This window comes from Triticum aestivum, chromosome 2B (assembly GCF_018294505.1).
Source record: "Triticum aestivum cultivar Chinese Spring chromosome 2B, IWGSC CS RefSeq v2.1, whole genome shotgun sequence".
NCBI lineage: Eukaryota > Viridiplantae > Streptophyta > Magnoliopsida > Poales > Poaceae > Triticum > Triticum aestivum.
In genome coordinates this window covers 154,131,116-154,203,204 of record NC_057798.1, presented here as the reverse complement: position 1 = coordinate 154,203,204, position 72,089 = coordinate 154,131,116, and positions in this window count along the sequence as shown.

The window sequence follows — 72,089 nt, the reverse complement described above, 5'->3', positions numbered from 1 at the left end:
TTCTCCGGCGTGCCGAATACCACATCCAGTGTGATTTTTCCTGCACATCGCACCTCCCGACTAGGGATTATTCCCCTGAAGGTCGTGTTGCTTCGCTCAATGCGACTCTTGTCAATTTTCATCTTGTTGAGGGTTTCCTCGTAGATGAGGTTTAGTCCGCTTCCGCCGTCCATGAGGACTTTAGTGAGCCAGAAGCCGTCCACGATTGGACTAAGGACCAAAGAGGCTGGTGCCCGGACTATTCGGAATTGAGGTTCGTCACTGGCATTGTAAGTTATAGCCGTGTCGTTCCATGGATTTATTGTTGCAACGTGGCAAACTTCAGCGAGACTGCGTTGAGCTCGCTTGCGCCTATTATTTGAGGCGAAAGTCTCGAAGACTGTCAATACCGTATTGTTATTTCCGGCAGGATGTTGCTCTGCTGTGTGGTTTATGAGGAGATCCACGTCGCACTTTGCTACTTGCCGGAGTATCCAACATGCTCTAAGGCTATGTGTTGGTGTGGTATCCGGTGTACTGTGAATTTTGCATGGCCCATTGAGCCATTCCTCCAATACGGTTCCACGCCTTGCATCGTGCTTTGATTTTTTGGTAATTGAATCGAGTAACTTATGAGAGTTTGCCCTTTTAGTTTGGACGAAGGTTTTAGTGAGAGTCGTATTATCCTAGAAGTTTGTTTGGGTTTCCCAAGCACTTTCCGTTGCGCAGTATTTCTGCACTATGGCTTCTAAGTCAGTGAAGTGTACTATGTCACGGCGACCTATAGCGTTGAGGATCCCTTTGTCCGTGCAATTTTTGCAAAAGAGGGAGATTGCATCTTCCTCACGACAATCCTTGACCTTGTTTATCACAAGGAGGAATCTAGCCCAGTAATGATATACTCTCTCTTGGGGCTCTTGTTTGATATGCGAAAGATTGAATAAATCTGGGTGGGTGGGTGGTTTTGAATTCGAATCCTGACCCAATCTGAGACCCAGGGGCCAAGAAGCTTCCGAGTTTAACGGCTCGGGCTCCGGGATGTTGCCCAATTTCTTCGGCCTGCCGCCTGATTTTGAATTTGGGGTTTGGGTCATGTCCTCCCGCGAGCGGGTGTCTAGCTCAGAGAGCTCGGAAATCCGGACATAGTTCGTCCTCAAAATAGAGGGAGAATTTGCATGATGCTTGAGGGAGTCCTGGATTAGGGGGTGTCCGGATAGCCGGACTACCATCATCAGCCGAACTATCATCGGCCGGACTATCATCATCGACCGGACTCCAAGACTAAGAGGATACAAGATTGAAGACTTCGTCTAGTGTCCGGATGGGACTTTCCTTGGCGTGGAGGGCAAGCTTGGCGATACAGATATGTAGATCCCCTACCATTGTAACCGACTCTATGTAACCCTAGCCCTCTCCGGTGTCTATATAAACCGGATGGCTCTAGTCCGTAGGACAGAACAACAACCATTACAATCATACCATAGGCTAGCTTCTAGGGTTTAGCCTCCTTGATCTCGTGGTAGATCCACTCTTGTAAACATCCACAATATCAATATCAATCAAGCAGGACGTAGGGTTTTACCTCCATCAAGAGGGCCCGAACCTGGGTAAAACATCGTGTCCCTTGTCTCCTATTACCATCCGCCTAGACGCACAGTTCGGGACCCCCTACCCGAGATCCGCCGATTTTGACACCGACATTGGTGCTTTCATTGAGAAAACGCTGGCAGTCCGGATACCAAGGACCGCAATGGCAGGTTGCGTCGAAACAAAAACAAACGCCGCATTAACGGCGACAGCAATGAGGATACGGCAGTCAACGCCGGATTCCGAGGCTCCAAGCCCGGTCAACGGAAGAAGCCATTCAAAAGAACCACTCCGGGCCCGTCCAATTTGGACCGAATACTCGACCGCTCCTGTCAAATACATGGAACCCCCGAAAAGCCAGCTAACCACACCAACAGAGATTGTTGGGTATTCAAGCAGGCAGGCAAATTAATCGCCGAATACAATGACAAGGGGCTACACAGCGATGACGAGGAAGAGACCCGGCCGCCGAACAACAGAGGACAAAAGGGATTCCCCCCTCAAGTTCGGACGGTAAACATGATATACGCAACGCATATCCCCAAGAGGGAGCGGAAGCGTGCACTAAGGGACGTATACACGATGGAGCCAGTCGCCCCAAAATTCAACCCATGGTCCTCTTGTCCGATCACTTTCAATCGAAGAGACCATCCGACTAGTATCCACCATGGAGGATTCGCCGCATTGGTTTTAGACCCAATCGTCGATGGATTTCACCTCACAAGAGTCCTGATGGACGGCGGCAGTAGCCTGAACCTGCTTTATCAGGATACAGTGCGCAAGATGGGCATAGACCCTTCAAGGATTAAACCTACAAAGACAACCTTCAAAGGCGTCATACCAGGTGTCGAGGCCAGTTGTACAGGCTCAGTCACACTGGAAGTGGTCTTCGGATCCCCGGATAATTTCCGAAGCGAGGAGTTAATCTTCGACATAGTCCCATTCCGCAGTGGCTATCACGCTCTGCTCGGACGAACCGCGTTCGCAAAATTCAACGCGGTGCCGCATTATGCATACCTTAAGCTCAAGATGCCAGGCCCTCGTGGAGTCATCACGGTCAACCGAAACACGGAACGCTCCCTCCGAACGGAGGAACATACAACGGCTCTCGCGACAGAAGTACAGAGTATCCTTTTAAGGCAATTTTCGAGTCCGGCCGTTAAACGACCAGACACGGCCAAACGCGCCCGGAGCAACATCAACCAAGACCACCTGGCACGTTCCGAGCACGCGTAGCAATGCGGCCTCAACCCCAGCCCTCGCTCAATTGTAAGACAAACTCTCCGCGTACATAATTATGCCCTGGAGATACCATGGGCATAGGGGGAGAGGCACAACCATAACAGACCCAGAGTGCGGTTCGACCACACCAGGGGCTTCCAAGTGTATCGCTCTTTTTTCTCTTTTATTTTTCTCTTTTTTATACAGAACTCTGTCCGGCGGCGAACCTGCCGAACTCATGATGCAACAGCCAGGGAGGGACAAAGGCCGCGACGAACACTCAGGTGGTCTCCATTATGAGCATTAAATTTGTTAAATACATCATTCCGTGGCCTACCCCTGGAGGGAGACGCCTTTAATTCGTCCAATCCCTTGCTTTCCGCACTATTTGTATCATTCCGCACTTATAGCAGATCTTCTCGAATAAAATGCAGCACTTTTTGCCCATAATTGCATTACCTCATATATATATGTTCATTTACGACATGTTGCATCCGTACATTTTGGTACGGCCAAATACACCAGGGGCTTATGTTCCCCGCATTATGGTGTGATAAAGTCCGCACACTTTCACAAGTGCAGCACCCCGAAGTTATAGCATTATATGAATCGGCTCTGAATCATGTTTTGGGTCAATAGTTGGGTTTGCCCGGCTCCCAAGTTTGGCACCTTACGTTCCGTTCTATCGGCTAAGGTAGCACTGGGAGAACCACTGCGATTGCGCCCTGGTTGAGCCGGGTTAACGCCTCAGTGGAGAAAGCTAAAACTGACTGTCATGATAAGGCGAGAGACTGGTCGCTGTTTGAGAGATTTTTTCGGGTCCTTAAAGACCTACGCCGCTTCGAGCGAAGTTTCGGATAATGTCCGACGAAGGCGTGGATAGCGCCCCTAATTCGGTCTTCCGAATACTAGGGGCTTCGCCGAAATTTAAAATTATAGAATTCTATGGCTAAGTGAGAGTGTTCAAGCACTCTAAGTCTGGTTGCCTTGTTCGTTGTGTTGAGCGCCTCCCTAGATGGACCCAAAAATGGGAACAAGAGTGCTCAAGTTTATCCCAAACACCCCAACACTCGTGGCATGGGGGCTGAAGCCGACGACTTGCCATCTCTCAGATTTAATAAACGGCCGCACAGAAGGTAATATTTTAAATTAACAAGCGTTGCTTAGTGCATATGAACAAAGTTTTCAGCGCACAGGATAACACATTGCGAATTTACTCAATAATTACATCCCTGGGGCACTCATACGCAATCTTGCGGGCACCCTTCAGGACAGTCTTATAGTACATTTTAGGCGTATGATATTCCTTCCCCGCTGGTGGCGCGTCAGTGATTAGCTTCTCCGCATCCAGCTTGCCCCAATGCACCTTTGCGCGGGCAAGGGCCCGACGAGCACCTTCAATACAGGCGGAGCGCTTGATAACCTCCACCCAGGGGCACGCATCCATCAACCGTCGCACGAGGCCGAAGTAGCTCCCCGGCATGGCCTCTCCAGGCCACAGCCGGACTATGAGGCCCTTCATGGCCTGCTCGGCTGCCTTGTGGAGCTCGACCAGCTGCTTCAGCTGGTCGCTTGGGGGCACCGGATGGCCGGCCTCACCATACTGAGACCAGAAGACCTTCTCTGTTGAGGTCCCCTCCTCGGCTCGATAGAATGCGGCGGCATCAGACATGCTGCGAGGCAGATCTACAAACGCCCCTGGAGAGCTTCGAATTCGGGTAAGTAACACGTAATTTACATTCACATGCTTGCTTTGCATGAAAAATGCCTTACCCGCCGCTATCTTCCTCACCACCTCAATCTCCTGAAGGGACTTATGGGCATCAGCCTTGGCAGTCTTGGCACTTTCGAGAGCCGAGGCAAGCTCGGACTCTCGAGTCTTTGAGTTACGCTCCAAACTCTCATGCTTTTCCATGAGAGCCTGGAGCTCTTGCTAAACCACCGCCACCCGCGCCTCCTGCTTTTCTCGCTCTGCCAGTTCCGCGGCCGCATTGCGTTCGGCCGCAGACACGGCTTCCTTCACGGTCGCCACCTTGTTCGTGGCCCCTGCAGTACCCATGTTATCCTTGTTATTTTTTGTCGCAACCTAAATCCTTTTCAGTAAGGTACAAGTTCAAAGTGGTGTTACTCACCTTATTTGTCCTGGAGCTGCTCCTTGGCGCGGCCGAGCTCTTGCTAGGACCGCTCGAGCTCCTGCTTCAAAGCACCAACCTCCGCAGTCAGTGCGGCAGAGGTCAGCAGCGCAGCCTGCAACCCATATTGACATAATTTTTTAGCAACCCTGCGTATATCTTTTTTTCAGATCCCCAGTCCGGCTTTTCTTTCCGAACACCGAACCGAGCATCAGGGGCTACTGTCTATGCGGTATTACATTGCATATTTTTAACTTCTTACCTCAAAGCCTGATAGAAGGCTACTGCAGGCTTCGGTCAGCCCGCTCTTGGCGAGCTGTACCTTCTGAATCACCGCACTCATAATAGTGCGGTGTTCTTCCTCGATGGAAGCGCTCTGGAGCGCCTCCAACAAATTGTCCGGCGCCTCCGGTTGGACGGAAGCTGCCGGCGTCACGGTCTTGCCTTCTTGCGAAGGGGCCGCCGGCCGGACTCCGGAACCACTGCGGGTTCCGATATGGAGTCCGGCGCACAGTCCGGGAGACCGCCTTGTGGCGCCTCCGGAGCCTCCCCCTGATGGGTCCCTTCTTGGGATCCCGCCTCGGTGTCCTTGATGTCGCGAGGGGTGGAGGCGGTCGGGATGGAGTCTACATCCGATGGAGCCAACGACCCGCTCGATGAAGCGGGGAGATCATCATTGGCCGGACTACAGGCAGCATGCGGCATCAGAATAACACTATGTGACACAGAAAAAGAAATTGTAAATCACTCAGGAATTCGGATACTTACGATCTAGCCGGAGGCCTAGCCCTTGAAGGCCATTCTTCCTCACCAACATCGATGTTGGCGGAGCTGTTCGGGGGAATAGTCCTTCCCCTCTTGGACCCTTCGGCCTCCCTTGTTGGGGGAGCCTTCCTCTTCCTCTCTCCCTCCTCTGGGAGAGAGTCCTCCTTCTCCTCCTCATTTTCGGGGGAGGAGTCCGGCTTGGAGTCGTCGGACACCTGAAAGCGGGAACTCTTTCGAGCACCCGTGGTCTCCTTCTTGGCCTTCTTCTCCGGCACCACGTGCGGTGCCGGAACCAGCAGCCTCGCTAGACGGGCGTCTACTGGGTTTTCTGGCATAGGAGCCGGGCAGATAATCTGCTCCGCCTTCCTCATCCAGTCCTGTCAAAGGAGAAGGGGAAATTAGAACCCGCATAGAGTCAAACTATGAAAAGAAAGTGTCCCGTAAAGGGGTAGAATCACTTACCTCGTCGGCTTGGTGCTGCGAGCGAAATCCGCAATCTTCAGTCGCGGATGCGGGGGCTTCGGCGCCCTTAAACAGCACCCTCCAGGCACCTTCGTACGTCGTGTCGAAGAGCCCGCTCAGCGCCTGGTGCTGTTCCGGATTGAACTCCCACATATTGAATGCCCGCTCTTGGCATGGGATAATCCGGCAGACGAGCATGACTTGGACCACGTTAACCAGCCTGAGCTTCTTCACCAGCTTCTGGATACAGGCTTGGAGTCCCGTCACCTCCTCCGAACTACCCCACAGCAAGCCCTTCTCTTTCCAGGAGGTGAGCTGCGTGGGGATACCAGATCTAAACTCGGGGGCCGCCGCCCACTTAGGGTCGCGCGGCTCGGTGATATAGAACCACCACGATTGCCACCCCTTGACGGATTCCACGAAGGCCCCTTCGAACCAAAGGACATTGGGCATCTTGCCCAACATGGCGCCTCCGCACTCCGCTTGAGTTCCCTTCACTACCTTCGGCTTGACATTGAAGGTCTTGAGCCACAAGCCGAAGTGGGGCTGCATGTAGAGGAAGGCCTCGCACACGACGATAAACACCGAGATGTTGAGGATGAAGTTCGGCGCCAGATCATGGAAATCCAGGCCGTGGTAGAACATGAGCCCCCAGACAAAGGGGTGAAGTGGAAAACCCAGTCCGCGGAGGAAGTGGGGAAGAAAAACGACCCTCTCATGGGGCCTGGGGGTGGGGATGAGCTGCCCCTCGTCGGGCAGCCGGTGCGCGATATCGCCGGACAGGTAGCCGGCACTGCGCAGTCTTTTGATGTGCTCCTCCATAACGGAGGAGGTCGTCCACTTGCCTCCCGCTCCGGACATAACTGGGAAGGTTGAGACGAGATGTGCGGGCTTGGGCGCTGGAGCTCGAGTGCGCGGAGATGGATAAGCAAAGGAGGAAGAAGGCGTAGGTGAAAAGGTGAATCCTTATCCCTTATATGGGCGGGCGAAGTCTACGCGTCCCCCACCGGCCTGGTAAAACTCGCTTATCCCCCAAGTGTCACCATCAATGGTGCGGTTGGGTTACCCACGTCCGTATTGATGAGAATCCCGGATTAAGGGGGAGCACGATCTCTGCTTCGACAAGACGTGCCAAGGAAACCGCTTCGCTAAATGCGCTGAGGTGGTAGAGTAAAAAAACGATTCAAGTAATGGCTTGGTAGTTGCGTGACGTCATGCCGCAAAACAACGTCAGCGGATTGAACTTGTGTATATATTATTCTCTCTACGGTGGAATGTGGAATTTATTTTGCAGAGCCGGACACTATCCTGGTGTTCACAATCTTCTATCATTCGGAGGAGGAACCCACCTTGCAATGCCAAGCAATATACGCACCGGACTATTGTCATTGAAGCCTGGTTCAGGGGCTACTGAGGGAGTCCTGGATTAGGGGGTGTCCGGATAGCCGGACTACCATCATCAGCCGAACTATCATCGGCCGGACTATCATCATCGACCGGACTCCAAGACTAAGAGGATACAAGATTGAAGACTTCGTCCCGTGTCCGGATGGGACTTTCCTTGGCGTGGAGGGCAAGCTTGGTGATACGGATATGTAGATCTCCTACCATTGTAACCAACTCTATGTAACCCTAGCCCTCTCCGGTGTCTATATAAACCGGATGGCTCTAGTTCGTAGGACAGAACAACAACCATTACAATCATACCATAGGCTAGCTTCTAGGGTTTAGCCTCCTTGATCTCGTGGTAGATCCACTCTTGTAAACATCCACAATATCAATATCAATCAAGCAGGACGTAGGGTTTTACCTCCATCAAGAGGGCCTGAACCTGGGTAAAACATCGTGTCCCTTGTCTCCTGTTACCATCCGCCTAGACGCACAGTTCGGGACCCCCTACCCGAGATCCGCCGGTTTTGACACCGACAATGCTCTTCCAATACCGCTATCTCATGGGTGACCGGCGGAGAGTAAATCTCCCTTTGGTCGGGTTTAAGCCCGATCCGGTCATAGTCCGTAGCGACGCCCAAGGCGGCGATGAGATCCAACAGCTCATTAAGGGAGGAGAGCTCCATTGGGTCCATCTGTTCGGCGAGTTCCGAATCGACATGGAGGCTGTTTTTGATGACCTGAGAAGTCATCGTCGGCGCGACAGCCGATCGGGTGGTCATGACGAAACCGCCCAGCCGGAGAGTTTAGCCTAGGGCCATGGCCCCCCCAGAGGTGATGTTGTCCTTGACAACAAGACGAGCCATCAAGCCTTATCATAACGACACAGTGGAACTCTCAACGAAAGCACCAATGTCGGTGTCAAAACCGGCGGGTCTCGGGTAGGGGGTCCCGAACTGTGTGTCTAAGGCTAATGGTAACAAGAGACTAAGGACGCGATGTGTACCCAGGTTCGGGCCCTCTCGATGGAGGTAATACCCTACTTCCTGCTTGATTGATCTTGATGATATGAGTATTACAAGAGTTGATCTACCACGAGATCATAGAGGCTAAACCCTAGAAGCTAGCCTATGATTATGATTGTTCTTGTCCTATGGACTAAACCCTCCGGTTTATATAGACAGCAGAGGGGGCTAGGGTTACACAGAGTCATTTATAGAGAAGGAGATCTAACATCCGAATCACCAAGCTTGCCTTCCACGCAAAGGAGAGTCCCATCCGGATACAAGACGAAGTCTTCAATCTTGTATCTTCATAGTCCAACAGTCCGGCCAAAGTATATACTCCGGCTGTCCGGATACCCCCTTATCCCGAACTCCCTCAATGTGGAAGGAGGAGGAGGACGTGGTTTGGGTGTGGATTACCTGCCTGGATAGGTGAGGCCGAGCAGCATGAAGGAGGGTCGCCGACGAGGAGGCAGCGCTGCAAGCAAGGAGTGAAGGTTTCAACTTGGAAAGGAAGGTGGAAAAATGTGGCTTTTGGTAAGGGAGAGGGGGTGGGGAGGTAGATATTTCCGCGGAAGCCGAAAATTTGGAATCGCTTCAGCGAAAAACTGGCGCGCAAAGTGTCATCAAACACGGTCCCTTATTCAGAACTGTGTACGATATGTTTTTTTGAGGGAAAGGATAGTCGGAGAGGCTCCAACTATGTTTTCATATATAACGTAAGTGTTTACACAATTACATCATATGTACATCTATTCCAACCAGCACAGAGAGAGCTGTGCTTGGTCAGATGCAAGAAAAAGAACATGCAGAATACCTACAACAGGAACTATTGGTCAAAGATCAGCTATGAAAGAGGAGATGAGGGTAGAATGAGCCCTCTTGGTTCTGTGTTGTAGCAGGCCAAAGTCTTTCTTGAACCTCCGAAGCCAGGCGTCGATGGTAGGGTCCACCCTTCTAAAATGCTTGTTGTTCCTTTCCTTCCACAAGCTCCAAGCTGCCACAAGGAATGTGTCGAAGAAGAGGGGGCCGTTCCAGGTGTCTTTGATGGTTTGCAACAGATGCAGGCGACAGTCGAATCCCGGACAGGTGATACCAAGTTTTTGCCAACAAGTTTGACTGAAGGGGCAAGTAAAGATCATGTGATCCACCGTTTCTTCCTCTTGACCCCCGCATAGGAGGCAACTGTGATCATCACCAATGTCATAATGACGACATTTTAGCATGTTGCGCGTGTTGAGTCTGTCATGAAGTAAGAGCCACCCGAAGAATTTAATCCTCATGATGCAATGAGAATGCCATAAACATTTGAAGATAGGATGAACAGTTGCGCCTCTGAAGTTGTATTGGTAGTAATCGGCTGGTCTGTAATCCGTCTTGCCCCAAGTATAGTACCAGACATCATTAACAGAGGAGGTCGGGCTCACGTGGGATGAAACCATTTGGATGTCCCGCACCTCATTCAAAGCCTTTGGGGATAGTGGAAGGTGGAAGGCCGCTGTGAGTGTTGTGCTCTCCAAGAAATCCTTGACGGACACGTCTTCATGCATGGCAAAGGAGAAGGCATGGGGGGGGGGGGTGAGGATTGTAATACATCATTGCCCCAGAGATCCTTCCAAAACAGCGCTGTCGTGCTCGACACCACCTGCACCTGTGATATACCACGGAAGATGGGGGTGAGCTTCAGAATATCTTGCCACCAGAATGAGCCGATTGGTGCCAATGCATGTGGTATCTTGTTTGTGTAGTATGTGTCCCATAAGAGCTGCACCCACGATATATCCATCTTGTTATAAAACTTGTGGATGAATTTCATGAGTAATGCATCGTTTTGCAGCTTAATGTTGATGACCCCGAGACCTCCAATTTTTTTGGGTTTACAGACCATTTCCCAAGCGGCTAGGGAGTTGCATTTGTCTCCTTGTTCAGTTTTCCTGGTCCATAGACATCTTCTCCTGATCTTGTTGGCATAGATGAGGAGAGAAGTAACGGTTGCATTAAGCCAGGAGAGCTTGCCTCCATAGGACATCATCGCGATAGTAGAGGTGAGGTGGCATTCAGCACTACATACCAGCGACATGAGATCCAGGATCATGGGCTTGGAGGTACCGAGAGGCAAGCCAAGATATGTGAATGGCATTGACCCAACAGAGCAACCGAACAGATTTGCAAAGGCAGCGACTGCGTCCGTAGAGAGATTGATTGGGATGAGCGTGGATTTCTGGAAATTTATCTACAAGCCAATGGATGAGGCATAATCAGTCAGAATCCCTTTGATGATGGTTGCTTGTTGTGTGTGCAGGCCGACATTACCAAGATTGTATCATCCGCCTATTGGATTACCGGATATTCCGTTTGTCCTGCGCAAGGGAAGGGCAGCTGGATTCGGCCTTGTCGGAAGGCAGCATTGATGGCTGCCTGGAGGAGGTCAGCGGCTAGCACAAAAATAAGGGGAGAGAGCGGATCCCCCTGGTGCACCCCACTGTGACAATGAAACTGATGGCCAGGAACCCCGTTTAGTAGTACAGAGGATCGACCTATGGAGAAGATGCTATCAATCCATGACAACCACTTGTCATTAAAACCCATGTGTTTCATGATGTTAAGCATGGGAGCGTGCTCGATTGTATCGAATGCCTTGGTGAAATCCAGTTTAAGAAGGATAATTTCTTGCTTCGAAGTTTGACATTGATGAATATACTGGAAGGCCAAGGCAAGACAGTCTTGGATCATGCGCCCCTTGATGAAACCATACTGGTTTGTGTGGATAATTTGCAGGATGATGCGCTGTAACCGATTGGCAAGGAGTTTGGTTATCAGTTTTAGGCAATAGTTTAGCAACATGATCGGCCTATAATCATTCACAGTCTCAGGGGAGTTGGTTTTTGGGATTAGAGTAATCAGTCCATCATTTATACTTGTGAGGTCCAGCCTGCCTTCATGGAATTGGTCACACAATGAGTAAAAGTTATTTTTGATGAGAGGACAACACGCTTTGAGAAAGGCTCCACTGAATCCGTCCGGACCAGTGGCATGTCAGCTAGCATTTCCTTAATCACCTCGTCAATTTCAGCGTGTGTAAATGAATCAGTAAGGTGGTCCAGGTTTGTGTGGCGTTGAATGATGTCTGGGAGGTTAAATTTCATTTCAGTCAGACGAGAGGTGCCAGGCGGTTAGTATAAGTTTGAAAGAGCAAAGCTTCTTTCCCAGCATGATCATCCACAGTTTCCCCCTCGTCATTTCTGAAGCTCGCAATGTTGCTGCGTCTGAACCGTTCAGTGGAAACAGCTTGGAAGAATTTTGTGTTTTCATCTCCGAATTTGATCCAACGGATGGTACAACATTTCTTCCAGTATTGGTTTTAATAGTTGAGAAGGCGCAAAAGATGGTTCTTGAGGATGGTGCGGAAATTCATCTATGGTATTGTCAAAATTCTATTGTTTTCGAGCTCATCTAATTGTGACAAGGTCTCATTATAGTTCGTGATGGCCACCGAGAGGCGAGAGAGGTTTTTACTCCAAGTTTTCAGGGCATGCCGGAGCGCTTTGAATTTATGGGAAAGGAGTGTCACAGCATTAAGGGATCTAACTAGTCTGTTCCAAACCTCTTGAACTAAATCTGTAAAGCCAGGGTGCAGATTCCAGTAGGGTTCAAACCTAAAATTTTTGCTGCGAGGTATAGTAGTTTGGATGGAAACTAGACAAGGCACATGGTCAGAGATAGGCTTACCGAGAGGTTTAACCATGGTGTTTGGGTAAGCATTAGTCCCGTGGAGCGAAGTAAAGAACCAATCTAACTGTTCAAGAAGGGGATCTTGTTGCATGTTGCTCCAGGTATAGGATCGGCCCTTTATGGGAAGTTCAATTAGGCTTTGCTTGCGGATAATATCATTAAACGTACACATATCATGAGGGCAGCCCTCGGGCCTGTTACGGTTGTCAGGTGCTCTAATATAGTTGAAATCACCGAGAAGGAGCCAATCTTGTGTGGAAGGAATGTCAATATCGTAGAGCCAATTTGTAAAAGCCAGACGTGCGTTGAGGGAGTCCAGGATTAAGGGGTCCTCGGACAGCCGGACTATTAACATGGGCCGGGCTGTTGGGCTATGAAGATACAAGACAAAAGACTTCGTCCCATTTTCGGATGGGACTCTCCTTTGTGTGGATGGCAAGCTTGGTGATTCGGATATGTAGATTCCTTTCTCTGTAACCGACTTTGTGTAACCCTAGTCCACTCGGTGTCTATATAAACCAGAGGGTTTAGTACATAGGGCAGAATCATAATCATAGGCTAGACTTATAGGGTTTTAGCCATTATGATCTCGTGGTAGATCAACTCTTGTAATAGTCATATTCATCAAGATCAATCAAGCAGGAAGTAGGGTATTACCTCCATAGAGAGGGCCCGAACCTAGGTAAACATCGTGTCCCCCGTCTCCTGTTACCATCAACCTTAGATGCAGAGTTCAGGACCCCCTACCGGAGATCCATTGGTTTTGACACCGACATTGGTGCTTGAGAGTTCCGCTGTGTCGTCCCCAAAAGGTTTGATGGCTCCATCAATCATCTACAACGACGCAGTACAGGGGGAGATTTTCCTCCCCGGACAGATCTTCGTATTCGGCGGCTTCAACTGCGGGCCAACTCACTTGGCCATCTGGAGCAGGTCGACAACTATGCCCCTGGCCATCGAGTCAGATTTGGAAGCTTGAATTACGTGGCCGATATCCACGGAGACTTGATCTTCGACGGATTCGAACCCATGACGGCTGCTCCCTGTCACCATGATGAACATGACATAAATCTGTCATCAGACCATGCTCAGGAGATAGCATCGAAAGTGCGTTACGTTGACTAGAGGGGGGGGGGGTGAATAGGCGATTTTTATGAAATCTTCACTGAGGATTTTCAGGGTGAGGAAATTCCTAAGCGAAGAACTACTTGCAGCGAAATAAGTACTCAGGTATAAGCATAACAGAGCAACAACATAGTCATCATGATGAAATGAAAGACAAACACAGAGTACAAAAAGCGTAAACATAGGATAAGAAGGACGAAGACAAACTGACTGAAGAAATAGGATTGAGGAATTAGAGAAAGTATTTAGTCAAAGTCTTCAAACAGTAATGATCAGGTTCATCAACACATAACTGAGGAAATGAAAGGGTTGAGGAAATAGAACCAGTAGGCTTGGTGAAGATAATGATTTGGTAGACCAGTTCCATTTGTTGTGACAGTTGTACGTCTAGTTGGAGCGGCTGAGTATTTAAACTCGAGGACACACAGTCCTCATTGCATTCTCCTTGAGCTAAGATCACACAGACCTCGCCCAACATAATTTCGATGCAACAGCCAGGGAGGGACAAAGGCCACGACGAACACTCAGGTGGTCTCCATTACGAGCATTAAATTTGTTAAATACATCATTCCGCGGCCTACCCCTGGAGGGAGACGCCTTTAATTCATCCAATCCCTTGCTTTCCGCACTATTTGTATCATTCCGCACTTATAGCAGATCTTCTCGAATAAAATGCAGCACTTTTTGCCCATAATTTCATTACCTCATATATATATGTTCATTTACGACATATTGCATCCGTACATTTTGGTACGGCCAAATACACCAGGGGCTTATGTTCCCCGCATTATGGTGTGATAAAGTCCGCACACTTTCACAAGTGCGGCACCCCGAACTTATAGCATTATATGAATCGGCTCCGAATCATGTCTTGGGTCAATAGTTGGGTTTGCCCAGCTCCCAAGTTTGGCACCTTACGTTCCGTTCTATCGGCTAAGGTAGCACTGGGAGAACCACTGCGATTGCGCCCCGGTTGAGCCGGGTTAACGCCTCAGTGGAGAAAGCTAAAACTGACTGTCATGATAAGGCGAGAGACTGGTCGCTGTTCGAGAGGTTTTTTTGGGTCCTTAAAGACCTACGCCGCTTCGAGCGAAGTTCTGGATAATGTCCGACGAAGGCGTGGATAGTGCCCCTAATTCGGTCTTCCGAATACTAGGGGCTTCGCCAAAATTTAAAATTATAGAATTCTATGGCTAAGTGAGAGTGTTCAAGCACTATAAGTCCGGTTGCCTTGTTCGTTGTGTTGAGCGCCTCCCTAGATGGACCCAAAAATGGGAACAAGAGTGCTCAAGTTTATCCCGAACACCCCAGCACTCGTGGCATGGGGGCTGAAGCCGACGACTTGCCATCTCTCAGGTTTAATAAACGGCCGCACAGAAGGTAATATTTTAAATTAACAAGCGTTGCTTAGCGCATATGAACAAAGTTTTCAGCGCACAGGATAACACATTGCGAATTTACTCAATAATTACATCCCTGGGGCACTCATCCGCAATCTTGCGGGCACCCTTCAGGACAGTCTTATAGTACATTTCGGGCGTACGATATTCCTTGCCCGCTGGTGGCGCGTCAGTGATTAGCTTCTCCGCATCCAGCTTGCACCAATGCACCTTTGCGCGGGCAAGGGCCCGACGAGCACCTTCAATACAGGCGGAGCGCTTGATAACCTCCACCCAGGGGCACGCATCCATCAACCGTCGCACGAGGCCGAAGTAGCTCCCCGGCATGGCCTCTCCAGGCCACAGCCGGACTATGAGGCCCTTCATGGCCTGCTCGGCCGCCTTGTGGAGCTCGACCAGCTGCTTCAGCTGGTCGCTTGGGGGCACCGGATGGCCGGCCTCACCATACTGAGACCAGAAGACCTTCTCCGTTGAGCTCCCCTCCTCGGCTCGATAGAATGCGGCAGCATCAGACACGCTGCGAGGCAGATCTACAAACGCCCCTGGAGAGCTCCGAATTCGGGTAAGTAACACGTAATTTACATTCACATGCTTGCTTTGCATGAAAAATGCCTTACTCGCCGCTATCTTCCACACCACCTCAATCTCCTGAAGGGACTTATGGGCATCGGCCTTGGCAGTCTTGGCACTTTCGAGAGCCGAGGCAAGCTCGGACTCTCGAGTCTTTGAGTCACGCTCCAAACTCTCATGCTTTTCCATGAGAGCATGGAGCTCTTGCTGAACCACCGCCACCCGCGCCTCCTGCTTTTCTCGCTCTGCCCGTTCCGCGGCCGCATTGCGTTCGGCCGTAGACACGGCTTCCTTCAGGGTCGCCACCTCGTTCGTGGCCCCTGCAGTACCCATGTTATCCTTGTTATTTTTTGTCGCAACCTAAATCCTTTTCAGTAAGGTACAAGTTCAAAGTGGTGTTACTCACCTTCTTTGTCCTGGAGCTGCTCCTTGGCGCGGCCGAGCTCTTGCTCGGACCGCTCGAGCTCCTGCTTCAAAGCACCGACCTCCGCAGTCAGTGCGGCAGAGGTCAGCAGCGCAGCCTGCAACCCATATTGACATAATTTTTTAGCAACCCTGCGTATATCTTTTTTTTCAGATCCTCAGTCCGGCTTTTCTTTCCGAACACCGAACCGAGCATCAGGGGCTACTGTCTATGCGGTATTACATTGCATATTTTTAACTTCTTACCTCAAAGCCTGATAGAAGGCTACTGCAGGCTTCGGTCAGCCCGCTCTTGGCAAGCTGTACCTTCTGAATCACCGCACTCATAATAGTGCGGTGTTCTTCCTCGATGGAAGCGCTCTGGAGTGCCTCCAACAAATTGTCCGGCGCCTCCGGTTGGATGGAAGCCGCCGGCGTCACGGTCTTGCCCTTCTTGCGAAGGGGCCGTCGGCCGGACTCCGGAACCACTGCGGGTTCCGATATGGAGTCCGGCGCACAGTCCGGGAGGCCGCCTTGTGGCGCCTCCGGAGCCTCCCCCTGATGGGTCCCTTCTTGGGATCCCGCCTCGGCGTCCTCGATGTCGCGAGGGGTGGAGGCGGTCGGGATGGAGTCTACATCCGACGGAGCCAACGACCCGCTCGATGAAGCGGGGAGATCATCATTGGCCGGACTACAGGCAGCATGCGGCATCAGAATGACACTATGTGACACAGAAAAAAAAATTGTAAATCACTCAGGAATCCGGATACTTACGATCTCGCCGGAGGCCTGCCCTTGAAGGCCATTCTTCCTCGCCAACGTCGATGTTGGCGGAGCTGTCCGGGGGAATAGTCCTTCCCCTCTTGGACCCTTCGGCCTCCCCTATTGGGGGAGCCTTCCTCTTCCTCTCTCCCTCCTCTGGGAGAGAGTCCTCCTTCTCCTCCTCGTTTTCGGGGGAGGAGTCCGCCCCGGAGTCGTCGGACACCTGAAAGCGGGAACTCTTTCAAGCACCCGTGGTCTCCTTCTTGGCCTTCTTCTCCGGCACCACATGCGGTGCCGGAACCAGCAGCCTCGCTAGACGGGCGTCTACTGGGTTTTCTGGCATAGGAGCCGGGCAGATAATCTGCTCCGCCTTCCTCATCCAGTCCTGTCAAAGGAGAAGGGGAAATTAGAACCCGCATAGAGTCAAACTATGAAAAGCAAGTGTCCCGTAAAGGGGTAGAATCACTTACCTCGTCGGCTTGGTGCTGCGAGCGAAATCCGTGATCTTCAGTCGCGGATGCGGGGGCTTCGGCGCCCTTAAACAACACCCTCTAGGCACCTTCGTACATCGTGTCGAAGAGCCCGCTCAGCGCCTGGTGCTGTTTTGGATTGAACTCCCACAGATTGAATGCCCGCTCTTGGCATGGGAGAATCCGGCAGACGAGCATGACTTGGACCACGTTAACCAGCCTGAGCTTCTTCACCAGCTTCTGGATACAGGCTTGGAGTCCTGTCACCTCCTCCGAACTACCCCACAGCAAGCCCTTCTCTTTCCAGGAGGTGAGCTGCGTGGGGATACCAGATCTGAACTTGGGGGCCGCCGCCCACTTAGGGTCGCGCGGCTCGGTGATATAGAACCACCCCGATTGCCACCCCTTGACGGATTCCACGAAGGCCCCTTCGAACCAAAGGACATTGGGCATCTTGCCCAACATGGCGCCTCCGCACTCCGCTTGAGTGCCCTTCACTACCTTCAGCTTGACATTGAAGGTCTTGAGCCACAAGCCGAAGTGGGGCTGGATGCAGAGGAAGGCCTCGCACACGACGATAAACGCCGAGATGTTGAGGATGAAGTTCGGCGCCAGATCATGGAAATCCAGGCCGTGGTAGAACATGAGCCCCCGGACAAAGGGGTGAAGTGGAAAACCCAGTCCGTGGAGGAAGTGGGGAAGAAAAACAACCCTCTCATGGGGCCTGGGGGTGGGGATGAGCTGCCCCTCGTCGGGCAGCCGGTGCGCGATATCACCGGACAGGTAGCCGGCGCTGCGCAGTCTTTCGATGTGCTCCTCCGTAACGGAGGAGGTCGTCCACTTGCCTCCCGCTCCGAACATAACTGGGGAAGGTTGAGACGAGATGTGCGGGCTTGGGCACTGGAGCTCGAGTGCGCGGAGATGGATAAGCAAAGGAGGAAGAAGGCGTAGGTGAAAAGGTGAATCCTTATCCCTTATATGGGCGGGCGAAGTCTACGCGTCCCCCACCGGCCTGGTAAAACTCGCTTATCCCCCAAGCGTCACCATCAATGGCGCGGTTGGGTTACCCACGTCCGTATTGATGAGAATCCCGGATTAAGGGGGAACACGATCTCTGCTTCGACAAGACATGCCAAGGAAACCGCTTCGCTAAATGCGTTGAGGTGGTAGAGTAAAAAAATGATTCAAGTAATGGCTTGGTAGTTGCGTGACGTCATGCCGCAAAAAAACGTCAGCGGATTGAACTTGTGTATATATTATTCTCTCTACAGTGGAATGTGGAATTTATTTTGCAGAGCCAGACACTATCCTGGTGTTCAGAATCTTCTATCATTCGGAGGAGGAACCCGCCTTGCAATGCCAAGCAATATACGCACCGGACTTATCGTCATTGAAGCCTGGTTCTGGGGCTACTGAGGGAGTCCTGGATTAGGGGGTGTCCGGATAGCCAGACTACCATCATCAGCCGAACTATCATCGGCCGGACTATCATCATCGACCGGACTCCAAGACTAAGAGGATACAAGATTGAAGACTTCGTCCCATGTCCGGATGGGACTTTCCTTGGGGTGGAGGGCAAGCTTGGCGATACGGATATGTAGATCTCCTACCATTGTAACCGACTCTATGTAACCCTAGCCCTCTCCAGTGTCTATATAAACCGGATGGCTCTAGTCCGTAGGACAGAACAACAACCATTACAATCATACCATAGGCTAGCTTCTAGGGTTTAGCCTCCTTGATCTCGTGGTAGATCCACTCTTGTAAACATCCACAATATCAATATCAATCAAGCAGGACGTAGGGTTTTACCTCCATCAAGAGGGCCCGAACCTGGGTAAAACATCGTGTCCCTTGTCTCCTGTTACCATCCGCCTAGACGCACAGTTCGGGACCCCCTACCCGAGATCCGCCAGTTTTGACACCGACAATGCTCTTCCACTACCGCTATCTCATGGGTGACCGGCGGAGAGTAAATCTCCCTTTGGTCGGGTTTAAGCCCGATCCGGTCATAGTCCGTAGCGACGCCCAAGGCGGCGATGAGATCCAATAGCTCATTAAGGGAGGAGAGCTCCATTGGGTCCATCTGTTCGGCGAGTTCCGAATCGACGTGGAGGCTGTTTTTGATGACCTGAGAAGTCATCGTTGGCGCGACAGCCGATTGGGCGGTCATGACGAAGCCGCCCAGCCGGAGAGTTTAGCCTAGGGCCAGCCCCCCCCAGAGGTGATGTTGTCCTTGACAACAAGACGAGCCATCAAGCCTTATCGTAACGACACAGTGGAACTCTCAACGAAAGCACCAATGTCGGTGTCAAAACCGGCGGGTCTCGGGTAGGGGGTCCCGAACTGTGTGTCTAAGGCTAATGGTAATAAGAGACTGGGGACACGATGTGTACCCAGGTTCGGGCCCTCTCGATGGAGGTAATACCCTACTTCCTGCTTGATTGATCTTGATGATATGAGTATTACAAGAGTTGATCTACCACGAGATCGTAGAGGCTAAACCCTAGAAGCTAGCCTATGATTATGATTGTTCTTGTCCTACGGACTAAACCCTCCGGTTTATATAGACACCAGAGGGGGCTAGGGTTACACAGAGTCATTTATAGAGAAGGAGATCTAAGATCCGAATCACCAAGCTTGCCTTCCACGCAAAGGAGAGTCCCATCCGGATACAGGACGAAGTCTTCAATCTTGTATCTTCATAGTCCAACAGTCCAGCCAAAGTATATACTCCGGCTGTCCGGATACCCCCTTATCCCGGACTCCCTCAATGTGGAAGGAGGAGGAGGACGTGGTTCGGGTGTGGATTACCTGCCTGGATAGGCGAGGCCGAGCAGCGTGAAGGAGGGTCGCCGACGAGGAGGCAGCGTTGCAAGCAAGGAGTGAAGGTTTCAACTTGGAAAGGAAGGTGGAAAAATGTGGCTTTTGGTAAGGGAGAGGGGGCGGGGAGGTAGATATTTCCGCGGAAGCCGAAAATTTGGAATCGCTTCAGCGAAAAACTGGCGCGCAAAGTGTCATCAAACACGGTCCCTTATTCAGAACTGTGTACGATATGTTTTTTTGAGGGAAAGGATAGTAGGAGAGGCTCCAACTGTGTTTTCATATATAACGTAAGTGTTTACACAATTACATCATATGTACATCTATTCCAACCAGCACAGAGAGAGCTGTGCTTGGTCAGATGCAAGAAAAAGAACAGGCAGAATACCTACAACTGGTACTATTGGTCAAAGATCAGCTATGAAAGAGGAGATGAGGGTAGAATGAGCCCTCTTGGTTCTGTGTTGTAGCAGGCCAAAGTCTTTCTTGAACCTCCGAAGCCAGGCGTCGATGGTAGGGTCCACCCTTCTAAAATGCTTGTTGTTCCTTTCCTTCCACAAGCTCCAAGCTGCCACAAGGAATGTGTCGAAGAAGAGGGGGCCGTTCCAGGTGTCTTTGATGGTTTGCAACAGATGCAGGCGACAGTCGAATCCCGGACAGGTGATACCAAGTTTTTGCCAACAAGTTTGACTGAAGGGGCAAGTAAAGATCATGTGATCCACCATTTCTTCCTCTTGACCCCCGCATAGGAGGCAACTGTGATCATCACCAATGTCATAATGACGACATTTTAGCATGTTGCGCGTGTTGAGTCTGTCATGAAGTAAGAGCCACCCGAAGAATTTAATCCACATGATGCAATGAGAATGCCATAAACATTTGAAGATAGAATGAACAGTTGCGTCTCTGAAGTTGTATTGGTAGTAATCGGCTGGTCTGTAATCCGTCTTGCCCCAAGTATAGTACCAGACATCATTAACAGAGGAGGTCGAGCTCACGTGGGATGAAACCATTTGGATGTCCCGCACCTCATTCAAAGCCTGTGGGGATAGTGGATGGTGGAAGGCTGCTGCGAGTGTTGTGCTCTCCAAGAAATCCTTGACGGACACGTCTTCATGCATGGCAAAGGAGAAGGCATGGGGGGGGGGGGTGAGGATTGTAATACATCATTGCCCCAGAGATCCTTCCAAAACAGCGCTGTCGTGCTCGACACCACCTGCACCTGTGATATACCACGGAAGATGGGGGTGAGCTTCAGAATATCTTGCCACCAGAATGAGCCGATTGGTGCCAATGCATGTGGTATCTTGTCCGTGTAGTATGTGTTCCATAAGAGCTGCACCCACGATATATCCATCTTGTTATAAAACTTGTGGATGAATTTCATGAGTAATGCATCGTTTTGCAGCTTAATGTTGATGACCCCGAGACCTCCAATTTTTTTGGGTTTACAGACCATTTCCCAAGCGGCTAGGGAGTTGCATTTGTCTCCTTGTTCAGTTCTCTTGGTCCATAGACATCTTCTCCTGATCTTGTTGGCATAGATGAGGAGAGAAGTAACGGTTGCATTAAGCCAGGAGAGCTTGCCTCCATAGGACATCATCGCGATAGTATAGGTGAGGTGGCGTTCAGCACAACATACCAGCGACATGAGATCCAGGATCGTGGGCTTGGAGGTACCGAGAGGCAAGCCAAGATATGTGAATGGCATTGACCCAACAGAGCAACCGAACAGATTTGCAAAGGCAGCGGCTGCGTCCGTAGAGAGATTGATTGGGATGAGCGTGGATTTTTGGAAATTTATCTACAAGCCAATGGATGAGGCATAATCAGTCAGAATCCCTTTGATGATGGTTGCTTGTTGTGTGTGCAGGCCGACATTACCAAGATCGTATCATCCGCCTATTGGATTACCGGATATTCCGTTTGTCCTGTGCAGGGGAAGGGCAGCTGGATTCGGCCTTGTCGGAAGGCAGCATTGATGGCTGCCTGGAGGAGGTCAGCGGCTAGCACAAAAATAAGGGGAGAGAGCGGACCCCCCTGGTGCACCCCACTGTGACAATGAAACTGATGGCCAGGAACCCTGTTTAGTAGTATAGAGGATCGACCTATGGAGAAGATGCTATCAATCCATGACAACCAATTGTCATTAAAACCCATGTGTTTCATGATGTTAAGAATGGGAGCGTGCTCGATTGTATCGAATGCCTTGGCGAAATCCAGTTTAAGAAGGATTATTTCTCGCTTCGAAGTTTGACATTGATGAATATACTGGAAGGCCAAGGCAAGACAGTCTTGGATCATGCACCCCTTGATGAAACCATACTGGTTTGTGTGGATAATTTGCAGGATGATGCGCTGTAACCGATTGGCAAGGAGTTTGGTTATCGGTTTTAGGCAATAGTTTAGCAACGTGATCGGCCTATAATCATTCACAGTCTCAGGGGAGTTGGTTTTTGGGATTAGAGTAATCAGTCCATCATTTATACTTGTGAGGTCCAGACTGCCTTCATGGAATTGGTCACACAATGAGTAAAAGTTATTTTTGATGAGAGGACAACACGCTTTGAGAAAGGCTCCACTGAATCCGTCCGGACCAGGGGCATGTCAGCTAGCATTTCCTTAATCACCTCATCAATTTCAGCGTGTGTAAATGAATCAGTAAGGTGGTCCAGGTTTGTGTGTCGTTGAATGATGTCTGGGAGGTTAAATTTCATTTCAGTCAGATGAGAGGTGCCAGGCGGTCAGTATAAGTTTGAAAGAGCAAAGCTTCTTTCCCAGCATGATCATCCACAGTTTCCCCCTCATCATTTCTGAAGCTCGCAATGTTGTTGCGTCTGAACCGTTCAGTGGCAACAGCTTGGAAGAATTTTGTGTTTTCATCTCCGAATTTGATCCAACGGATGGTACAACATTTCTTCCAGTATTGGTTTTGATAGTTGAGATGGTGCAAAAGATGTTTCTTGAGGATGGTGCGGAAATTCATCTATGGTATTGTCAAAATTCTATTGTTTTCGAGCTCATCTAATTGTGACAAGGTCTCATTATAGTTCGTGATGGCCACCGAGAGGCGAGAGAGGTTTTTACTCCAAGTTTTCAGGGCATGCCGGAGCGCTTTGAATTTATGGGAAAGGAGTGTCACAACATTAAGGGATCTAACTAGTCTGTTCCAAACCTCTTGAACTAAATCTGTAAAGCCAGGGTGCAGATTCCAGTAGGGTTCGAACCTAAAATTTTTGCTGCGAGGTATAGTAGTTTGGATGGAAACTAGACAAGGCACATGGTCAGAGATAGGCTTACCGAGAGGTTTAACCATGATGTTTGGGTAAGCATTAGTCCAGTGGAGCGAAGTAAAGAACCAATCTAACTGTTCAAGAAGGGGATCTTGTTGCATGTTGCTCCAGGTATAGGATCGGCCCTTTATGGGAAGTTCAATTAGGCTTTGCGTGCGGATAATATCATTAAACATACACATATCATGAGGGCAGACCTCAGGCCTGTTACGGTTGTCAGGTGCTCTAATATAGTTGAAATCACCGAGAAGGAGCCAATCTTGCGTGGAAGGAATGTCAATATCATAGAGCCAATTTGTAAAAGCTAGACGTGCGTTGAGGGAGTCCGGGATTAAGGGGTCCTCGGACGGCCGGACTATTAACATGGGCCGGGCTGTTGGGCTATGAAGATACAAGACAGAAGACTTCGTCCCGTTTCCGGATGGGACTCTCCTTTGTGTGGATGGCAAGCTTGGTGATTCGGATATGTAGATTCCTTTCTCTGTAACCGACTTTGTGTAACCCTAGTCCACTCCGGTGTCTATATAAACCAGAGGGTTTAGTACATAGGGCAGAATCATAATCATAGGCTAGACTTATAGGGTTTTAGCCATTACGATCTCGTGGTAGATCAACTCTTGTAATACTCATATTCATCAAGATCAATCAAGCAGGAAGTAGGGTATTACCTCCATAGAGAGGGCCCGAACCTAGGTAAACATCGTGTCCCCCGTCTCCTGTTACCATCAACCTTAGATGCACAGTTCAGGACCCCCTACCCGAGATCCATTGGTTTTGACACCGACATTGGTGCTTGAGAGTTCCGCTGTGTCGTCCCCAAAAGGTTTGATGGCTCCATCAATCATCTACAACGACGCAGTCCAGGGGGAGATTTTCCTCCCCGGACAGATCTTCATATTCGGCGGCTTCAACTGCGGGCCAACTCGCTTGGCCATCTGGAGCAGATCGACAACTATGCCCCTGGCCATCGAGTGAGATTTGGAAGCTTGAATTACGTGGCCGATATCCACAGAGACTTGATCTTCGACGGATTCGAACCCATGATGGCTGCTCCCTGTCACCATGATGAACATGACATAAATCTGTCATCAGACCATGCTCGGGAGATAGCATCGAAAGTGCGTTACGTTGACTAGAGGGGGGGGGGTGGGTGAATAGGCGATTTTTATGAAATCTTCACTGAGGATTTTCAGGGTGAGGAAATTCCTAAGCGAAGAACTACTTGCAGCGAAATAAGTACTCAGGTATAAGCATAACAGAGTAACAACATAGTCATCATGATGAAATGAAAGACAAACACAGAGTACAAAAAGCGTAAACATAGGATAAGAAGGACGAAAACAAACTGACTGAAGAAATAGGATTGAGGAATTAGAGAAAGTATTTAGTCAAAGTCTTCAAACAGTAATGATCAGGTTCATCAACACATAACTGAGGAAATGAAAGGGTTGAGGAAATAGAACCAGTAGGCTTGGTGAAGACAATGATTTGGTAGACCAGTTCCATTTGTTGTGACAGTTGTACGTCTAGTTGGAGCGGCTGAGTATTTAAACTCGAGGACACACAATCCTCACTGCATTCTCCTTGAGCTAAGATCACACAGACCTCACCCAATAGTAGTGTTAAGTCTTCAAGCAGAACTAGAGAACGTGGCATAATGAGTATGGGCAAATAGATCCATATGAAGTAATTCAAAGGGACGAGAAGTGGTCATGATAGTCTTCGAGGCATGCTTGGCTCTATTGATCTTTCCAGCCTCACAAGCCCCACAAAGATGATCTTTGAGGAATTTGACATCCTTGATGCCAATGACATGCTTCTTCTTCGCGAGTGTATGCAAGTTCCTCATCCTAGCATGACCAAGTCGTCGATGCCATAACCAGCATTCTGAAGCTTTTGCAAGTAGACATGTGGCAGGCTGTGGTCCTGTAGAGAAATCAACAATATACAAGTCTCCTTTCCTAAAGCCTTCGAAGACTTGCTTTTGCCTTTGTCAGCGTAGGTGATATGCTCTAGATGAGATGGTGACAAATCAGTGTCCATCAACAAGTTCCTGTCATGAGTCATGTGATTTGTACATCCACTGTCGAGGACCCACTCAGTAGCTTTGGGTTGTTCATCCTGCAAATGAATTGGTGCAACTTACGAACCCATATACTTCATAAGTGAAGAATATGATATCAATTTCATCAATAGTAATAGACATAGTTATATGAGGACGTGAGAAATGAATGATTCATTTCTTCATGATTAGCTTGCATCCTTTCAAGCACATTCAGGTCTCCAGCAAATTCTTCAGACGATTAAGTTCATCTGGAGACCTAACCCTGCATAAGAGATTAGTTCTTTTTCTTCATCACCCACATCTGGAGGGGTGGCAAAGAGTTCATCATTCTGCGAGCTCCATAAGAAAAAGATGGCATTGAAGCCAGAGCACTTTGTTTCACAGAAGAGTGGTTAGGATAAGCATATGAATAAGCAGAGAAATTCTTCGAGGACTTATGAACATAATGGTTTGAAGAATAATGCACATAATTATGGCCCTTAGACTTTCCCTGCGAAACAGAAGTGTTAGCATTATGATGTTCATATGAGGATTTTGATCCACGTGAGGAATTTGATCCATATGAAGAATATGATCTAGGGTTCCTATTCTTCATGCGTGGTGTCATGATGACATTCACCTGAAGATTTTCAAGACACCTTTTAGGAACCCAGATTTTCTTCATAGGGGGACCGTTCCTGCAGTTAGTTCCAACATATCAAGCAAATACTTCACCATTCTGATTCTTAAACAGTTTATAGTTGGAGTCAAATGACTCATCAGAGGAATATGAAGAATCATAGGTAAAGCCAGATAAATTGCATGGATCTATAGGAGGTCCTTTCGCAGCAACCCATGAGGTTTTGGGATACTGCTCAGGTTTCTAGTAGGTCCCATCAGCATTGGGTTTCCTCTCAAAGGCAATACCCTCTTTTCCAGGGTTCCTGTTCAAGATCTGCTTTTTGAGCACATCACATAGAGTCTGATGCCCTTTGAGGCTTTTGCAAATGCCTTTCACATACAATTCCTTCAGCCCTGCATTGTCGTCAGTGATACTTGTGGTATCCTCAGACGAGGAATTTGTGACCACACAGACAATTGAAGAAATTGCAGCAATAGAAGCATTTGAACATTCAAGTGATGAATTAGCAGATTCACGCCCAATGCATTTCAGACATGGTGGAATAAATTCTTCTTGAGCGGAACTGATCTGTTAAACAAGCAATGAATCATTTTCCTTCTGAAGATCTTCATAACTCGCTTTTAACTTCTCAAGATCTTGCTTTCTTTGAAGAAATTCATAAGAAAGCTTTTCATGATCAGTTAAGAGAGTGTTATGATGATTTTGAAGGTTGTCAAACCGAGTTTGAAGTCTCTGAAGATTATCTGTCAGAGTCTTAGTTCGATTCAATTCCTCACCCAACCGGTCGTCGCTTCTGTCTAGTTGACTTTGAATCTTTTCTAAAGCCTTCTGTTGTTTAACAACAATTTTAGTAAGTTTGGAATAGCTAGGCTTAAGATTGTCATCAGATTCATCCTCACTAGAGTCAGAGGGGGAATGTTTGAGTACCTTGGCACCTTTTGCCATGAAGCAGTAGGTGGGAGCATAGTCATCGAAGCTTTTGTCAGCAGAGTTGGGGAGGTCATTTCTTTAGTGTTGAAGATGGACTTGCTGACGTAAGCAGTAGCGAGGGCTAAGCTTGCAACACCAGAGTCTGATTCCTCAGATTCCTCCTCCTCCACATTGTCCTCAGATTCAGCTTCAGAGTCCATTTCCTTGCCAATGAATGCCCGAGCCTTCTTGGAACTGCTCTTCTTGTGAGATGAAGATTTTGAAGATTTTGATGATGAAGACTTTGAAGATTTCTTCTTCTTCTTTGAGTCGTCAGAATCGTCATCTTTGTACTTCTTCTTCTTTGATTCCTTTTCCCACAGAGGCCAATCAGACATATAGTGACCAGGTTTCTTGCATTTGTGGCAAGTTCTCTTTTTGTAGTCATGGGACGAGGAATCATCATTTCTTGAAGACTTTCCAAAGCGACTGCGGCGAGAGAACTTCTGGAATTTCCTCACAAGCATTGCTAGCTCCTGGCTCAGTTCTTTAGGATCACCAAGGCTGCTACTAGAATCCTCAGCTTCGAACTCAGAGACTGCCTTGGCCTTCAGTGCACGTGATCTTCGGTAGCTCGGTCCATAGAGATCTCTCTTCTCAGCAAGCTAAAACTCATGTGTGTTTAGCCTCTCGAGGATATCAGCGGGATCAAGTGACTTGTAATCAGCTCGTTCTTGAATCATCAGTGCGAGGGTATCGAATGATGTATCAAGTGATCTCAGCAATTTCTTCACCACCTCATGATCGGTGATGTCAGTGGCACCAAGTGCTTGAAGCTCATTTGAGATGTCTGTGAGGCGATCGAAGGTTTGCCGAACATTTTCGTTGTCGAGTCTTTTGAAGCGGTTGAAGAGATTGCGAAGAACATCAACTCGGGAGTCATGTTGAGTTGAGACTCCTTCGTTACAGCCTGTCCCAAATCAGCCTAGCAGTTTCTAGGGCACTCACCCTGCCGTACTGTCCTTTGCTCAGATGGCCATATATGATATTCTTCGCTTGAGAATCGAGTTGCTTGAATCTATTCACATCAGCAGCATTCACAGACGGAGTGACTGAGGGAACACCATTTTCCACCACATACCAGAGATCATTATCAATTACCTCAAGATGCATGCGCATCTTGTTCTTCCAGTAGGGTTAGTCCGTCCCATCAAAGGAGGACACCCAGCCAAGACCTTGATCATACCTGCAGTTGACATAACTAAAACTCTAGGCGGTTAAACCAAAATCATACAGAACAAGGGAGTACCTTGCTCTGATACCAATTGAAAGTGCGTTACATCGCCTAGAGGGGGGGATGAATAGGCAATTTTTATGAAATCTTCACTGAGGAATTTCAGGGTGAGGAAATTCCTAAGCGAAGAACTATTTGCAGCAGAATAAGTACTTAGGTATAAGCATAACAAAGCAACAACATAGTCATCATGATGAAATGAAAGACAAACACAGAGTACAGAAATCGTAAACACAGGATAAGCAGGACGAAGACAAACTGACTAAGGAAATAGGATTGAGGAATTATAGAAAGCCTTCAGTCAAAGTCCTCAAACAGTAATGATCAGGTTCATCAACACATAACTGAGGAAATGAAAGGGTTGAGGAAATAGAAACAATAGGCTTGGTGAAGACAATGATTTGGTAGACCAGTTCCATTTGCTGTGACAGTTGTATGTCTGGTTGGAGTGGCTGAGTATTTAAACTCGAGGACACACAGTCCTCACCGTATTCTCCTTGAGCTAATATCACACAGACCTCGCCCAACAGTAGTGGTAAGTCTTCATAGGTGACTTCCAAACCTTCACAGACTCGATCACTCAGCAATCCACAATTCCTCTTGGATGCTCAAACCATGACGCCTAACCGTCTGGAGGATACACAGTCTTCAAAGGTAACAAGCATCGGTTCCACACAGGAACAATCTCTTCAGTGATGCTCAATCACTTTGGGTTTGTAGGTTTGGGTTTGGGATTTGGGTTTTCCTCACTTGATGATTTTCGCTCAAAGTCCTCGGAGGATGGGATGCTCTAAAATGACAAGTGTTAGTTTCTTTCGGAGCAGCCAACCAGCTAGTGGTTGTAAGGGGCGGCTATTTATAGCCTAGGGAGCAGCCCGACATGATAAGACATAAATGCCGTTCAATGATATGACCGTTAGGTGGGTAGATATTTTGGGATAGCTGGCGTGTAGCACAACAACAGTCAGATATTTGAGGTTCGAATTTCTCAGGGCTATCATATTCCTCACTCTGTAGGCAATTCACACTGGCGAATTCCTAACTCCTCAGTCAGAACAAATTCCTCAGAGACCAGAAGATCTTCGTCTCTGTCACTGAAGAAATTGACTGAACTGATATGAGATTTCCAATGGCTTCACTCGAAAGGATTGGGTAGGTGTAGGATTTTGAGATGAGCATCACTTGGAAATCAGTTTCCTTAGTATTACCTCGACCCCCTTTAACCGTACGGTGTTTCCTATGACTCAAGAAGAAGAAAACGAAATCATGAAAACAAAAGTCTTCGTGCTTCATAATCCTCGCATGAATATCCAAGTCTTCAAGGTCACACCAATTTTTTCACTTTCAAAGTCTTCAGGAGAACCAAAGTCTTCAGCCGAAGACATTCATTTTTAGGGGTTGACTTTCACTGTAAATAACAAACTCCTCATCGACTTATAGAACCTGTGTACACTCACAAACATATTAGTCCCTTAACCTATAAGTCTTCAATACACCAAAATCACTAAGGGGCACTATATGCACTTACAATCTCCCCCTTTTTGGTGATTGATGACAATATAGGTTAAGTTTTCAACGGGCATAAACATATGAATTGAAAGTACTCAATATTGAGGAATTTGATTGCAAGATATAGAAGAACTCCCCCTGAAGATGTGCATAGTGAGGAATTTGCTTTTGAAGTAATGCACATTTGAAGAGTTGAATCATGGAGATCTCCCCCTATATCTTGTAATTCATACACGCATTTAACATATCGAATGAAGAATTTGAAATGCATGACGAAATGTGGTGACTGATGTAATTCAGCATGCGTGCATAGCATATATGAGGTAATATCATGCAGAAAACAAAGCAAAAGTATCAAGTCACCACCGAACTTAAGTTTACAACTCATTCAACAAACACTTCAGAAGAGCCAGAGTTGCAACTTAACAAGAAATAAACACCCATATAGATAGACCCGCTTGAAGACTAACTCAAATTTCTCCCCCTTTGTCATCGAATGACCAAAAGGGATGAAAAATGAGGACTAACGCCCCTGAAGAATTTCTTCACAAAGTCGATGGAGGAGCGCCAGTGTTGTTGGGGTCGGTTGTTGGAGTAGGGCCTGCTGCAGTGTCGTCCAAATCTTCATTTGCATCAGTCTCGCGGGATGAAGAATGTGAGCTGGGCACCAAAGGAGGAACTTCAACTTTCTTGAATTTCTTCGGCGGAGGCTTAGACCAGCCGAAGTCCTGCTTGAAAGCCTATCTGCTTGAGATCCTCATCGCTGTAGAGATGAGACAGAATAGCCCAGGTGCGATCAAAAACTTCATTGAGGTAGTAATGGTTCTTCTTCACTGAATTATATGTGGCAGTCATGTTGTAAAGAATTGAACCAAACTGACGTTTACCCATTTATGATTGTGATCCGCCTTTTGATGAAGACTAAGGAGAAGCTCACGACCAGTCATCACCCTTGGAGCTGTTGCCTGAGGACTTTGCTTTGAGGCATTGGCGGCAGAATCATGAGTAGCACAGTCATCATTGGTGGAATATGAAGCAGCTTTGCAAAACTGTCCATCCAATGGTCGAATGCCCTCATCAATAATAGCAGAGACCTTGCCCTTTTCATTAGCCGAGGAAAATGTCCGATTGAGGACTTCAATGGGGGGCAAGTAACTGCCATAGTTGAGCATGTTAGCTTTGTAGTTAAGTGAAGACCTTGATCCGAGGAATCTCATAATCCAGGGAGCGTAAGGCTTCAACTCAAAAGGAGACATTGCAACATTTGCCAGAGTCCTCATGAAGAAATCATCATAGTTCACTGGAATACCATGCATGATATTGAAAAGAAGATTCTTCATGATGCCAACAACTTCATCATTTGAGTCATGGCCTTTGATTGGACTCAATGTCTTTGTCAGAATGTGGTAGACAGTCCTAGGCACGTACTGCAATTCCTTCACAAGGAACCTTGTCCTTGAGGCTTGACCAGGCTTCAATGGCTTCATCAACACTTGCATGAAGTGATCTGATAGTTCAGTTTCATTGTAGATAAGATGCACACCTTCTGGGGGAGGACTGACAGGCATGGCACGAAGCAATTCAGTGGCCGGTGCCTTATAGTGAGTATTTTCTGTCATCCAGTCCAACACCCATGAGTTCATATCTTCAGCATTGCCAGTGATGTGCAACGTTGCATAGAGTTAAAGAATGAGTTCTTCATTCCAACCACAAATGTCAGTGCAGAAGTTTAGGAGTCCAGCATCATGAATAGCAGCGAGGACTAGCGTGAAGCAAGGCAGTGATTCCATATCCAAATGAGGAATATGCTCATGGTCGAAGACTTTGTCCTTGTTGAAAAGCACTAAAGAATAGAAATTTGCTTGGCTGACAGTCCAGAAGCGCTTCCTTCACAGACGAACAGAGTCATAGGGATTGTAGTCAGTGAAGAATACATGCTCGTTGAAGAAAACATCAGCCTTGAATTTCGGAGTCTTAGAGAATGGATTCTTCGGCTTGGGCTGAGGAGTATCAGTTAGTTGAAGTACAACCTCTGGAATCTCAATTTCTGGAGCCGCAGGCTGAGGAATTTCAGCTTCTGCTTCATTTGCAGCGTGGGCGTCCATTTCTTCAGTAGCATTTTCATCATCACTAGTGGCTGGAATTTCTTCATGAATGGAAGGGGCGGTATGAATTTCTTTAGAGCCCATCTGAACTTCTGTTGGTACCGGGTGTCGGTGTCAAAACCGGCGGATCTCGGGTAGGGGGTCCCAAACTGTGCGTCTAAGGCTAACGGTAACAGGAGGCTGGGGACATGATGTTTACCCAGGTTCGGGCCCTCTCGATGGAGGTAATACCCTACTTCCTGCTTGATTGATCTTGATGATATGAGTATTACAAGAGTTGATCTACCACGAGATCGTAGAGGCTAAACCCTAGAAGGTAGCCTATGATTATGATTGTTGTTGTCCTACGGACTAAACCCTCCGATTTATATGGACATCGGAGGGGGCTAGGGTTACACAGAGTCGGTTACAGAGAAGGAGATCTACATATCCGAATCGCCAAGCTTGCCTTCCACGCAAAGGAGAGTCCCATCCGGACACGAGATGAAGTCTTCAATCCTGTATCTTCATAGTCCAATAGTCCGGCCAAAGTGCATAGTCCGGCTGTCCGAATACCCCATAATCCAGGACTCCCTCAGTAGCCACTGAACGAGGCTTCAATGACGATGAGTCCGGCGCGCAGATTGTCTTCGACATTGCAAGGCGGGTTCCTCCTCCAAATACTCCATAGAAGATTTTGAACACGAAGGTCGTGTCCGGCTCTGCAAAAAAAATTCCACATACCACCGTAGAGAGAACAATATTCCACAAATCTAATCTACTGGCAACTTTTCGTAGCGTGACATCACGCCACGGCCTGGTCATTATTCAAACTGTTTTTCACAACCAGCTACTGCACATATTGCGAGGCGGTTTCCTTGGCACATCTTGTCGAAGATGAGATCGTGTCCCCTTATTGCGGGATTCTCATCAATACGGGCGTGGGTAACCCAACCGCGCCATCAACCGTGGTGTTTGGGGAATAAGCGATTTTAACGGGCAAGAGGGGAGACACACAGTTCCTACCGCCTTTATAAAGAGATAATGATTCCCCTTTTTCACCCACGCCTTCCTCCTCCTTTGCTCGTCCATTCTCGCATTCTAGAGCTCTAGCGCCGAAGTTCTCACCTTCTCCGTAAAGCCATTCCAGACATGTCCAGAGCGGGAGGCAAGTGGATGGCCTCCTCCATTACGGAGGAGGACATTATGAAGCTTCGGGAGGCCGTATACTTAGCCGCAGACATCGCGCACCGGCTCCCGGACGAAGGGCAGATCATCCCCACTCTGGAACCCCACAAGAGGGTTGTATTTCTCCCCCACTTCGTCCACGGAATGGGATTTCCCCTCCACCCGTTTGTCCGCGGGCTCATGTTTTACTATGGGCTAGATTTTCATGATCTGGCCCCAAATTTCGTCCTCAACATCTCAGCGTTTATCATCGTGTGCGAGGCCTTCCTCCGCATCAAGCCCCACTTTGGCCTGTGGCTAAAGATTTTCAACGTGAAGCAAAAGATTGTGGGCGGCCAGCAATAGGAGTGCGAAGGCGCCATGGTGGGCAAAATGCCCAATGTTACCTGGCTCGAAGGCGCCTACGTGGAGACCGTGAAGGGGTGGCAGTTGGGGTGGTTCTACATCACCGAGCCGCGCGACGCCAACTGGGCGGCAGCCCCCGAATTTCGATCCGGCATCCCCATGCGGCTCACCTCCTGGGAAAAGAAGGGTTTAGCCTGGGGTGCACCTGCAGAGCTGACCAGACTCCAGAACTGTATCAAGAATATGATAGGCAAGAAGATCAAGCTTGTCAATGTGGTCCAGGTCATGCTCCTCCGCCGGATCCTCCCATGTCAAAGACGGGAATTCAATATGTGGGAGTTCAATTCGGCCAAACACCATACGCTGCGAGAGCTCTTCAACACGACGCACAAAGACGTCTGGAAGGTGCTGTTCAAGGCCTTCAAAGTACCTCCTCCCCTCACCGAGGACCGTGGACTCAGCGCAAAGCGCCCCGCCAATCCGGTAAGCCTTCTATATTTCAAGATGGTCCTTCCCCAGTATGTTTGTGAGGGGAGTCTAAGCCACTATGCTGATTTAACAAGACTATGTAGCGACAACAGAGCAGATCGACTATCCGGCTGCGCTACCTGAAGATCCAGCAACCGCTCTCCTGACAGAGATGCTGGTTCCGGCACCTTACAAGGTGCCGGAGAAGAAGGCCAAGAAGAAGGCCACAGGGACCAGGAAAGGTGTCCGACGCAAGGCCATATCGGACACATCATCCGAAGATGCCGAGGCACCCTCCTCCAACAAAGACAAGGAGGAGGAGGAGGAAATTCCTCCCCCGACCAGGGAGGAGAAGAAAAGGAAGGCCGCCCCATCTGGGAAGGCCGAAGGGTCCAAGAAGGGAAGGACCCTTCCTCCGGACCAATCCACAACAGCCGCCTACAGCGACGAGGAGTGGCTGCCCAGGGACAAGCCCCGAGTGAGGTCGTAAGTATCCAGATACTATAATGCTTCCGGTATGTTTCGCTTTATTGCTTCTTATCATGTTAAACATGATCGTGCAGTCCGTCCAAAGCCCACATCGACGTATCCTCCTCGGATGGGTCTTTGAGTCAGTCGGAGATGAATAGCTTTTCGCTCCCGACGGCCACCTCCCCCCAGCCCGTGGATGACACCGAGGTGTTGTCCCAGAGGATACCAGAGCAGGAGGAAATGATTTCGGACACGCCCCAAGGCGAAATCCCATACGCCGGTCTCATGGGGGGAAAGACCCCCATGAGTCTTAACGACGGGGGCTGCAGCGAGTCCGGCTCCCGGCCGGATACTATGCCGGAACCTCGAATGGTTCCGGATTCAGGTAGGCAGCCCCTCGCTAAGGAGGGTGAGCCGCCTGTTATGATGACCTCTGTCCAACCAGAGGCATCGGATGCATTGCTGGAAGCGCTTCATGGCGCTTCCATTGACAAAGAGCACCGTACTCTTATGAGTACGGTGATTGAGAAGGTTCGGTCTGCCAAAAGCGGATTGACCGAAGTCTGCGCCAACCTCCTAACAGGCTTTGAGGTAAGTAATCACATTATGAGAAAATATCATAGCATAGACTGATGCTCTATTTGGTGTTCGGAAAGAAAGGCCGAACAGAGGATCAAAAACATCCACAGGAGTATAATCATATTATGTGCATGTGAACAAGCAGGCATCGCTGCCGGCCGCTGCTGCCCGCACTGTGGAGGTCTCCAGACTAAAGCGGGACCTGGGGCGGGCCGAGGAAAAGCTCGGCCTCGTGAAGAGGCAGCTCGAGGAGAACAAAGGTAAGTGATACCCTGTTCGTGTGTTATATGGAGGAAAATCTATGATGCTAATAGAAGCATCATGAATTTTAATAGGGGCCACGATCGAAGTGGCGGCCCTTAAGAAAGCGCCGTCTGAGGCCGAAGACAAGGCGTCCAAGGAGTGCACCGAGCACAAGAAGCAAGAGACTCGGGTAAAGGAGGTCCAACAAGAGCTCTAGGATTTCGTCAAGAAATACGAGTCCTTGGAGCGTGACTCCAAGACGCAAGAGTCCGAGCTTGTGAAGGCCCTCCAGAGCGCGCAAGGCACCAAGGCCGAAGCCCAAAAGGCCCTCCAGGAGATCCAGGCGGCCAAGAAGATAGCAGCGGGTAAGGCTTTCATTATGCAAAGCAAGCATGTGAAGGAGGCTTTCCTTTTACTTACCCGAATACGGAGCTCTCCAGGAGCGTTCGCAGATCTGCCGTGCAACATATCGGATGCCGCGGATTTCTACCATGTGGAGGAAGGGAGCTCGACGGAGAAGCTGTTCTGGTCCCAGTATATTGGAGCCGAACATCCAATGTGCTTGAGCGACCAGCTGAAGCAACTGGTCGAACTGCACAAGGCGGCCGAACTGGCCATGAAGGACATGATAGTCCGGCTGTGGCCTGGCGATCCCCTGCCCGACAGCTACTTCGGCCTTATAAAGCGGATGGTAAATGCCCGTCCGTGACTTGAAGTCATTAAGCGGTCCATCTGCATTGAAGGTGCACGCAGGGCCTTTGCCCGTGCGAAAGTGCACTGGGCTAAGATGGACGCTGAGAAGCTGGTGACGGAGGGGCCGCCGAAGGGCAAGGAGCATCGTTACCCCGAGAAATATTATGAGAGTGTCCTGAAGGGTGCCCGCCTTGTGGCGAATGAATGTGCTAAGGATGTAATATTTGAATGAATGTACTCATGTCATCCTGTAATATGAAAAACTAGTTCATGTGCGCCATCGAATGCTTGTTGATTTAAAATATTACCTTCTGTGCGACCGTTTATAAAAATCTGAGAGTTGGCCAGTCGCCGACTTCCGCCCCATGTAGCTAGTACCGGGGTGTTCGGGATAATCTAAACACTCTTAATCCAAATCTTTGGTCCTTTAAGGAGGTGTTTAGCGCAGCGAACAAGGCAATCGGACTATACAGCTTTATCACTCTCACTTAGCCATAGAAGTCTAAAATTTTAAATTTTGGTGAAGCCCCTAGTATTCGGAAGGCCGAAGTTGGGGCGCTATACATGCCTAAATTGGACAAGGCCGATTCCTCGCGTGAAGCGAAAAAAATCTTTAAGGATTTGAGACCTCTCGAACAGCGACCAACTCTCGCCGCATCATGACAGTCAGTTTTCGGCTTTCTCTACTGAGGTGCTCGTCCGGAAGAACCAGGACACAATCACAGTAGTTCTCCCTACGCTACCTTAGCCGATATAGCGGAACGTATGGTACCAAAACATAGGAGCCGGGCAAACCCAACTATTGACCCAAGACATGATTCAGAGCTGATGCATATAATGCTATAAGTTCGAGGTGCCGCACTGTCGAAAGTGTTCAGACTTTTCTTGCCTTGTTATGGGGTACACTGAAGCCCCTGGCGAACTGAACGTACCAAAGTGTACGTATGCAATTTAAAATAAGCAATCAAGAAAAAGGATGAAGAAAATGTAATGATAAGCTGACGCTGTATATTTTTCCAGAGTTATTCAAATGATACGTCAAAAGCGTATGCATACAAGTGGTGCAATAAGCAAAATAGGACTATTTAACATGTCCTAACCAAGGGTAAGCTGCATGTGGGTATATAAAACAGGTATAATGATCGCTATCAAAGACCACCTGGGTATTCCCTTATATATCAAAGCTTCTTACCTCCTTGGTTTGTCCCTCCCGTTATGAGTCCAATAATCTGGCTATCTGAAAGGGCTTCCAGGAAATTGGGTCTTGAAAGAAAGAAAATAATGAAGGAATACGGGTCCTGGGCGGTTGAGCCGCATTGTGGACCGCGTCATAGCCGTGCCTCCGCCTGTGTCCATGGTATTTTTAGTGCATAATTATGTACGTGCGACACAAATTTCGCCGCTTGACTGGGACCAGGACGGAGGCCGAATTGCTAATCGAGCTCTGGATGTGTCGGATGATCTTGCTTCGGGGTACTTTAGACTCACTTGACGGTGTCCGGGTTCTTCATCGCCGAATTGGCTGTTTGCCTAAGAAGGCTGCTTTGTACTTCTGCCGCGAGGGCCGCAGTGTGTTCCTCCGTACGGAGTGAGCGCTCTGTGTTTCCATTGACTGCTATAACCCCGCGGGGTCCTGGCATCTTGAGCTTGAGGTATGCGTAGTGCGGCACCGTGTTGAATTGAGCGAATGTAGTTCGTCCTAGTAGGGCGTGATAACCACTACGGGAGGGGACAATATCGAAGATTAACTCCTCGCTTCAGAAGTTGTCCGGAGATCCGAAGACTACTTCCAATGTGATTGAGCGCGTACAACAGGCCTCTACACCTGGTATTACACCTTTAAAGGTGGTTTTGGTGGGTTTGATCCTTGAGGGATTGATGCCCATTTTGTGCACTGTATCCTGATAAAGCAGGTTCAGGTTGCTGCCACCGTCCATAAGGACTCGTGTGAGGTGGAATCCGTCAATGATTGGGTCAAGGACCAATGTGGCCGAACCGCCATGATGGATACTGGTAGGATGGTCCCTGCGATTGAAAGTGATCGGACATGAAGACCATGGGTTGAACTTTGGGGCGACTGGCTCCATCGCATAGACGTCCCGTAGTGCACGCTTCCATTCCCTTTTGGGAATATGGGTTGCGTATATCATATTCACCGTTTTCACCCAGGGAGGGGATTTCTTCTGTCCTCCTGTGTTCGGCGGCTGGGGCTCCTTGTCATCATTGCTATGCAAACCCTTTTCCTTGTATTCGGCATTCAACTTGCCGGCCTGTTTAAACACCCAACATTCTCTGTTGGTGTGGTTGGCTGGTTTATCGGGGGTGGCGTGAATTTGACATGAGCGATCGAGTATGCGGTCCAGACTGGATGAGCCCGGATTGTTTCTTTTGAATGGCCTTTTCCGCTGTCCGGATTTAGAGCCCCTGAATCCGGTGTTGACTGCCGTGTCTTAGGCGTTGTCGCCAATGTTCTGACGCTTGTGTCTATTACGTCCTGGCTTGCTGTTGCTATCTCTGCCGTCTGGATTGCCGGAGTTTTTTGGTGTGATTTTGCTGCGAGCCAGCCAGCTGTCCTTGCCCGTGCAAAAGCGGGTCATGAGTGTCGTGAGGGCTGCCATGAACTTTGGCTTCTCTTGGCCGAGGTGTCGGGCAAGCCATTCATCATGGATGTTATGCTTGAAAGCTGCTAAGGCTTCGACATCTGGACAGTCGACAATTTGGTTCTTTTTGGTTAGGAACCGAGTCCAGAATTTCCTGGCTGACTCTCCGGGCTGTTGGGTTATGTGACTTAGGTCATCAACATCCGGTGGTCGGCCGTAAGTGCCCTGAAAGTTGTCGAGGAATGCGTCTTCCAGGTTCTCCCAACTACCGATGGAGTTTGCCGGCAAGCTATTCAGCCAATGCTGATCTGGTCCCTTGAGTTTTAGTGGGCGGTACTTGATGGCATGTAGATCATCAACGCGGGCCATGTGAATGTGTAGGAGAAACTCTTCAATCCATACCACGGGGTTCGTTGTGCCATCGTATGATTAATTGTTCACGGGTTTAAACCCTTTTGGGAATTCATGATCCATTACTTCATCAATGAAGCATAGGGGGTGTGCGGCGCCTCTACGCCGGGCTACATCTCGACACAACTCGAATGAATCTTGTCTGTTGTATTCGGCCCGGCCGGACTTTTGTTTAGTGTATCCGGCGTGTCGGTCATCATCACGCGTTGTGGTTCACCCCCGTGATCTGTAGATCAATCTTGACTGTCCTGCTTTGTTTTCCAATACTTCTCGCAAGTCCTTCATGTAGCCCCCGGCCTTCGTGTTTTTGCTTTTTTGGTGACGGGGTGCGGTCTGGACTTCGGGCTTGTACGCCGCTTTGTCTTGGCCACGGGGTGGCCGGTCAGCCGTATCATGCGTTGGTAGTTTGGGTTTAACGCCTCCTCCTCAAGTTGAGGTAGCAACTTGCGCTTTGGGTAACTTTTGGTAGGGCGCTCGAGTCCGTATTCCTCGGTAGCCAGGACCTTGGTCCATCTATCAGTTAGCAGATCTTGATCAGCTTGAAGCTGTTGCTGCTTTTTCTTCAGGCTTTTTGTAGTGGCCATAAGCTGGCGCTTGAAGTGTTCCTGCTCGACGGGTTCCTCATGCACGATGCATTCCTCATCGCCGAGGCTCACTTCATCTTTGGAGGGGAGGCATGTAATTATCGTCCTCTGATTCTCCATTTGTTGCCTATTCCTTAGGGCTATCTTGCCCATCTTCTTGTTTGGCCTGCTCGAACCCTGGCTTGGCGAGATTGTTTTCGTCTTTGGCACCATCCGGATTGTTGTCATCTCTTGTGCTGGTATTACTATTTTTGCTGTGGCGGGGCTTGGAGTGGCGCCTATGACGCCGGTGCCTAGATTGCTTCTCCGGGGGTTTATCTTCCGTTGCCTCATCGCCATTGCCTTCTTTGGGAGTGTCCACCATATATATATATATATATATATATATATATATATATATATATATATATATATATATATATATATATATATCATATGATGAGGTGGCTGTCCAGCGCCCTATAGGCGGTGGTTCTTGTTCTTCTCCTGCATCATCATCCATACCGTCGATGTCTTCGGAGTTGAAGTCAAGCACGTCGGTTAAATCATCGACAGTGGCTATTAAGTGGGTGGTGGGTGGGTAAAAAAATTTCTTCGTCGCCCGGTTCCCACTTGAGCCGGACATAATTTGGCCAAGAGTCCCTTGACAAAGAGAGAGACCTTAATGAGTTTAGCACGTCGCCCAAGGGCGAGTGCTGAAAGATATCCGCTGAGGTGAACTCCATGACCGGTGCCCAATCAGATTCGATAGGCACAGGTGTACGCGGTTCAGATCCTGTAGCCGGAGACGAGTCCGAGGGTCCGATGGTTCCGACCTAGTAGGAGGTGGGATCAGTGTTTGGCTCCAAGGCTGATGAGTGTGCGGCCTCCGTGGCGGGGCCCATTGTCACGCCCAATATGCGATACTATCCTAAAGAGAATCGAAGGTCCCACCAAGGATAGAACCGCATATTGAAACGCTTTTGCACGGTGGATATCATTACATCATCATTACATAATAGATGGGGATACATACAAGAGGCATACAATGCCACACGAATACAACATCACAATACATAAGAGAATCATCCGACTATGGACGAAAACACAAACAGAAACTCAAACGACATCCACCCTGCTAGACCAGGCTGCTGACCTGGAACCTATCCCCTGATCGAAGAAGCAGAAGAAGAACTCCAAAACAAGCAAACATCACTCTTGCGTCATGATCTTCGCAAAACCTACACCTGCAACTATTGTTGTAGTAATCTGTGAGCCACGAGGACTCAGCAATCCCATTACCATGGGTATCAAGACTAGCAAAGCTTAATGGGAAAGGAAGGAGGGTAAAGTGGTGAGGTTGCAGCAGCGACTAAGCCTATATGGTGGCTAACATACGCAAATAAGAGCGAGAAGAGAGCAAATTGAACGGTCGTGAAGCTAGCAATGATCAAGAAGTGATCGTGAACTCCTACTTACGTCAAACATAACCCAACAATCATGTTCACTTCCCGGACTCCGCCGAAAAGAGACCATCACGGCTACACACGCGGTTGATGCATTTTAATTCGTATCTGGTGTCAAGTTATCTACAACCGGACATTAACAAATTCCCATCTGCCACATAACCGCGGGCACGGCTTTCGAAAGTTTATACCCTGCAGGGGTGTCCCAACTTAGCCCATGATAAGCTCTCGCAATCAACGAAGGATATACCTTCTCCCAGGAAGACCCGATCAGACTCGGAATCCCGGTTTACAAGAAATTTCGACAATGGAAAAACAAGACCAGCAAAGTCGCCCGATGTGCCGACAAATCCTGATAGGAGCTGCATATATCTCGTTCTCAGGGCACACCGGATGAGACATCCTACGAGTAAAACCAGACCTCGAGTTTCCCCGAGGGGGCCCCATAGTCTACTCAGTTCGGACCAACACTTGAAGGAGCACTGGCCCCGGGGGGGGGGGGGTTAAAATAAAGATGACCCTCGGGCTCCGGAAACCCAAGGGAAAAAGGGCTAGGTGAGGCAAATGGTAAAACCAAGGTTGGGCCTTGCTGGAGGAGTTTTATTCAAAGCGAACTGTTAAGGGGGTCCCATAAATCACACAACCGCGTAAGGAACGCAAAATCTGGGAACATAACACCGGTATGACGGAAACTAGGGCGGCAAGAGTGGAACAAAACACGAGGCATAAGGCTGAGTCTTCCACCCTTTACCAAGTATATACATGCATTAATTAAATAAGAGATATTGTGATATCCCAACATAATCCTGTCCATCATGGGGCAATCTTCAACTTCACCTGCAACTAACAACCCTATAAGAGGGGCTGAGCAGAGCGGTAACATAGCCAAGCAATGGTTTGCTAGGAAGGGTGACAAAGGTTAGAGGCTGACATGGCAAATAGGGAGGCTTGAAGAGCAAGCGATAGGTAGCGTAGCAAAGCGATAGAACGAAGCAACTAGCATAGCAATGATAGTAGTGAGATCTAGGGTAGCGGTCATCTTGCCTGAAATCCCGCAAGGAAGAAGAACGAGTCCATGAAGAAGACGAACGGGAGTAGTCGAACGAATCCTCACAATCGCAACATTACCGGAACTAAGAAGCAACACCAGAAAGAAAGAAACAACATGGTAAACAACCATCACATAAACATGGCACGATGCACAACCAAGTATGATGCATGTCCGGTTTAATGAGGCATGGCATGGCATAGTGCACAAACAATACTACAAATTAAGTGGAGCTCAATATGCAACGAGTTGCATATTGACGAAACACCACAAGCAATTATTTAGTTTGATCATGTTATAAGCTACTCAACAATATTAAATGTTGCTAAACATGGCAAGAGGTGAAGCATAAATAAACTAACTATTTAGGCAAGTTTAAATGAGGCCGGAACAACAAACAACAATTCCGGAAAATCCCCATGAGCATAATATGAATTTGGTTCTGTTCTACCCTAAAACATATTTTATTGTTGTTGAACAGGAAAATAAAGTCCACCATGTTAAACTAGGCATTTTTCCACCCCATTTACATATAAAGTTTATTAAAATTGGAGCTACGGTTATTTAGTTATGAAATAAATCATTTTAACATGGCATTTAGCAAATTAAATGCAAACAACATTTTAAACATATTTAACATGGATGAAAGTGGCAAATTATTAATCTACACAAAATTCCAAGCATTTTACATGTTTGAATCATTTTAATCCGATGCACGGTTTGTGAGTTATTAAATGTATGATATATGAGGGGTTTTCTGCAATTCTGTAAATCCTGGGATAATTAGCAAATTTGCAGACAAGTAAAAAAACATCTACAGGCCGAAACTGGCTGGGCCGACAGGAGCAGGGGCGCTGGAGGAGCTCACCCTTGGGCCAGGGCCCAGGCTGATGGAGAGGCCGAGCGAGGACGGATCTGGCTTGGGTTGGGCCTTAGAGGCTTGGGTGGAGGCGAACGAGGCCTCATGGTCCACGCGACGAAGGGATGAGGAGCACGCGTGTGACCGCATGCACGCACGTGAGGGAGGCGGTCAACACGCCTAGGACGAACGAGCGAGGCAGGGATCAAGCGCGCTGCTCAATCCGGCGAGGACGGCCGAAGGGGCGCCGGATCCGGGTGACGGCAGGAGGTGAACAGCGGCAGGAGGGACTTGGCGACGGCGAGGCAAGCGAAGGCGGCGGTGCCAGGTAGGATCTGAGCAGAGGCGAGGGACTTGGCACTTGAGACGGACATGAAGGCACCGTCCTCGTCAGGAACCGTTGAAGACGACGGCGACAGGGACTGCGGCATGCGATGGCGCAGTTTGGGCGGTGGAGCTCGTCGCGAAGGGGCGGCGCGGTGGCCGTGGTGGTCAACACGCAGGGGAGGGACGAGGTGCGTCCTTCATCTCCTGGACGAAGCAGAGGAGGAGGCACGGATGGGATGGCGCTAGTCGAGGCGGAGGTGGCTCTCGGGAAGGCGCGGGGCGACGAGGAGGAGGTCGCAGGTGCTGGTCGTCATTGTAGAGGAAGCAGAGGCCGCGATAGGGGATGGCGAGGCAGGGGACGACGGCGCTGGGGCTTGGAGCTTGAGGAGGAACCAGGCCGCAGTGGCTTGCAGCCAGGGCGGGAGGCGGACGCGGCAAGGCAGGGGACCGAGGTGGGAGGTGCTCTGTGGTTGGCTGGGTTTGCAATTCGAGGAGGTGGGGATCGACTGGATGGATGGATCGGGCGGGATGGATCCCGAGAGAGAAGGTAGGTAGGTGGCAGCGGGCAGGAGGATGGATGGGACATCTCTCCTCAATTTTAGGGTTGGACGATATATTTATAGCATAAGAAATTTAGGAAGGGGTTTAGAATGACCCTCCGATTTAGATCGGACGCTCGAGATAAATAGGTTGGAGAGTCCAAAAAAAACACGAAGATGTTTAAGGGATGTTTGAGGATGAATCGGACCCATCGGTCACGACTGCCCGGGTTGGGTTCGGGACAGCTTCGGACGCGCGCAAAGGGGTTGGTGTGCGCTGTGCAGAGGAACAAGGCGATCGCGTGCAAGGGGGTGGTTGGTCTCAGAACGGTCAAAGGAGGCAAGGGGAACGCGGCAACTACGAACGGGTGCGAGTTTTATGAAAACATGCGGATGCGATGCACATGATGCTATGAGATAAAATTCAAGACATGAACAAAATGCAAAACAAACGACAAAAAAAACCCAACCACGAAGGAAATATCATATCGCATCTCCGGAAAAGGCAAGAGTTGGAGTTACAATTATGGAAAGTTGTATCTGGGGCGTTACAACACTCCACCACTACGAGAGGATCTCGTCCCGAGATCTAGGATGGCACCGGAGGGAAAAGGAAGAGGAAGAGAAGAGGGAAACTAAGTTGCTTCTTCGACAAACGTGTGAAACCATGAACCTTGAGATATTGAGCAAAATGAAAGAAAGAAAACCACGAAGATGAGCAAAGTTGAAAACACTCCGTTAGAAAAGAGGAACAAGGGAAACGATGAGAACCAAGAGGTTTAGTGGTAAGATAGATATTGAAAGCACTCCGGTTAAAGACTAGATAGAGAAGGAATAAGATTCGGGCAGCACTCCGGTTGAACATGGAAGGAATAGAACATGAACTTGAGAAGATGGGATGATACTTGATGAAATCAACAACACACTACCTCCGGAACTATTGAAAGAATGGCACAATGGGTAAGAAGGATTTCAGACAGCACTCAGGTTGAAAATAGAGGAAAACTTGACAAGTTGAAAGAACTTGAATTAGAACACAACACTCCGGTTAAATGGATAAGCATGAAAAGAACACGATCCTCACAATTTGAAATGATGAGTGAAGAGAGCAACATCACCATGCCTCCGGAAGAAAGAATAGAAGATAGATCATTGCAATAAAAGAATGGAGAAGAAAATGCCAACTTCTGGCACAAATGAGCTTGGGGAGCACCCTTCAAAGAAGGTTATAACGGATTTGTTGGAAAACCAACAATGAAACGAATAAGCTTTTAGTGGGCTTATAGAAAACTTCTTAAAATTGGGGCGAAATTCTGCCACTATAGAAACAAATAATATAATTGATAATACCGACGAGATGAAAAACTTCTTCCACCAAGATGATAGAGAGATAACTTGGATCATGCATAATCAACATAAATAGCAACAACCCTTAAGGAAAGGCTTTAGATGAAATCTGACACAAGATAACTCCAACGAAGAAGTTGATTGGTCAAAAAGATCTCTTGAACGAAGAGAAAATGATGGATTTAAAATACCTCATTCTTGACAACATATGAATCATGAAACATGAAGGAAATTGTCAAGAGTGACATAACACCACCTCAAAAGATAAGGTAGAAGAATTGCACTTTGGACTGCAAGATGAAGAATACTTGAGCTCCTCAAAACAAAACATGTGTTGAGCACCATGTTTATTTTAGAGTGTAGCTTGGCGGATCATAGCTTCGAGAGAAATCTTGAAGAACAATTGAAGAATGAAAAGAATCCTTGACGAACCACCATGTAGAGCCTCCATGAAGAACTCCGGTAATGAAACGATGATAGAAAGAAAGAGAAGTTGAAAACACAAGGTGAAGCCTTGCGATGATTTAGATGGAGCTTTGCGACGATATAACCGAGAAAGCTTGGAACTCCGGAAACGAAAAGATGAACACTAGAACCGAGAATTACTTCATCATGAACAATCTTCGGAAGAAAATAATTGAATCACCTCGAGGAAATAAGAATAAGATTTATTGTATGCTTATCCTTCATCAAATTAAATTGATGACAAGTAATGGATTTGGCATACTACTTATTCTCGTAGAAAGGATTAAGAGAGATATAGCGCAAACTTGAGAAGGTATTGATGGAACCACCGGTGGGATTGAAACAATGAATAAATTAATATGAGAACAAAGGAAGAGGAATCTTGAACAAACCGCCGTAAGAATTGGAAATGAAAGTAGCAAAGGCACAATTCACCGGGAAGAATTGGAAAATGAATGAAGATACTTGAAGGGATTTAGGTACATGAGAATGAAGAGATCATGAACTGATTAGAGGGTATTTGAAAGATGCATCGGTAAGATTTGGAGAATGATAGCTACACGCTGAGAATGAAGAATTATGACATGATGGCCTTCGGAGGAAAGAATGGAAACAACTCATGAAATGCTCTAGATGGTAAGAAAAGAATTGTCACAATCAAAACAATTATGAGGATAGCATGAAGCTAGAACCTTGAATATTCAAGAGAATGGACCAAGATTTAATAGAAATCCTTCTTCGGTCTTCAAAATCCGAGACTGACGAGGAGAAACACCACCATGAATTGTTGAGACACTCCAGAAGGATTAAAAGAAAAAGGTTGAGCCAAAGATGAAAAGAATTTGAAAGCGATCTTGGACAAGGCATATGTCTGATGAAATTCATACTTACGTCAAACTTCAAAAAGGATTTGAGAATAACTCTAGAAAAATTAGGAGAGTCAGGTAAGATCCTGGAAAAAGACCTGTGGGTTAGGGCCCACTCAAAAGAAACATTATTGAAGGATTGCTTGAAAAGGAGATTGCACCGATTGAATTAAATGGCTTGAATGAGGTAACAACCTCAAAAATAGTTAGAATTGATGCGGAGTGGAAACACGAATCTTCTGAGGTATCTTGAGCACTCCGGATAAGAATAGAGAGAGGTGAACAATTAAGAGGTGCACCAACATGGAAAAACATTTGACACAAGGAAAAGAATATGATCAACACTGAAAGCTTCAAATTAATCCACCGGAGAAGAATACGAGAATGAAGAATGATGAACTTGAAACTGTTGAGCATCTTCAGGGGAAATCACCGGATAAGAACATTGAAAGAAAAGAATGAAGAGACTTCCCACAAATAAAAGGATACATGATTAAGAAATCTGAGTCCTTAAAGAAAAAAGGGGTGGGAGGGCGGGAAAACAAAGGCAACTTGGGGACGGATGAAACGGATACCGTTGAGAAAACTTAGAATTGATCTCACAAATGTTGAAATGATCGGATCCACTTGAAGAGAAGCACGCCGGTTGGAAAGAATTGACATGACCATCTCGATGATCAAAAGGATTAGTACTCCCATAGAAATATGAGAACACCATTTAGGAAAAGTATGGATTCCACATTTGACTTAGAAGCAACTCGAATACCACAAATAAAACAAAACAAAGGATTTGGCTTGCAGAATAAGACGGAACAAATACATATGATAGAGATTTACCCAATCCCATGTCATGCATCTGTCGGAAAGATATTCTAGGAGCTACTTGAATTCCCACCTATAAACTCCCGAAACTTTCTAGTTATGCAACCTGGTGTTGGGGATACAGGGGAAGCAATATATCTCACCCAAACTAACAATCCCTACATCCAGCTATATCCATACGTCAACACATAACCAAGAAAACTCCAGAAATCATGTACCTCAACCTTCGAAAAGCATCCATTATACGAGTTATGGCAATACTCCCGAACTCCCACCCCAGTACTGGGTGGCGTCGAGGTTATCTCACCAACAACTGCATAAAAGAGATTTTCGATGTCGGCAAAACTCAGGTATTCCAGAACTGCAACGATAAAATTGTGATAACAACACCTCGGAGCTCAACTCCCCGGGTCACTGCCACATAAAAGACAGGAGGCACCAAGAACAATGTTCTCGTCACAAAACCATCGGAACGATTCCAAGATACCCGCGTGATCCTAAAAAAATTTTAGTGAAATTTGAGGAGAGGAAAGACAAAACATCTACGTCAGGAGACCTCACCAGAGCGACGAAGGGGCTGAGGAGTAAAAAGAATCCTACTCTCCGATATATATAATCCTAAGACTCAAAATAGTTTTCTTCTAGACTCAACAATGGCCAACAATCAAGGGGCTCCTATGGTCGGTCGAGGCTCTGATTACCAACTTGTCACGCCCAATATGCGATACTATCCTAAAGAGACTCGAAGGTCCCACCAAGGATAGAACCGCATATTGAAACGCTTTTGCAAGGTGGATATCATTACATCAACATTACATAATAGATGGGGATACATACAAGAGGCATACAATGCCACACGAATACAACATCACAATACATAAGAGCAACATCCGACTACGGATGAAACACAAACAGAAACTCAAACGACATCCACCCTGCTAGCCCAGGCTGCCGACCTAGAACCTATCCCCTGATCGAAGAAGCAGAAGAAGAACTCCAAAACAAGCAAACATCGCTCTCGCGTCATGATCATCGCATAACCTGTACCTGCAACTGTTGTTGTAGTAATCTGTGAGCCACGAGGACTCAGCAATCCCATTACCATGGGTATCAAGACTAGCAAAGCTTAATGGGAAAGGAAGGGGTAAAGTGGTGAGGTTGCAACAGCGACTAAGCATATATGGTGGCTAACATACGCAAATAAGAGCGAGAAGAGAGCAAGCGGAACGGTCGTGAAGCTAGCAATGATCAAGAAGTGATCCTGAACTCCTACTTACGTCAAACATAACCCAAAAACCGTGTTCACTTCCCGGACTCCGCCGAAAAGAGACCATCACGGCTACACACGCGGTTGATGCATTTTAATTCGGATCTGGTGTCAAGTTATCTACAACCGGACATTAACAAATTCCCATCTGCCACATAACCGCGGGCACGGCTTTCGAAAGTTTATACCCTGCAGGGGTGTCCCAACTTAGCCCATGATAAGCTCTCGCGATCAACGAAGGATATACCTTCTCCCAGGAAGACCCGATCAGACTCGGAATCCCGGTTTACAAGACATTTCGACAATGGTAAAACAAGACCAGCAAAGCCGCCCGATGTGCCGACAAATCCCGATAGGAGCTGCACATATCTCGTTCTCAGGGCACACCGGATGAGACATCCTACGAGTAAAACTGGACCTCGAGTTTCCCCGAGGGGGCCCCGCAGTCTACTTAGTTCGGACCAACACTCTAAGGAGCACTGGCCCGGGGGGGGGGGGGGTTAAAATAAAGGTGACCCTCGGGCTCCGGAAACCCAAGGGAAAAAGGGCTAGGTGAGGCAAATGGTAAAACCAAGGTTGGGCCTTGCTGGAGGAGTTTTATTCAAAGCGAACTGTTAAGGGGGTCCCATAAATCACACAACCGCGTAAGGAACGCAAAATCTGGGAACATAACACCGGTATGACGGAAACTAGGGCGGCAAGAGTTGAACAAAACACCAGGCATAAGGCTGAGTCTTCCACCCTTTACCAAGTATATAGATGCATTAATTAAATAAGAGATATTGTGATATCCCAACATAATCCTGTCCACCATGGAGCAATCTTCAACTTCACCTGCAACTAACAACGCTATAAGAGGGGCTGAGCAAAGCGGTAACATAGCCAAGCAATGGTTTGCTAGGAAGGGTGACAAAGGTTAGAGGCTGACATGGCAATTGGGAGGCTTGAAGAGCAAGTGATAGGTAGCGCAGCAAAGCGATAGAACGAAGCAACTAGCATAGCAATGATAGTAGTGAGATCTAGGGTAGCGGTCATCTTGCCTGAAATCCCGCAAGGAAGAAGAACGAGTCCATGAAGAAGACGAACGGGAGTAGTCGAATGAATCCTCACAATCGCAACATTACCGGAACTAAGAAGCAACACCAGAAAGAAAGAAACAACATGGTAAACAACCATCACATAAACATGGCACGATGCACAACCAAGTATGATGCATGTCCGGTTTAATGAGGCATGGCATGGCATAGTGCACAAACAATACTACAAATTAAGTGGAGCTCAATATGCAACGAGTTGCATATTGACGAAACACCACAAGAAATTATTTAGTTTGATCTTGTTATAAGCTACTCAACAATATTAAATGTTGCTAAACATGGCAAGAGGTGAAGCATAAATAAACTAACTATTTAGGCAAGTTTAAATGAGGCCGGAACAACAAACAACAATTCCGGAAAATCCCCATGAGCATAATATGAATTTGGTTCTGTTATGCCCTAAAACATATTTTATTGTTGTTGAACAGGAAAATAAAGTCCACCATGTTAAACTAGGCATTTTTCCACCCCATTTACATATAAAGTTTATTAAAATTGGAGCTACGGTTATTTAGTTATGAAATAAATCATTTTAACATGGCATTTAGCAAATTAAATGCAAACAACATTTTAAACATATTTAACATGGATGAAAGTGGCAAATTATTCATCTACACAAAATTCTAAGCATTTTACATTTTTGAATCATTTTAATCCGATGCACGGTTTGTGAGTTATTATATGTATGATATATGAGGGGTTTTCTGCAATTCTGTAAATCCTGGGATAATTAGCAAATTCGCAGACAAGTAAAAAAACATCTACAGGCCTAAACTGGCTGGGCCAATAGGAGCAGGGGTGCTGGAGGAGCTCACCCTTGGGCCAGGGCCCAGGCTGATGGAGAGGCCGAGCGAGGCCGGATCTGGCTTGGGTTGGGCCTTAGAGGCTTGGCTGGAGGCGAACGAGGCCTCATGGTCCACGCGACGAAGGGATGAGGAGCGCGCGTGTGCCCGCATGCACGCACATGAGGGAGGCGGTCAACGCGCCTAGGACGAACGGGCGAGGCAGGGATCGAGCGCGCTGCTCAATCCGGCGAGGACGGCCGAAGGGGCGCCGGATCCGGGCGACGACATGAGGTGAACGGCGGCAGGAGGGACTTGGCAACGGCGAGGCAAGCGAAGGCGGCGGTGCCAGGTAGGATCTGAGCAGAGGCGAGGGACTTGGCACTTGAGATGGACAGGAAGGCGCCGTCCTCGTCAGGAACCGTTGAAGACGACAGCGACAGGGACTGCGGCATGCGACGACGCAGTTTGGGCGGTGGAGCTCGTCGCGGAGGGGCGGCGCGGCGGCCGTGGTGGTCAACACGCAGGGGCGGGACGAGGCGCGTCCCTCGTCTCCTGGACGAAGCAGAGGAGGAGGTGCGGATGGGATGGCGCTAGTCGAGGCAGAGGTGGCTCTCGGGAAGGCGCGGGGCGACGAGGAGGAGGCCGCAGGTGCTGGTCGTCGTTGTAGAGGAAGCAGAGGCCACGACAGGGGATGGCGAGGCAGGGGACGACGGCGCTGGGGCTTGGAGCTCGAGGAGGAACCGAGCGGCGGTGGCTTGCAGCCAGGGCGGGAGGCGGACGCCAAGGCAGGGGACCGAGGTGGGAGGTGCTCTGTGGTTGGCTGGGTTTGCAATTCGAGGAGGTGGGGATCGACTGGATGGATGGATCGGGCGGGATGGATCCCGAGAGAGAAGGTAGGTAGGTGGCAGCGGGCAGGAGGATAGATGGGACATCTCTCCTCAATTTTAGGGTTGGACTATATATTTATAGCATAAGAAATTTAGGAAGGGGTTTAGAATGACCCTCCGATTTAGACCGGACGCTCGAGATAAATAGGTTGGAGAGTCCAACAAAAACACGAAGATGTTTAAGGGATGTTTGAGGATGAATCGGACCCATCGGTCACGACTGCCCGGGTCAGGTTCGGGACAACTTCGGACGCGCGCAAAGGGGTTGGTGTGCGCTGTGTAGAGGAACAAGGCGATCGCGTGCAAGGGGTGGTTGGTCTTAGAACGGTCAAAGGAGGCAAGGGGAACGCGGCAACTACGAACGGGTGCGAGTTTTATGAAAACATGCGGATGCGATGCACATGATGCTATGAGATAAAATGCAAGACATGAACAAAATGCAAAACAAACGACAAAAAAAAACCCAACCACGAAGGAAATATCATATGGCATCTCCGGAAAAGGCAAGAGTTGGAGTTACAATTATGGAAAGTTGTATCTGGGGTGTTACACCCATCCACCCGTCCTCGGATGGCGCAATCTTCTCCAGATTGATTCCCGAGTCCGCCGCAGGCGTGATCCCCCGAATATTATCCGGTGGCAGATCTAGGTCATGCCCATCGTGACTATGCAGCGCACCTGACATGGGCTCGAATCCGTCGAAGATCAAGTCCGCGCGGATGTCGGTAGTGTAGTGTAAGCTTCCAAACCTGACCTGATGGCCAGGGGCGTAGCTATCGATCTGTTCCAGATGGCCAAGCGAATTGGCCCGCAGTACGAAGCTGTCGAATACGAAGATCTGTCTGGGGAGAAAAACCTCCTCCTGGACCGCGTCATTGAAGATGATTGAAGGAGCCATCAAGCCTTATCGCAACGATACAGTGGAACTCTCAATGAAAGCACCAATGTCGGTGTCAAAACCGGCGGATCTCGGGTAGGGGGTCCCGAACTGTGCGTCTAAGGCTAATGGTAATAGGAGGCTGGGGACACGATGTTTACCCAGGTTTGGGCCCTCTTGATGGAGGTAATACCCTACTTCCTGCTTGATTGATCTTGATGATATGAGTATTACAAGAGTTGATCTACCACAAGATCGTAGAGGCTAAACCCTAGAAGCTAGCCTATGATTATGATTGTTGTTATCCTACGGACTAAACCCTCCGGTTTATATAGACAACGGAGGGGGCTAGGGTTACACAGAGTCGGTTACAGAGAAGGAGATCTACATATCCAAATCGCCAAGGTTGCCTTCCACGCAAAGGAGAGTCCCATCCGGACACGGGACGAAGTCTTCAATCTTGTATCTTCATAGTCCAACAGTCCGGCCAAAGTGCATAGTCCGGCTGTCCGAATACCCCCTAATCCAGGACTCCCTCATCAGGGACTGAGGAATTTGCTGTAGTGGTGTGAACAGAGGAGAGTTGGGGTGCTGACTGTCCCAAAAATCATCATTCATCACTAGTGTGGTGCTCCTAATGTCCACATCCTCATCCACTTCCATTTCTTCAACACCGACCTCTTCAGCTGTGAACTGAGGCATTAGCGATGATACCTGGGGAGTTGAAGTGAGAGTATCAACTTCAATTTCTTCATCCATCTGCTGTATGGAAGCAGCAGAGGGATTTTCTTCAGCAGATTCATCAGGAATCTCATAGTCTTCTCCAAAAGGAATAATTTCCTTTGATGGCATGCTTGAGAGAGGAACAACATCAATAGGATTCTCAAGAGAACTAGTCAAAATCTTTGCCTTCTTGGGTGCAGAAGATTCTGAAGCAGCAGATGCTTTCCTTTTCTTCAAAGCAGCATGCTCCGTAGCCTTTTTCTTCTTCACTTCTAGAGTAGAAGGAAGAACTCGGCTTGGTGTTGGTGCAGGCGGAGCAGAGGAAATTGTATCAGTCTCTTCAAGTACAACTAATGCAGTTGGCCTATCTTGTTCAATTTCTTCAGGTGCAGCAGCAAATGCTTCAGCTGGCCTTGTTTGTTCTTCGGGTGCAACACTAGTGGTTGCCCTGGCAGTTTCTTCAGAGGCTGGAATTTCTTCAGCAGCCCTGGTACTAGCAGATTCATCAGCAGCCTGATTTTCACCAGCGGTGCTTTCTTCAGTCGGCTATGCAGATGCTTCAGCCGGAGGAACTTCCTCATTGGAAGTGAATTTCTTCGCCAATTTGACGAATCTGACCTTGGCTCCCTGCCATTATGCCTTGTAGGCGTCAAATTCGTCACTGAGCTTCTTGATCTTAGTTTGCATATCAATGAGTTGCTCAGGCGATAATCTTAGAACATTATCTTTTAGATAGTGCTGCTTCTTGTACTGTGCTTTCTTCACAGTTCTAGCTTGATCATATTTCCACTTTTCTTCAGTTATGAACACCGTCAACATGTGAATTTGTCCAGGAGTGAGGTTTAGCTCTGGCAGAGGAGTATTCGGGTCTTTGTGCCAGAGTTCAATGAAATTCAGGATCTTACTTGGATCCAATAGAAGGGGCACATCACTCCCTTTGGCTCTAGCGGCCCTCTATTGTCTGTCCTTGATGATATTGGCCAGTTCTTCATCATCAGCTTCGTCATCAAAGGGAATTTGAAAGACTACCTGCTTCTTGTGAGGACTTGGTCTAGTGCCTCGTTCAGCAGTAGCCTTTTTCTTCAGCAGAGAGGGCCAGTTGAGGAAGGATGAGCTGAAGAACTTGCAGAAGCTCCTGAGGCAATTGAGATGCTTGTGGTCCTTTGGCAAGTGGTGAGATGCACAGGTGCCGAGGACTTTGCTGGAGGAGCTGAGGGTTTTGAAGCCCAAGGAACTGGTGCAACTTAAGGAACTGGGCAGCTTGAGGAATTTGCCTTGATGGCACAGTGGAGCTTGGCCATGAGGGCATTGCTGAGGAACTTGGCCGTGAGGGCATTGCTGAGGAAGGTGGTTTTCTAGCAGGCTCCTTGGGCATAGCCTTCTTGCTTGAAGAAGCCTCAACAGCGGCAGCAGCAGAATCTTTATTGAATTTCTTCACTATTTCTTTGGCCTGCTTGGCCAACTTAGCTTGACGCCTGGCCCATTCATCAGCATAATCCTCACCACGTTTAAGGCTTTTTGGATTAGCTCTCTGGCCAGGTGCCAATGGAGGTCTTGAGCATGGAGGGTGAATAACGAATTTCTTCATGTATTTAGGAGTAACATATTTGTACTCCCTCCATTCTCTTGCCCATCTTCGTTCAATCCTCTGTATGCGCAATTTGCGCTCATTCTTTGTCTCCTTGCTGTGAGTTGCCTCATCAGGCGTGCAGTACCCTGCATACATGTCAGTAGGGATCTCAAAGGCAGTGTTGACTTCCAGCTTCTTTCCTCCTTTCTGAGGCCTTTTACCATCTGCCATTTTCTTCACCTAAGGAATTTGAACAATTGAGTTCTCTGAAGAAGTATGCAGCTTTTCTTCGAGGAATGCTGCAGATGAGTTAAGTTTATGAGAACCTAGTGATTCAGTAGCAGACATGTGTACCTATGAACATAGTATAGGTGCGAAGAATTTGGAGAGGTCATATGCGTTCTCAGAAGTTTCTGTAAAACAGAACAAGTTTGAGGAAATTGACCAGATGTGTCTTGAATAATTTCACTAAGCATTCTTTGACTTAGGTTCCAGAGTTGTGCAAATTGTGAGATTCACACAATTGAGGAATCATGAAGAAAAACGTCACTTAGAGAAACAGATCAAGAGCAGAAGTTTGTGCTAGGTGTCTAGAGTGTGGAAGTTGAAGAATAAACTCCTTTTGAAGATTTGATGAAAATCATCTGTAGTAACAAAGGCAGTAAAAGTAACTTTTAATTACCCTTGATGAAGAACACGACGAACAGGAAGTGTAGATTGAGAAGTTCGTCTGCTCGGATCTTCCACGCCCTAACTTGGCGGAGGAAGATGACTATGATGGCGGCGAAGAGAAGATGTCCGCGGCCGGCGCGAGTACGACGGCGACGAGGTCAAGGCAGTGAAGCTCTTCCTCACCGGCGATGATGAAGGTAGCGGCGGCACTAGGTCTTGAGAGCTCGAGTGAGGGAAGTGAGGTCGAGCGGGGTAAATGCAGTCAGAGGAGGGTGAGGGGTATTTATAGCCGCAGTGAAAAACTGTTCACCCGAAGAAAATGGACGAACGTGCCCCTGACCCTTCTCATCCTAGCGACATGTGTCACCCACATACTGTGTAGTGGAGATCGTGTAAGATTGTGGGTGAATAGATAAGTTTTATCGTGGAATGTGTAACGGTTCGAGCGGCAAAAGCCGAAAATTCAGATAGGAATATTTTAAATTTTCGTTCACAATTTCTTCAGCTGACAAGGACACAGTGAAGAATTTGAACGGGTTTCAAATAGAACGCACATGAAGAATTTTTGAACAGACTGGGTTGAGTTTAGCATAGAGGGGTATAGGGTGCGATCACATTCACTTAGCAGAAAAGTCAACTTGAAGAATTAGTAATAAGTGAATGTTGTAGAGGACATAAAAACTCAAGTATATATGTATACTCAATGAAGGACAACGACAGAAAGAGCAAAGACAATGCAAAGTTGAATAATTTGAAAAATTGAGGAATTTCAAAAATGAAGAAAAACTCAAATCAAAGATTTTCAACTTTGGTTGGTGGCGTAACCCACCGTATAAGAAAGTTGATTTCAGACACCACGTACAATTGTTGTAGGGTTCTGAGAATCAATTTCTTCATTAATTTCTTCACACTTAGAGGGTTAGTATTCATTGATTGAAGAAAAACGTTAGTTCGTGTGTTGCACATCTATGTCATCAAGTCAGCATAAGTGTTAGGATGTGTGTCCTTTTCAAAGAACATTCGAAGATTCTAGGATATTTAGCTCACACCCTAACTTGCTAAATCTCTTCTCATCCAAGGGCTTTGTGAAGATATCGGCCAGCTAGATTTCAGTACTTATGTGGTCGATGGAGACGTCGCCCTTCAACACATGGTCATGAAGAAAATGATGACAGAATCTGGATGTGCTTTGTCTTCGAGTGCTGAACTGGGTTGCGAGAAATCTTGATAGCACTCTCATTATCGCAGTAGAGTGGCACATTCTTCATGTTGATGCCATAGTCCTTGAGGGTTTGTTTCATCCATAGCAATTGAGCACAACATGATCCAACAACAATGTACTCAGCTTCTGCAGTGGAGAGTGATACGCAGTTCTACTTCTTCAAGGACCAACATACCAAGGATCGTCCGAGGAAATGACATGTTCCTGACGTTGACTTGCGATCCACCCAATCACCAGCATAGTCAGAGTCTAAATATCCAATGAGATCAAAGGAAGATCCCGCGGGATACCATAATCCAAGTGTTGGTGTGTGAGCTAGATATCGAAGAATATGCTTCACAGCCTTATGGTGTGATTCCATCGGTGTAGCTTGAAATCGGGCACACATGCAAACACTAAGCATTATATCTGGCCTAGATGCACATAGATACAATAAAGAGCCAATCATGGAGCGGTATACCTTTTGATCGAAGTATTTACCATTTTCATCAGTGCATAGATGGCCTGTTGTGGGCATAGGGATTTTGACGCCTTTGCAATCTTGCATGCCGAATTTCCTCAACACATCCTTGAGGTATTTCTCTTGAGATATGAATATGCCATTGTATTGCTAACGAATTTGAAGACCTAAGAAGAATTTCAATTCTCCCATCATAGACATTTGATATTATTCACTCATCATATAGTAAAATTCATCACTGTAACGTTGGTTAGTACAGCCAAAGATAATATCATCAACATATATTTGGCACACGAATAATTCATCATCATATGCTTTGGTGGAAAGAGTTGGGTCAAGTGAACCGGGTTTGAAGCCTTTCTTCATGAGGAATTCCTTCAGTGTGTCATACCACACCCAAGGTGCTTGCTTGAGGCCATAGAGGGCCTTGTTGAGTGTGAAGACGTGATCTGGAAATTTTGGATCCTCAAAACCTGGTGGTTGAGCAACATATACTTCTTCCTCAAGCTTAGCATTGAGGAATGCACTTTTCACATCCATTTGATGTAAGATGATATTATGATGGTTAGCATAAGCAAGCAATATGCGAATAACCTCAAGTCTAGCAACAAGTGCAAAAGTTTCATCGAAATCAGTTCCTTCAACCTGTGTGTAGCCTTGAGCTACAAGACGAGCCTTATTCCCCACCACGAGGCCATTGTCGTCTTGTTTATTGTGGTAGATCCATTTGGTACCAATGATGTTGTGCTTGTGTGGTTCTGGTCATTTGACAAGCTCCCACACATTATTGAGCTCGAATTGATGCAATTCATCTTGCATGGCTTGAATCCACTCAGATTCCATGAATGCTTCATCAACTTTTGTGCTTCTGTTATAGAGACAAACGCAAAATGCCCACAAAAGTTAGATAAATGTGAAGCTTTTGAGCGCGGGAGAGGACCTGGTGCACGAATGTCATCGATGATCTTCTCGATCTGCACTTCGTTCACTATGCAAGGATGTGTGGGTTGACGACTTTGCTTAGGCACATCAATTTCTTCAGGACCAGTTTCTTCAGCGACACTAGCCCAATTTTCTTCACGATCCGGAATGACTTCTTCAGCAGATTCTTCAGTAGGGATGATGTCCTCAGTAGCTTTGAACTTGATGGATTCCTCAGGTGACATTTCATCTAGCATAGGAGGTAGGTGCTCTCTTTGCGAGACATTAGTTTCATTGAACCACACATCTACAGTTTCAACAATCTTGTGATGATTGATGTTGAAGACTATGTAGGTGTGCGAGTCCTTTCTGTAACCAAGCATAAAACCCTCATGTGCTTTTGGTGCAAATTTAGAGTGATGGTGAGGATCTCTAATCCAGCATTTAGCACTGAAGACTTTGAAATAACTTACATTGGGTTTCTTGTCAGTGAGGAGTTCACATGAGGTCTTTTTGAAGAATTTGTGAAGATATACCTTGTTGATGATTTGGCACACAGTATCAATTGCTTCAGGCCAAAAGCGCTGAGGTGTCTTGTATTCATCAAGCATAGTGCAAGCCATCTCATCAAGAGTTCTGTTCTTGCACTCCATGATGCCATTCTGCTGAGGAGTATAAGGAGCAGATAACTCATGAGTAATACCAAGTATATCAAGATATTCATCGAGGCCAGTGTTCTTGAACTCAGTTCCATTATCACTCCTGATATGCTTGATCTTCACGCCAAAGTTGGTAGAAGCTCTTGAGGAAAATCGTCTGAAGACTTCCTGCACTTCATTTTTGTAAGTGATGATATGCACCCATGTGTAACGAGAATAGTCATCAACTATGACAAAGCCATATAGTGATGCAGAACTAGAGAACGTGGCATAATGAGTATGGGCAAATAGATCCATATGAAGTAATTCAAAGGGATGAGAAGTGGTCATGATAGTCTTCGAGGCATGCTTGGCTCTGTTGATCTTTCCAGCTTCACAAGCCCCACAAAGATGATCTTTGAGGAATTTGACATCCTTGATGGCAATGACATGCTTATTCTTCGCGAGTGTATGCAAGTTCCTCATCCTAGCATGAGCAAGTCGTCGATGCCATCACCAGCATTCTGAAGCTTTTGCAAGTAGACATGTGGCAGGCTGTGGTCCTGCAGAGAAATCAACAATATACAAGTCTCCTTTCCTAAAGCCTTCGAAGACATGCTTTTGCCTTTGTCAGCGTAGGTGATATGCTCCAGATGAGATGGTGACAAATTAGTGTCCATCAACAAGTTCCTGTCACGAGTCATGTGATTTGTACATCCACTGTCGAGGACCCACTCAGTAGCTTTGGGTTGTTCATCCTGCAAGTGAATTGGTGCAACTTACGAACCCATATACTTCATTAGTGAAGAATATGATATCAATTTCATCAATAGTAATAGACATAGTTACATGAGGATGTGAGAAATGAATGATTCATTTCTTCATGATTAGCTTGCATCCTTTCAAGCACATTCAGGTCTCCAGCAAATTCTTTAGACGATTAAGTTCGTCTGGAGACCTGACCCTGCATAAGAGATTAGTTCTTTTTCTTCACCACCCACATCTGGAGGGGTGGCAAAGAGTTCATCATTCTGCGAGCTCCATAAGAAAAAGATGGCATTGAAGCCAGAGCACTTCGTTTCACAGAAGAGTGGTTAGGATAAGCATATGAATAAGCAGAGAAATTCTTCGAGGACTTATGAACATAATGGTTTGAAGAATAATGCACATAATTATGGCCCTTAGACTTTCCCTACGAAACAGAAGTGTTAGCATTATGATGTTCATATGAGGATTTTGATCCACGTGAGGAATTTGATCCATATGAAGAATATGATCTGGGGTTCCTATTCTTCATGCGTGGTGTCATGATGACATTCACCTGAAGATTTTCAAGACACCTTTTAGGAACCCAGATTTTCTTCATAGGGGGACCGTTCCTGCAGTTAGTTCCAACATATCAAGCAAATACTTCACCATTCTGATTCTTAAACAGTTTATAGTTGGAGTCAAATGACTCATCAGAGGAATATGAAGAATCACAGGTAAAGCCAGATAAAGTGCATGGATCTATAGGAGGTCCTTTCGCAGCAACCCATGAGGTTTTGGGATACTGCTCAGGTTTCCAGTAGGTCCCATCAGCATTGAGTTTCCTCTCAAAGGCAATACCCTCTTTTCTAGGGTTCCTGTTCAAGATCTGCTTTTTGAGCACATCATATAGAGTCTGATGCCCTTTGAGGCTTTTGCAAATGCCTGTCACATACAATTCCTTCAGCCCTGCATTATCGTCAGTGATACTTGTGGTATCCTCAGATGAGGAATTTGTGACCACACAGACAATTGAAGAAATTGCAGCAATAGAAGCATTTGAACATTCAGGTGATGAATTAGCAGATTCACACCCAATGCATTTCAGACATGGTGGAATAAATTCTTCCTGAGCGAAACTGATCTGTTGAGCAAGCAATGAATCATTTTCCTTCTGAAGATCTTCATAACTCGCTTTTAACTTCTCAAGATCTTGCTTTCTTTGAAGAAATTCATAAGAAAGCTTTTCATGATCAGTTAAGAGAGTGTTATGATGATTTTGAAGGTTGTCAAACCGAGTTTGAAGTCTTTGAAGATTATCTATCAGAGTCTTAGTTCGATTCAATTCCTCACCCAACAGGTCGTCGCTTCTGTCTAGTTGACTTTGAATCTTTTCTAAAGCCTTCTGTTGTTTAACAACAATTTTAGTAAGTTTGGAATAGCTAGGCTTAAGATTGTCATCAGATTCATCCTCACTAGAGTCAGAGGGGGAATGTTTGAGTACCTTGGCACCTTTTGCCATGAAACAGTAGGTGGGAGCATAGTCATCGAAGCTTTTGTCAGCAGAGTTGGGGAGGTCATTTCTTTAGTGTTGAAGATGGACTTGCTGACGTAAGCAGTAGCGAGGGCTAAGCTTGCAACACCAGAGTCTGATTCCTCAGATTCCTCCTCCTCCACATTGTCCTCAGATTCAGCTTCAGAGTCCATTTCCTTGCCAATGAATGCCCGAGCCTTCTTGGAACTGCTCTTCTTGTGAGATGAAGATTTTGAAGATTTTGATGATGAAGACTTTGAAGATTTCTTCTTCTTCTTTGAGTCGTCAGAATCGTCATCTTTGTACTTCTTCTTCTTTGATTCCTTTTCCCACAGAGGCCAATCAGACATATAGTGACCAGGTTTCTTGCATTTGTGGCAAGTTCTCTTTTTGTAGTCATGGGACGAGGAATCATCATTTCTTGAAGACTTTCCAAAGCGACCGCAGCGAGAGAACTTCTGGTATTTCCTCACAAGCATTGCTAGCTCCTGGCTCAGTTCTTTAGGATCACCAAGGCTGCTACTAGAATCCTCAGCTTCGAACTCAGAGACTGCCTTGGCCTTCAGTGCACGTGATCTTCGGTAGCTCGGTCCATAGAGATCTCTCTTCTCAGCAAGCTAAAACTCATGTGTGTTTAGCCTCTCGAGGATATCAGCGGGATCAAGTGACTTGTAATCAGCTCGTTCTTGAATCATCAGTGCGAGGGTATCGAATGATGTATCAAGTGATCTCAGCAATTTCTTCACCACCTCATGATCGGTGATGTCAGTGGCACCAAGTGCTTGAAGCTCATTTGAGATGTCTGTGAGGCGATCGAAGGTTTGCCGAACATTTTCGTTGTCGAGTCTTTTGAAGCGGTTGAAGAGATTGCGAAGAACATCAACTCGGGAGTCATGTTGAGTTGAGACTCCTTCGTTGACCTTGGACAACCTGTCCCAAATCAGCCTAGCAGTTTCTAGGGCACTCACCCTACCGTACTGTCCTTTGCTTAGATGGCCATATATGATATTCTTCGCTTGAGAATCGAGTTGCTTGAATCTATTCACATCAGCAGCATTCACAGATGGAGTGACTGAGGGAACACCATTTTCCACCACATACCAGAGATCATTATCAATTACCTCAAGATGCATGCACATCTTGTTCTTCCAGTAGGGTTAGTCCGTCCCATCAAAGGAGGACACCCAGCCAAGACCTTGATCATACCTGCAGTTGACATAACTAAAACTCTAGGCGGTTAAACCAAAATCATATAGAACAAGGGAGTACCTTGCTCTGATACCAATTGAAAGTGCGTTACATCGCCTAGAGGGGGGGATGAATAGGAAATTTTTATGAAATCTTCACTGAGGAATTTCAGGGTGGGGAAATTCCTAAGCGAAGAACTATTTGCAGCAGAATAAGTACTCATGTATAAGCATAACAAAGCAACAACATAGTCATCATGATGAAATGAAAGACAAACACAGAGTACAGAAAGCGTAAACACAGGATAAGCAGGATGAAGACAAACTGACTGAGGAAATAGGATTGAGGAATTATAGAAAGCCTTCAGTCAAAGTCCTCAAACAGTAATGATCAGGTTCATCAACACATAACTGAGGAAATGAAAGGGTTGAGGAAATAGAAACAATAGGCTTGGTGAAGACAATGATTTGGTAGACCAGTTCCATTTGCTGTGACAGTTGTATGTCTGGTTGGAGCGGCTGAGTATTTAAACTCGAGGACACACAGTCCTCACCGTATTCTCCTTGAGCTAATATCACACAGACCTCGCCCAACAGTAGTGGTAAGTCTTCACAGGTGACTTCCAAACCTTCACAGACTCGGTCACTCGGCAATCCACAATTCCTCTTGGATGCTTAGACAATGACGCCTAACGGTCTGGAGGATACACAGTCCTCAAAGGTAGCAAGCATCGGTTCCACATAGGAACAATCTCTTCAGTGATGCTCAATCACTTTGGGTTTGGGATTTTGGTTTTCCTCACCTGATGATTTTCGCTCAAAGTCCTTGGAGGATGGGATGCTATCAAATGACAAGTGTCCCTTTCTCTCGGAGCAGCCAACCAGCTAGTGGTTGTAGGTGGCGGCTATTTATAGCCTAGGGAGCAGCCCGACATGATAAGACATAAATGCCCTTCAATGATATGACCGTTAGGTGGGTAGATATTTTGGGACAACTGGCGCTTAGCATAGCAACGGTTGGATATTTGAGGTTCAAATTCCTCAGGGCTATCATGTTCCTCACTATGTAGGAAATTCACATTGGCGAATTCCTAACTCCTCATTCAAAACAAATTCCTCAGAGACCAGAAGATCTTCGTCTTTGTCACTGAAGAAATTGACTGAACTGATATGAGATTTCCAATGTCTTCACTCGAAAGGATTGGGTAGGTGTAGGATTTTGAGATAAGCATCACTTGGAAATTAGTTTCCTTAGTATTACCTCGACCCCCTTTAACAATACGGTGTTTCCTATGACTCAAGAAGACGAAAAATAAACTATGAAAACAAAAGTCTTCGCGCTTCATAATCCTCGCATGAATATCCAAGTCTTCAAGGTCACACCAATCTCTTCACTTTCAAAGTCTTTAGGAGAACCAATGTCTTCAGCCGAAGACATTCATTTTTAGGGTCGACTTTACCTGTAAGTAACAAACTCCTCATCGACTTATAGAACCTATGTACACTCAAAAACATATTAGTCCCTTAACCTATAAGTCTTCAATACACCAAAATCACTAAGGGGCACTAGATGCACTTACAAGCACCAATAACCGCTCTGGCCCTAGATCCGGAGCAGATCGCGCCATCCGAGGATGGGATGCTCAACCCCGCCACGGAAGCCGCCGACTCAGTGGCGTTGGAGCCGCACACAGGTCCAACCTCGAGTGGGGCTTGTGTCATCGGAACCATAGATCCGTCTCCGGCAGCAAGTTCGAAACAGCGTGCATCCGTGCCCATCGAGCCTTATCAAGCGCCGATCGTAGAGTTCAGCTCCATGGACATCTTCTGGCACTCACCTTTAGGCGATGTGCTAAACTCATTAAAAGCCCTCTCCTTGTCAGGAGACTCGCGGCCGAATTATATCCGGCTTGAATTTGAAGCTGATGACGGAGAACTTCACTTCCCACCCACCACCTACTACATAGCCACTATTGAGGACTTAACCGACATGCTCGACTACGACTCTGAAGACATCGACAGTATGGACGACGATGGCGGAGTGGAGCAGACACAAAAACCACCGCTTATAGGGCACTGGATAGCCACCTCCTCGTATGACGTATACATGGTGGATACACCCAAAGAGAACAATGATGACAATGAAAATCCAGTCGAGGATAAGCCTCCTGAGATACAGCCAAAACATCGGCGTCAGCGACACCGCTCTAAGCCACACCGTGGTAAAAATAGCAATACCGTCACAGGAGAAAAAATACTTCGGACGACGTCGAAGACAATGAAGACCCCGTTGAGCCAACCTCCGAACAGGACGAATGGGAAGACGTGCGAGTCAGCCCTGACGAACAGAACATGAATGAAGACTCGGAGGACAACAACTACCTTCCGCTCTCAGAGGACGAGGTGAGCCTTGGTGACAAAGATATTATAGTGCTTGAGGAGCCCGCCGAACAGGAGCGCTTTAAGCGCCGGCTAATTGCCACCGCAAGGAGCCTGAAAAAGAAACAACAGCAGGTTCAAGCTGATCAAGATCTGCTCAACGATAGATGGCCTAACGTCCTAACAGCCGAAGAATATGGCCTCGAGCGCCCAACCAAAAGCTACCCGAAGCACAAATTGTTACCACAGTTCGATGATGAGGCGCTAGATCCCGTCCTACTAGTGCATAATGTGGCTGATCGTCCACCACGTGGCCGGGACAAAGCGGCACCTCGAGCCAAACACCAGCCCACACTACCTCGCCGTAGAAACAGAAATACAACAACTTGGGGATACACACATGACCCGCGGCGTGACTTGGAAAACAGGGCAGGTCACACAAGATCGATCTATGGATCGCGGGGGCATGCCCCTACGCTCTTTGACAGCCACCTGGCCGGACGTGACAAACATAATCACGACCGAGCCGATGAACGTAGACAAACTCCATCCGAGCTACGTCACGACCTTGGCCGATACAGAGGCACCGCACACCCCCTCTGCTTCACTGATGAAGTAATGTAACACAATTTCCCAGAAGGGTTTAAACTTGTGAACATTGAATCATATGATGGGACAATAGACCCCGCGATATGGATTGAGGATTTTCTACTCCATATTCAATGGCCCGATGTGATGATCTTCACGCCATCAAATACCTCCCGCTAAAACTCAAAGGACCAGCCAGGTACTGGTTGAACAGTCTGCCCGAAACTCCATTGGCAGCTGGGAGGACTTGGAGGACGCTTTTCTCGACAACTTCCAAGGTACATATGTCTGACCTCCGGATGCCGATGACTTAAGCCACATAGTTCAACAGCCTGGAGAGTCAGCCAGGAAATTCTGGACTAGGTTCTTAACTAAAAAGAACAAGATCGTCGATTGTCCGGATGCCGAAGCCCTAGCAGCCTTTAAGCACAACATCCATGACGAATGGCTTGCCCGACACCTCAGCCAGGAAAAGCCGAATTCCATGGCAGCCCTCATGGCACTCATGACCCGCTTCTGTGCGGGCGAAGATAGCTGGCTAGCCCGTAGCAATAGCAATACAAGCAAACCTGGCACTTCTGAAGCCAAAATAGCAACAGCAAGCCCCGACGTAACAGACACAAGCGTCAAAACAATGGTGACAACACCGAAGACACGTCGGTCAATGCCGGATTCGGTGGCTCTAAGTCCGGTCAGCGGAAGAGGCCATACAAAAGAAACAATCTGGGCCCGTCCAGTTTGGACCGCATACTCGATCATCCATGTCAAATCCACGGCACCTCTTATAAACCAGCCAATCATACCAACAGAGAGTGTTGGGTCTTCAAACAGGCTGGCAAGTTAAATGTCGAGAACAACGAGAAGAGGTCCCAAAGCAAGGACGATGATGAGGAGCCCCGGCCACCAAACACAGGGAGACAGAAGAAGTTTCTCCCTCCATGTCAAAATGGTGAACATGATATATGCTACCCATATCCCCAAGAGGGAGCGCAAGCGCGCACTCAGGGACGTCTACGCGATAGAGCCAATCGCCCCAAAGTTCAACCCATGGTCATCTTGCCCGATCACTTTTGATCGCAGGGATCATCCGAGCAATATCCATCATGGAGGTTCAGCTGCACTAGTCCTTGACCCAATTATTGATGGGTTCCATCTGACGCGAGTCCTCATGGACGGTGGCAGCAGCCGGAACCTGCTTTATCAGGATACAATGCACAAAATGGGCATCGATCCCTCAAGGATCAAACCCACCAAAACCACCTTTAAAGGTCTCATACCAGGTGTAGAGGCCTGCTGTATGGGCTCAATCACACTGGAAGTGGTCTTCGGATCTCCGGACAATTTCTGAAGCAAAGAATTGATCTTTGATCTCATCCCCTTCCGCAGTGGCTATCACGCACTGGTCGGGCGAACCTCATTCACTCGATTCAATGTGGTGCCACACTATACCAATCTCAAGCTCAAGATCCCTAGACCATGCGGTGTCATAATAGTCAATGGAAACATAGAACGCTCCTTCCGCACTGAGGAGCACACCCCTGCCCTCGTAGCAGAAGTAGAGAGCAGCCTTTTTAGGCAGAACCTCAATTTGGCAGCCAAGCTCCCGGAAACCGTCAAGCGAGTCCGAACTACTGTGCAGCAGGACAGTCCAGCTTGTCCAGAGCTTGACTAGCAATTTGGCCTCCATCCTAGTCCCGACCATGCGGGCGACACTCGTGCCGTGCGTACATAACTACACACTTAAAATACCGTGGGCATAGACGGAGGCACAACTAGATCACGATCCATAGTACAGCTCAACCGCTCCTGGATCCGCATACTTTTCCTTTTCCTTTTTCTTGTCAGGTCTCTTTTCTTTCCCAGGTAGTTCCTGGTGACCTGATCGACGGACCTATAGAGGGACAGATACACCAAGATGACAAGAAGCATAGACGTATGGGGAAATTTCCAGGTGGTTTCTTTAAATAATCATTATACCTGTCTTGAGGACCTGCACGCAGCTCTCCCTTGGTTTTGGCATGTTAAATATCCCTGGTGCTTATCGCATTACTTGTACAAAATACGCTTTAACGTATTAATCAAACTACAATGAAAAATAGTTGGCGGCCCAATTTTTGCAGCATTAGCCCGTTATTTCATTTTTTCCTTTTCTTGATATTTTAATCAAATTGCGCCCGTACATTCTGGTACGACTTAATTCACCAGGGGCTCCATTATGATCCGTAATATGGCAACAAAGTCCGAACACTTTTTTACAGCATAGTTCGGCACTCTGAACTTATAGCACTATATGCATCGGCTCTAAATCATGTCTTTGGTCAATAGTTGGGTTGCCCGGCTCCTGTGCTTGCTACCTTACGTTCCGCTATATCGGCTAGGGTAGTAAAGGGAGAACTACTGCGATTGTGTCCTGGTTCATCCAGATGAGCACCTTAGTAGAGAAAGCCGAAAACTGACTGTCATGATGCAGCGTGAGCCGGTCAGCTGTTCGAGAGGTTTTTAAATCTTTTGCAATTTTCTCCGCATCTTGAGATAAATCGGTTTTTATTCGATCAGGTGTTGACAACTTCCTAAGCTCAGATTTCCGAATACTAGGGGTGCGCCTAAACTTTGACTGTCAAACTCATATGGCTCAGTGAGGGTGATAAAGCCACATAGTCCGATTGCCTTGTTCGTTGCGCAAAACACCTCCTTTAAGGACCAAACTTTGGAGTAAAAAGTGTTTAGATTTATCCCGAATACCCCCGTACTACCTACATGGGGGCAGAAGCCGACGACTGGCCAACTCTTAGATTTAACAATAACGACCGCACAGGAGGTAAAATTTTAAATAACAAGCATTATATTACATAACGATCTTGTTTCACAATACATGACATGATAACATGAATGTATTCAAGGAAGCATAACATCCTTTGCACATTGCTCCGCAAGAATGCGGGACCCCTCCATGACATTGTCAAAATACAGCTCAGGGGTGAGGTGCTCCTTGCCCACGGGTGGTCCCTCGGTCATAAGCTTCACGGCGTCCATCTTCGCCCAATGCAACTTGACTCGGGCGAAGGCCATTCACACGCCTTCGATGCAGACTGACTGCTTGATGGCATCCAGCCGAGGGCAGGCATTAACGAGCTCCCTCAGGAGCCTAAAGTAGCTGCTGGGGATGGCTTCGACAGGCCATAGCTGGATTATCAAATCCTTCATGGCTAGTTCGACAGCCTTGTGCAGTTCGACCAACTGTTTTAGCTAATCGCTCAACGACACCGGGTATTTTGGCGCAAGGTATTGTGACCAAAATAGCGCCTCCGTAGAGCTCCCCTCTTCGGCTCGGAAAAATTCCGCAGCATAGGAAACGCTACGCGGCAGATCTGCAAACGCCCCTGGAGAACTCCAAATCCGGGTCAGTAATAGGAACCTTTTCTTCACATATTTGCTCTGCATAATAAAGGCCTTACCTGCCACGATTTTTCTGGCCTCCTGGATTTCTTGGAGGGCGCCCTGGGCTTTAGCCCGGGCATCGTGTGTGCTTTGGCGGGCCTTGGTGAGCTTGGACCCTTGATCCTTAAGGTCGTGCTCCAAAGACTCGCACTTCTTGACGGCATCGTGGAGCTCCTGTTGGACCTCACTGACCCTAGCCTCATGTTGCTCACGGCTGGCCTTTTCCTTGGCCGCTCTCTCCTCGGCCTCGGCCATTGCCTTCTTGAGGGTCTCCACCTCAGTCGCCGCTCCTAACAAACAAAATGGAACTTTGGTTAGCTCAAATCATTTCATCCTTCCTGAATATATACAAGGTTATTGCATACCTTGGCTATCTTCTAGCCACTTTTTCACGCGGCTGAGCTCCTCCTCGGTCCGCTCCAGACTTTGCTTTAGTCTGGAGACTTCTGCAGTATGCAAGGTCACAGCCAGCAACGATGCCTGCTTATTCACATAGACATATTAAGTTAGACTCCTGTGAAAATTATTTGATCCTCTGTTCGGCTTTTCTTTCCGAACACCGGACAGAGTATCAGGGGCTACTGTCTATACTGTGACATTCTTTTTATAGTTGCGTTGCTTACCTCAAAGCATGTTAGAAGGCTCGTGCATGCTTCGATCAGTCCTCTCTTCGCGGACTGGATCCTCTCAATCACCGTACCCATAAGGGTACGGTGTTCGTCAACAATGGAAGCACCTTGCAGCGCTTCGAGCAAACTGTCGGGTGCCTCTGGATGGACAGAGGTCACCGCTGGAGTAGGCACACCTTCCTCTTTTGAAAGAGACGGCCTGCCTGATTCCGGAGCCGCATGAGTCTCCGGAACTATATTCGGCTGAGGACCAAATTGGATATGGCCCCCATCGTCGGTGTCCATGGGGGTTTGCTCCCCCATGTGTTCGGCAACCGAGGTTTCGCCCTCCGGCACCGCCCAGACGGCCTCCTGAGCCTCTCCCTGGCTTGGGATCCCTCGGGACAATATCTCAGTGTTGTCCATGGTCTTGGGAGAGGAGGCCGCCAGAAGGGTCCCGCTGTCCATCGCCTCTGGGTCCAGCAAACCCTCCAAAGAGGAGGATAGCTCGAGGTTGGACCGAGCTGGACTGCAAATGCATAATTCATCACATTAACACAATGAACTAAAGAGGTCGGATATATGAATGTGTCTGGACACTTACGATTTGGCCAGGGGCTTGTCCTTGGGCTCCCACTCCCAGCTACTGTCGGTGGCCGCTGCGGAGCTGTCCGGAAGGGAGGTTTTCCCCTTCTTGGACGCCTCGGCTTCCAGACGCATGGAGGTCGTCCTCTTCTTTATCCCCCCTGCAGGGGGAAATGGATTTCTTCTTCCTCCTCCTCTTCCTCGTCGTCCTCGGCGGCAGAGGAGTGAGCCTCGACTTCTTCGGATGTCACGTTCGAATTGCCCTTGAGGCAGATACCACCTCTGGTCCCCTTGGCCTTCTTCTTGGCCTTCTTCTCCGGCATCTGATAAGGCGCTGGAACCAGCATCTTCGTCAGAAGCGGGATTTCAGGGTCTTCGGGCAGTGGAGCCGGACAGTTAATCCGCTCCGCCATATCTGCTCAGGCCTGAAAAAATTGATAGGGAGGCTTAGATGCCTTCCTCGAGTATGCAAGTAAAGGGTATACCTTGAAAACATGAAAGAACTTACCGGACTAGCAGGGTGAGTTAAGTCATGCCTGCGATACTCGGTCATGTGCGGCGGCGCCTCGTTTGCCTTGAAGAGCACCTTCCAGATGACTTCGTGCATCATGCCGAAGAGCTCCAGTAGGGTATGGTGCTTGGCCGGATCGAACTCCCATAGATGGCAAGTCCAGCATTGGCACGGAAGGATCCGACGAACAAGCATCACCTGGATCATGTTAACGAGCTTGATTCTCTTGTTTATCATGTTCTGAATGCGTGTCTGGACCACCGTCAGCTCGTTCGGGGAAGACCAGGTCAGGCCTGTCTCTTGCCAGGAGGTGAGCCGCATCGGGACTCCGGACCGGAATGCGGGAGCCGTGGCCTAGTTGGTGCCGTGCAGCTTTGTGACATAGAACCACTTTGACTGCCACCCTTTGACAGTCTCCACAAAGGATCCTTCAGACCATGTGACATTGGGCATCTTACCCACCATGGCGCCTCCGCACTCTGCTTGTTGACCACTCACCACCTTCGGCTTCACATTGAAGGTCTTCAGCCATAGTCCAAAGTGAGGTGGGATGCGGAGGAAGGCCTCACACACGACAATAAATGCAGAGATATTGAGGATGGAGTTGGGGAGCAGATCGTGGAAGTCCAGCCCGTAGTAGAACATGAGTCCGCGGACAAATGGGTGGAGAGGGAATCCTAGCCTGCGGACGAAGTGTGAGATGAACATCATCCTCTCCTAGGGCTCCGAGGTGGGGACGATCTGTTCCTTGGTTGGAAGCCGATGGGCGATTTCCTTGGCCAAGTACCCGGCCTCGCGGAGCTTCATGATGTCCTTCTCCTTGATGGAGGAGGCCATCCACTTGCCTCCTGCTCCCGATCCAGACATGGTTGGAGTGCTTTTTTGGACGGAGAAGGCGAGAGATTGGGCACTGGAGCTCGAGAATGGATGGGCAGAGGAAGAAGAAGGTGTGGGTGAAAAAGGGTGAATCCTTATCCCATTATAAAGGCAGTAAATGTCATGCGCCTCCCCACTCGCCTTGAAAAATTGCCTATTCCCCAAGGGCCGTGCAGGTGGCATGGTTGTGTTACCCATGCCCGTATTGATGAGAATCCCACAATAAGGGGACATGATCTCTTCTTTGATGAGACGTGCCAATAAAATCGCACCTCGAAATATGAAGCGGCAAGCTAAAAAACGGTTCGAATAATGACCAGGCGGTGACGTGATGTCACACTACAAAAAGTTGTCAGCGGATTGAACTCATGGAATATTATACTCTCTACGGGTGTGTGTGGAACTTGTTTTGCAGAGCCGGACATGATTCTTGTGTTCGAATACTATTTTGGAGTATTCGGAGAAGGAACCCGCCTTGCAAAGCCAAAGACAATCTGCGCGCCAGACACCTCGTCATTGAAGCCTGGTTCAGGGGCTACTGAGGGAGTCCGGGATTAAGGAGTCCTCGGACGGCCGGACTATTAACATGGTCTGGAATGTTGGGTTATGAAGGTACAAGACAGAAGACTTCCTCCCGTGTCCGGATGGGACTCTTCTCTGCGTGGATGGCAAGATTGGTGATTCGGAGATGTAGATTCCTTTCTTTGTAACCGACTTTGTGTAACCCTAGTCCCCTCCTGTGTCTATATAAACCGGAGGGTTTAGTACATAGGGCGGAATCATAATCATAGGCTAGACTTCTAGGGTTTTAGCCATTACGATCTCTTAATACTCATATTCATCAAGATCAATCAAGCAGGAAGTAGGGATTACCTCCATAGAGAGGGCCCGAACCTGGCTAAACATCGTGTCCCCCGTCTCCTGTTACCATCACCTTAGACACACAGTTCGGGACCCCCTACCCGAGATCCGCCGGTTTTGACACCGACATGCGTCGCCCGAGCATGGCCCATATATGTTGGCTAGAGACCACGATTCTGCAGATAAAGTGCTAGTGAATTTAATAAGGGCAAACACAGATGAATATATCACATGTGTCGCCCCTGTGCGATGAGTCTGAACGTCAAAATTTTTGGTTCCAATTTCCCTGGTTACAGTGCTCATCCACGTCATTGCACAATTTGGGTACACAAAGGAGACTACAACACACCCACGCTTCTTAATCGAGCAAGTTCAGCAATTAAACAGAGCTAGATAGCCTAAACATTACTCTAACAAATTAAAGACCAGCGCTCTTAATTAAACAAAACAAAGAGTACTACTATGCGTGGTGCTCGTCGATCTCCGCCGCCTCCTCCATGTCCAGCTCGTGCCCGACGGTCTCCCGCGGAAGGAGCTCCATGGCATGCATCACACCATATTAGGCAAGCATCTCGCCATTCGCGTCCGCCATCTCATTGGAAAAGGCTGCCACGAGCTGGGCATGGGCGGCCACGATCTGGGCTTGGACGGGCTTCGTCGTTGCAAGGTATGCGGTGGAGGAATGGACAGCTGCTCGAACGCTCTCGGCGATTGCCAACTCTTCGGCCTGGGTTACCAACCGTTGTCAGAGAAGCTT